This window comes from Lycium ferocissimum, chromosome 6, assembly GCF_029784015.1.
Source record: "Lycium ferocissimum isolate CSIRO_LF1 chromosome 6, AGI_CSIRO_Lferr_CH_V1, whole genome shotgun sequence".
In the NCBI taxonomy this organism is placed as follows: domain Eukaryota; kingdom Viridiplantae; phylum Streptophyta; class Magnoliopsida; order Solanales; family Solanaceae; genus Lycium; species Lycium ferocissimum.
In genome coordinates, this window is record NC_081347.1 from 66516526 (window position 1) to 66573184 (window position 56659).

At 37.9% G+C, this 56659-nt stretch overlaps 4 protein-coding genes, 1 long non-coding RNA gene, 1 other non-coding gene and 2 pseudogenes across 8 annotated transcripts; 5 read left to right on the forward strand and 3 right to left on the reverse strand.

The window, feature by feature from the left end:
- Positions 1–895: 895 nt before the first annotated feature.
- Positions 896–2143, reverse strand: LOC132060921 (uncharacterized). Of its 2 annotated transcripts, none has more exons than XR_009416063.1 (3): positions 1445–2143; positions 1226–1357; positions 896–1141 (listed from the first exon to the last, which is right to left on the reverse strand). It is a non-coding gene; the product is annotated as an uncharacterized LOC132060921 (long non-coding RNA). The 2 variants fall into 2 exon arrangements; XR_009416064.1 differs by having other exon boundaries at positions 1216–1357.
- Positions 2144–2520: 377 nt separating this feature from the next.
- On the forward strand, positions 2521–4189 carry LOC132060121 (lycopene beta cyclase, chloroplastic-like). Its single transcript, XM_059453019.1, is given in 2 exon segments — positions 2521–3338; positions 3340–4189. Coding segments are annotated over 2 exon segments (1473 nt in total). The 5' UTR covers positions 2521–2715.
- A 708-nt stretch (positions 4190–4897) lies between these two features.
- On the reverse strand, positions 4898–7546 carry LOC132061559 (putative late blight resistance protein homolog R1A-10; annotated as a pseudogene).
- A 9-nt stretch (positions 7547–7555) lies between these two features.
- On the forward strand, positions 7556–15185 carry LOC132061560 (lycopene beta cyclase, chloroplastic/chromoplastic-like; annotated as a pseudogene).
- A 232-nt stretch (positions 15186–15417) lies between these two features.
- On the reverse strand, positions 15418–16553 carry LOC132060922 (putative late blight resistance protein homolog R1A-3). 2 transcript variants are annotated; one of them, XM_059453815.1, is made up of 3 exons: positions 15894–16553; positions 15733–15821; positions 15418–15608 (listed from the first exon to the last, which is right to left on the reverse strand). In XM_059453815.1, the coding sequence occupies exons 1-3, from the start codon at positions 16241–16243 to the stop codon at positions 15589–15591; spliced, it is 459 nt and encodes a 152-aa protein (XP_059309798.1). In that variant the 5' UTR covers positions 16244–16553; the 3' UTR covers positions 15418–15588. The 2 variants fall into 2 exon arrangements, with proteins under 2 accessions (XP_059309798.1, XP_059309797.1); XM_059453814.1 differs by having other exon boundaries at positions 15422–15608; positions 15733–16553.
- Positions 16554–17178: 625 nt separating this feature from the next.
- On the forward strand, positions 17179–17254 carry LOC132061718 (small nucleolar RNA R66). Its single transcript, XR_009416138.1, has one exon. It is a non-coding gene; the product is annotated as a small nucleolar RNA R66 (small nucleolar RNA).
- Positions 17255–18748: 1494 nt separating this feature from the next.
- On the forward strand, positions 18749–20699 carry LOC132060923 (UPF0481 protein At3g47200-like). Its single transcript, XM_059453816.1, has one exon. The coding sequence runs from the start codon at positions 19225–19227 to the stop codon at positions 20641–20643; it is 1419 nt and encodes a 472-aa protein (XP_059309799.1). The 5' UTR covers positions 18749–19224; the 3' UTR covers positions 20644–20699.
- A 25276-nt stretch (positions 20700–45975) lies between these two features.
- LOC132061561 (uncharacterized) lies at positions 45976–56125 on the forward strand. Its single transcript, XM_059454348.1, is given in 7 exon segments — positions 45976–47410; positions 47413–48609; positions 53179–53783; positions 53786–54449; positions 54452–55323; positions 55325–55904; positions 56009–56125. Coding segments are annotated over 7 exon segments (5361 nt in total). The 3' UTR covers positions 56017–56125.
- Positions 56126–56659: the final 534 nt, after the last annotated feature.

Consider the following 56659-nt stretch of genomic DNA (forward strand, 5'->3'; position numbering starts at 1 on the left):
GTTTGCTAAGTTATCCAAATGCAGTTTCGCTGGTGCACAGGTTGAGTATCTCGGTCACATTATTTCAGGACAGGGGGTAAGCACTGATCCATCGAAAGTGAAGGCTATGGTTAGTTGGCCCTATCCTAAAACTATCAAAGAATTGAGGGGTTTCTTGGGGCTTACCGGATATTACAGGAGATTCATCAACAAGTTTGCCATCATTAGCAAACCCCTGACTGATCTCTTAAAAAAGGGTGGTTTCAACTGGAATTCCCAAGCAGCCACTGCATTTGATGATTTAAAAAATGCAATGGTCAGAGCACCTGTTCTAGCTTTGCCTAATTTTTCTATTCCTTTTGTGGTGGAAGTAGATGCCAGTGGTACAGGAGTGGGTGCAGTCCTCATGCAGCAACACAAGGCTATTGCTTTTCTCAGCCAAGCCTTGAGTCCTAAGCACTTGGGCCTCTCAACTTATGAAAAGGAACTGATAGCACTACTGTTAGCTGTAGAGAAATGGAGGCATTATCTCCAACCAAGTCATTTCATCATTCGCACAGATCATTTTAGTCTCAAATTTTTGAGAGACCAAAGGATCACTACAGCCCTTCAACACAAGGGTATTTCTAAACTTATGGGCCTAAGTTATGAGATACAATATAGGAAAGGAGCGGAAAATGTAGTAGCAGACGCTTTGTCAAGAAGATTTGAAGAAACAGAGGAATGTAATGGACTCACCACTGTCCAACCTAAATGGATGACCGATATTATTAATAGCTACCAAGAGGATCCAGCAGCACAAAACATATTGACACAATTACTTGTTGATGCAAACGCAATTCCCAACACCACAATGCAGAATGGGATAATTAGAATTGACGGGAAGCTATACGTGGGCAGTCATGGTAACCTAAGGCAGCAACTAATTGAACAAATGCATTCAACACCATGGGGCGGTCATTCAGGGATACTTGGTACACAAAAAAGGCTCAGAGCCTTATTTTTTTGGCCTGGCCTGTTGAATGAAGTTAAAGACAGGGTCAAAAGTTGTGAGGTTTGCCAAAGGAATAAAGCTGAGCATGTTCCTTACCCTGGTCTTCTACAACCTTTGCCAATTCCATCTCGAGCTTGGGAACATCTTTCCATGGATTTTATAGAGGGACTGCCCAAGTCACATGGAAAGAACACCATATTAGTGATCATAGACAGGTATACAAAATATGCACATTTATTTACCTTGTCGCACCCTTACAATGCTTCTCAGGTAGCCCATCTTTTCCTTGATAACATTTGCAAACTACATGGAGTGCCCACTTCCATCTTGTCCGATAGAGATCCTATTTTCACAAGCTTATTTTGGAGAGAATTATTCAAGGGCCTGCAAGTAGATCAACGATTAACATCAGCATACCACCCACAATCGGATGGGCAGTCGGAAAGGCTAAACCAATGTATCGAAGCTTACCTCCGTTGTATGACTGGTCATCGACCCAAGGAATGGAGTAAATGGATTCCCATGGCAGAATTTTGGTACAATACCAATTTCCAGTCAGCCATCGGGATGACACCATTTAAGGCTCTTTATGGTTATGATCCCCCATTCCCCTCCTTTGAACTCATAGCGCAATCAAAGCTAGAGTCAATAGATCAGCTGCTAAAAGAGAGGCAAATCACCAACAAAATTCTCAAAGATAATCTTATAAAGGCACAGAACAGAATGAAACAATATGCAGATTCAAAGAGGAGCGAGAGGACTTTTGAAATTGGGGATATGGTTTACCTGAAATTGCAGCCATATAGACAGATATCAGTAGCAATGAGGAGAAATCTGAAACTATCGGCTAAGTTTTTCGGGCCATATGAGGTGATAAGGAAACTGGGTCCTGTTGCATATGAACTCAAATTGCCGGCTGCCTCCAAAATTCACCCGGTTTTTCATGTCTCACAACTCAAGAAAAAGGTCGGTGAACAGGTTATTCCGTCTAAAGACCCCCCATTTTGCTCCGAGGATGGTCAAATATTGGCAGAACCCATTGCGATTTTGGAGAGGAAGATGATCAAGCGAGGGAATCATGCAATCACCCAAGTCTTGGTGCAGTGGGCAAATTTATCCAAAGAGGAAGCAACGTGGGAAGATTATTCTTTCTTAAAATCTCAATTTCCAGAGTTTGATCAGTGAAGAGAAGAAGAAGAAGAGATTTCTACAAGAGGAATGGGATGTCACGATTCTTAATGTGACAATGGGCCAATTCAACAGTTGGCCCAAATATCCACTAGTGCTAGTTTGTCTTAAGTCCTATTTCAGATGGCCCAATATATTAGGCCTTATTTTCAGCTTTTAATATTTTCCCTAAGTGGCATTTTGCCACCTGTCCCGAATAGTACAACCATAGGGCCAGCTGTAGCTAGCATTGTCCTTTATATTTCCGTTTGTGTGAGTTTAGAATCATCTATGAATATTGAAACAATTTCTTTCCCTTATTATTTTTCTGTAATTTTTCTTTGGTTTCAAAAAACAGTAGCTTGAGTGCTACAGAAACACTTAAAATATATCAATACCCTTTCATTTTTTGTAATTCTTTCAACTCTTTTAAGTGTTTAAAGCTAGAGTCTTTACATGTTTTGCTTCATTTGTGTGGAAAATTGGGGAACTTTCTTGAATCTAATTTGAATTTTCAAGAAAATAAGACCCCATTTGCAATTTTCTTGATATAAATCATACCCTTTTGAGAAAAAATGGATACACTATTGAAAACCCCAAATAATCTTGAATTTTTGCATCCACTTAATGGATTTGCAGTTAAAGCTTGTACCTTTAGCACTGTGAAGGCTCATAAGTTTAGTTCTAGAAATGTTTGTGTTAAGGCTAGCAGTAGTACTCTTTTAGAACTTAAACCTGAGACAAAAAAGGAAAGTCTTGATTTTGAGCTTCCTATGTATGATCCTTCAAAAGGGGTTGTTGTGGATCTTGCTGTTGTTGGTGGTGGTCCAGCAGGACTTGCAGTTGCACAACAAGTTTCTGAATCCGGACTTTCTGTTTGTTCAATTGACCCGTCTCCGAAATTGATATGGCCTAATAACTATGGAGTTTGGGTTGATGAATTTGAGTCTATGGATTTGTTAGATTGCCTTGATGCTACCTGGTCCGGTGCATTGGTGTATATTGATGATAATACAAGTAAAGATCTTGATAGAGCTTATGGAAGGGTTAACCGAAAACAACTGAAATCGAAAATGATGCAGAAATGCATACTGAATGGTGTTAAGTTTCACCAAGCCAAGGTTATAAAGGTAATCCATGAGGAATTTAAGTCAATGTTGATTTGTAATGATGGTATTACTATCCAGGCGAGCACAACATGCAACTGGATTTTCAAGATGTCTTGTTCAGTATGATAAGCCTTATAACCTCGGGTATCGAGTAGCTTATGGCATTTTAGCTGAAGTGGAAGAGCACCTGTTCGATGTAAACAAGATGGTTTTCATGGATTGGCGAGATTCTCATTTGAAGAACAATGTGGAGTTGAAAGAGAGAGATAGTAGAATACCGACTTTTCTATATGCCAGGCCACTTTCATCCAACAGAATATTTCTCGAAGAAACTTCGCTTGTAGCTCGTCCTGGATTGCAAATGGACGATATTCAAGAACGAATGGTGGCTCGTTTAAGTCACTTGGGGATAAAAGTGAAGAGCATTGAAGAGGACGAACGCTGTGTGATCCCAATAGGGGGTCCACTTCCATCATTACCTCAGAGAGTCGTTGGAATTGGTGGTACAGCTGGCATGGTTCATCCGTCCGCTGGTTATATGGTGGCAAGGACACTAGCTGCAGCTCCCATTGTTGCCAATGCCATAACTCAATACCTCGGTTCTGAAAGAAGTGGTTCGGGTAATGAATTATTCGAAGCTGTTTGGAAAGATTTGTGGCCTATAGAGAGGAGGCGTCAACGAGAGTTCTTTTGCTTCGGTATGGATGTTCTTCTGAAGCTTGATTTACCTGCTACAAGAAGGTTCTTTGATGCATTTTTCAACTTAGAACCTCGTTATTGCCATCGGTTCTTATTGTCTCGGTTGTTTCTACCTGAGCTTATAGTTTTTGGGTTGTCTCTTTCCTCTCAGGCTTCAAATACTTTTAGACTAGAGATAATGACAAAGGGAACTTTACAATTAGTAAATATGATAAACAATTTGTTACAGGATAAAGAATGAATTGAGTTATTTGGAATCTTATTCAATTTTTCAATAGCCTATATTAATACATCAGTCTTTATTCAAGTTATTTGCTTTATAAGCATTTCCATTCCCTGCTTTTATGTTTGCTTTATTCTTCACCATTTTTGTTACAAGTTACGGAAAACAGATTCCGGTGTAAAACATTCTGTTCTTATACCCCATAGACAATGCATGATAGAAACATTATTCATTTCGAACTATCACATAAAACAAAATAAATATTACAGTACAGACATGTATTAAACATGCTTATTCCTAAAACAAAAATTTACTAACATATAAGAAGATAAAAGTAGAAGGGAAGCCTTGGCGTAACTGTTAAAGTTGCTGCCATGTGACTAGGAGGTCACGGGTTCGAGCCGTGGAAATAATCTCTGGCAGAAATGCAAGGTAAGGTTGCGTACAATAGACCCTTGTGGTCCGGCTCTTCCCCGGATCCCGTGCATAGCGGGAGCTTGGTGCATCGGGCTGCCCTTTTCTATAAGAAGATCAAAGTAAGATTTTACTTTTCAAAATCTGAATTAAAAACTTCTGCATTTGGGAGATAACATTAGATGGTCCTTTAATAAAAGTTTAGCTTCCCTGCATGCAAGATAAAAAGTAGAAGTCATCATCTTAATTTCAAGGAGGTAAAATGTTACAAATATGAGGTAATTAATAATGGGAGAATTTCTTTTGAGAGATCTAAAACTTACTAGTCCTACGGATGTAGACCTTGACGGAATTATTTCCCATGTCCTCTTGTTCTTTTTTAATCTTTCTTGCAGAATGCCCAGCAGTAGAAGCGCAATCATGTAACTCAATTGACTCCAATGTAAAAATTTCCGCAAAATCTGTTGGAATTTCTTTCAGGTACTTGCAATTCTTCAGAGCAAGGCGTTTTAGATTTGGAAAACTATCACTGCTAACCTCCCCACATCCGAAAATCTAGCTCGTTAAACAACAACTTCAAGCTTTGGAACTGTTCTTCATCACTCAATCTCCATACTTGACCAGTGACTGCATGCTCTTTCAGTTTGAGCTCTTCAAGATTTGGCAACATGACAAGAGTTGATATGTATTTCCAAGGAAAACAGAACTCGCCAGCTAAAGTCAACCTCTTAAGTGTTATTGGGAAAAAAAAAATCTCTTGATGGGGATCTCAATTATCCAATCAGGATAGCTGCAACACTTCAATGCTTCGAGTTTTGTCAAGCTGGACATGTCGATGAGGCAGTTCTCTATTCTTGATAAACCTGTCTGATGGACGATCAATCTCTTTAGATTGGGAAAGCCAGAAAAGACTTCATTTGTACAACTGGTGGAACAGAGAGTAGAAAGTTCCTCCAGATTTGGCATCCCTATCACAAGATGCTTATTTCGAATACTTTCCCTACTAGGACTAGGTAAATAACAGGATCCCCCTAGATGCATATGCCTTAAGTTCTTCATCATCCATATATTCCCTGGTAAAGTTGGATGATCTTGATAAGAACATCGGACATGAATTAGAGTTTGCAAATTCTGAAGCTCTGAGATTGATTCAGGAATATTGCCATGACATCTAACTGCAAGATATCTCAAATGAAATAACTTTGTAATCACGAGTGGAAATGTCTCAAACTCTATATCTTTATGGGAGATGGCCAATACCCTGAGAAGGTTGAAACGGGAGAAAAATTCATCTAGTACAGGATGAGGACGATAGATGGGCAATATCTTGAGAAGCTTAACACGGGTTGCAAAAGGTAGATCCACTTGAGAGAATAAGTAGATAGATCTGGCAACAATGGTAATAGCTTATAACAATCATCAACTGAGTAATATTGGGTTTGAAAACTGAAGCTACGAACATTAGGTCATAAAGTTTGTGGTTTTAGCTTCTATCAAACAAAAATCACGCAGTAGGTCATGCATTGCACATATTTTTATCTCACCGTTGAATCTCCTTTTTCTAGCCATTATCAAGTTTCTCCTGATAAGATCCTCCAAATAATCTTCTACTACTTCCGCCAAGCTTTTACGACTTCCAGATGTCCTTATGAAACCTTCGGCCATCTATAATTGTTTCAATCTGCAAGTCGCAACCTGAAAGTACTCTGGGAAACTACCCATAGAAAGAAAGCAAGGTTTGAGATGATTAGGCAAGTTGTGGTAACTCAAACCGAGCACTGCTAAGCATTTATCTGGGTGACTAGCTATGACTTCACTTAAGTTTCGGGCAACATCCTTCCAACTTTCTAATGTCCTTCCCACTTTGGAGAGATGTCCTGTAATCACTGAAATAGTTAAGGGTAGTCCTTGGCATTTTTCTGCTATTTCCTTTCCAATTTTTTCCAACTCAGGAGGATGATCATATTTGGGTCCAAACACCTTATCACGAAGTAATTTCCAACTGTTATCTAAATCCAAGAGGTTCATCTTATGAGGGATACTAGTATTTGCATATGTCGCTACCTTAGTTTCCCTAGTGGTCAATAAGATTCTACTTCCATTGTTGTAATTTGGAAATATTCCTCTTATACTATCCCAAACATCTATACTCCAAATATCATCAACAACAATAAGGTATCTTCAACCCTTTAGGTTTTTCTGCACTAGATCGGCTAACTCATCGTCATCCATCTCATCATAATCTTTTGCCTTGACAATAGTTGTTTGCTTTGAAATGCAATGTAAAGCTTCTAGAAACACATTTCTACCTCGATATTCTTGAGATATTGTAACCCAAGCAAGAATATCAAAATGATACCTGATTGAAAGATGATCATGAACTTTTCTAGCGAGTGTTATTTTGCCAATACCACCCATGCCTGATATTGTGACAATGTCTAGATCAGATGGTGGTCCTGTCAATCTTTTAACTATTTTCTTCAAGTCAGCATCAAGTACCTGTATGATGGCATCTTCCATATTTGGATAACTTCTGGAAGTGTCAATCAAGGAATTCCCAGATAATTCAAGAATTTGATCCTCAGCATCATGAGTACTTGCGCTAAAATCAGAAACAATCTCCATCACTTCTTTCTTTGTGGTATCCAATTTTTCAACAACGGGTAGCAAATCTCGGTGTTGTAAAATTCCAAATGTCCAGCTTAAGCCTTCGATGATTTGACAAATCTTCAGCTTGATAACATCTTCTGCATAGCCAGAAGCAACTCTTATTTTTTCCTCCAAACATTTGATCTTTTCAGGGTCAAATCTACTCTTGCTAACTTTTTCATGGACATGTTGAAAATATTCAGCAGTTGCATGAAGAGATTCGATCGTTTGAGCAGTTTGACTATGAAAGAGTTCTGCATTTTGTTTCTCAAGTGCTTGAAGAAGAGAAATTACAGCACTATAAGCTGCCATCAAATCAACATGGAGAGGAAGGAAGCAAAGAATTTTAGGAGTAGAGAGGATTCAATTCAAGGTATCAAATACTCTATTGTTTTTTTTTTTTTTATAGAGGAAGGATATAGTAACTTGCTGTATAACGCCCTTTAATCAATTTCCAACACCATGTTAGTGTTTATGAATATATTATTTGACTTAATTAATAACACACAAAGTCAATGCCAGTTGGGTACCATGGAATCAGATCTGTCAAGTTATATCGAGTAGGTACTGTATGACTCTCAACATTTTCATTTGATTAATGTTTTCTTTCTTATAATGTATAGTTTTTTTTTTTTTACTTAATTTTAAAAGCACCAATTTGTGTTGGAGGAGACCCATTCTCATAGCCATATAAGTAGTAAATTTTTGAATGCGAGAAGAATGAGAACTTTTATCATGATTTATTTAGCCAAATACATAGACGGACCTTCAAAGTTTGCTCCAGTTTTCATTTTGACCCCTAAATTAAGGTCAGTACCTATTGAACGCTCCTAATTTCTCCACCTGGTTAGTACCAATATTTTGACACAATTTATTTATGTTTTATAACCATGGTGTCCGGGCCAGCTTGGGCACACCTCGACTAATTCCACGAGATACCTGCCACCTCCTATCGACAATAAGTACCAGGTAACTCTATCCACCAAAGCTAGACATATGAGAAGAAATCACTTGGTGTTTTTGTCTCTGCTGAGATTTGAACCTAAGACCTCATTATTCTTAATCCATTTGATTGACCACTAGGCAGAAACCTTGGGATAGAGCGCAACCTTTGGGTACATGGAGCCACATAAGGTAGGAATTTGATTGACCACTAGGCCGAAACCTTGGGATAGAGGGCAACCTTTGGGTACATGGAGCCACATAAGGTAGGAATTTAAGCAGAGAAGTTAAAAAATGTGGAGCTTGCTGTGCTTATATGTAAGTAATTGATTACAGAACAGTCATTATTAGGAAGGACCATTAATCTTGCAAATGCTGCATAACATTATGCACCTGTAGAATCTTTGACAAAAACAAAACAACTTCTAGCATTATTGATCACTTTAAAAAACTTATTGTAACTAGAAGAATGACATCTATGTTCTTGTTGCATCCTGAAATGAACATACATTTGAAAGTCTTAGCCTTTGTAAAGATATGGTACTTGAGCTTAACTCGACTCCGAAAGCTAGCTCATGAGGGAAGGATTGTCAAGTCCATATAAGCAAATTGCCGGTCCATTCCCCAGCTTATGTGGGACTCTAACCCACTCTAACATGAACTCTTGGACCTCTGGTTTGCCGTGATTGTCAGGAACTAGTGGAACTGTTTTTGGATCACTATCATTCTTGTAGAGATCTGTTAGTTGCAATAATGGGCATAACTTTTTTGTATTTGCCTTCTGGAATGAGCATATTTTCCGTTGCTGCAATTCTGTAACTTGGAGAATCAATGGCTTGCTCAACAATCTATAGAATTAGTCGGTCAGGGGTTTTAAATACCGGATGGTTAGATATAAAACAAAGTTAAGTAGTTTCTTTAAACTCTGTTCACAAATGCGAAACATGAAAAGTTTACATTACGTCACCTATTGATCAAATGCAGAACTGTAACATTGAAAATATGCACAAAAATAGAATTTCAAGTTTGGATAGGAAGAAAATCAAAGGCATACAACAAGGAGCGAACTTGGGTAGGATGTTGAGCATAGTATTGTTGTCAACAAGCATTTGAATATACAACGAAGCGATACAGAAAATATATATACAGAAGAATTGATTTAATATCCAAGATCTTTTTGGATCAAGAGGAGATGCAAAGTAGGTCTGAAAGATAGTAAAGAAAAGGAGGGAGGCGTACGCAACCAAAGCGACGAGAGACCAGGGACTTCTAAAAATAGGTATCTAACAATTCAGCAATCCACGTGTGGGGCTTATTATTATAGTGTTCTTCGATTTTCTCTTTGATATCCTTAAGGACTTCTGTACTCCGTAAGTGTTTAATGCTCTGAAGAATTAGTACCACTTCCTCATCACTTCCAAGACAGTTGAATATAATCTTCTTTTCTTGTAGCTCTTTCACATGATTAGGTGAAATAACAAGTGATTCATGAAATATATGTGAGCAGACAGAGAGCAATTACTTAAAGTACCTGGACAGATCGCATAAGCTATCATGTTCAGAAGAAATGCTCTAGTAAACTTACCGATATACCAAAATGGAAGTGAAAGTTTCGCATAGTAACAATGGGAACAGGACCCGCTAGGCATAAAACAAATGCCCTTTGATTTCAGCTCTGTTGCTGAATGATTCAACCAGGAATAATCTGTCATTAGGTTGCGTTCTTTCTTTCTACATCGATCAGGACATGATCCAAACTTGAAATTACAGTGGGATTGTTTGAGATCTTGAACATAGCTGCCACTGACAAGCACTCTTTGAAGAAGTTCAAGAAAGTAAGAGGGTTGTGGTTCCATCACCACATTAATTCTAGTCTCTTACTGGCCGAAAAGAACAACAATATACCCAGTGAAATCCCACATAGCGGGTTCTGGGGAGAATAGAGTGTACGACCTTAACCCTACCTTGGGAGATAGGTAGGCTGTTTCCGGTAGAAAATAATCACCTTCACCATATCTCAAGTTAAACACGAGTTTGAGAATCCCAAAAGGTACCTGATTTTCAATCAAAAACATGTCACGTCTAGTAATATAATAAAAACCACTACCAAGATGCAAAAGTACTCCTTTGTACTTTAGACATCTCAATATTATTTAGAATGAAACATGCATCAAGAAGCATCATCGAGCCAAATCATAGCCATTATACTTATTCCTGAATTCTTCCATGTAACAACTTTTAGCATTCAAGTTTCTTGCAGTTAGTTGAGGAAATTTGGAGAAAGAGCATTGGGGGGTGTATGATGCTACAAACTGTAAGGAAGCTAAAGGAGCTAAAGAAGAGTCTCAGGGCACTAAACAGTCAACATTTCAGTAATATAGTAGAGGAAGCAAATGAGGATAGGAAGGCTTTGGGATAATTCAAAAGGCATTACACATACAAACATCAGACTTGAGGTTGCGAAATGAGGAAGGGCTTAGTGTCTCAAGTTTAAGAAATCTTCATATCTGCCAGAGGTGTATTTGCAACAAAGGAGTAAAGCTACATGGATCAAGCTTGGTCATGACAACACCAGGTATTTCTTCTCAATTATCAAACACAGGAGGCTTCAACAAGCCGTAACACAATTGCAAGAAAAGAATGGATAGGTGCAACATGAACATGATGCCTATTGCTGGAATTATGGTGGACTTTTATACATAATTACTGGGAAGGAAACAGGAGCAGAGAACCAAAGCTTTTAATAGCTTTCTGAAGAATGGAAGGGTATTAACTATTGTAGAACAACTAGAACTGATTAAACCTTATTCCGTGAAGGATGTGAAGCTAGCAATGTTCGGTATTGATAAGAACAAGAGTCCAGGGCCTGTTGGATGTGGGAGTGATTTCTTTCAAGCTGCTTGGGGCATAATTGGGAAGGAATTTTTGAGGCTATACTTCAGTTTTTCCAAAATGGTAAAACATTTAAATGCAACTATGATTGCTCTGATTCCTAAAGTAGATGTTCCACAAAATGCTAGTCAATTTAGACCAATTTCTTGTTGTAAGGTACTTTACAGGTGCATATCCAAGATGATTTGCACCAGATTGAGAAAAGCAGTAGCAATTTATTGTAGCTGATAACTAGGCAGCATTTGTAGAATATAGATCATTGGTGCATAATGTGTTAATTTGCCATGATCTTCTAAGACATTACAACAGAAAGACCACTCCAAGGTGCCTTATGAAGATTGATCTTAGAAAAGCATATGACATGGTGAGTTGGGTCTTTATTCATGAAGCATTGAAAGGCTATGGGTTCCCTGAATCCTTTATCAATATTGTTATGACATGTGTGTCATCCACAAAGTTTACTGTCAAGGTGAATGAGAAAGGGTAGGGATACTTTGAGGGTCAAAGGGGTTTGAGGCAAGGTGACCCTATATCCTGTTGGAAATCTGACGGAAATTACTTGATCAATCACGAATCTTATCAGAAAATACTTGATCACGAACACTGTAGAGAACTCTCCATAGCTTGAGGCATGTCAATTAAGACAATGTCCTTAAGGATATTTCACTCGGTATAGGTATATCCCCCAGGATTCAACAAGCTCTTCTAGTACAAAACTAGGAGCCAGAAACTAACAAAGATTTTAAGTAATATTGTAAAACCCAGCACACATAATATTATATGAGGAAGCTTTTGTCTCAAGTTGTTCATCTAAAATAAGGAGGACTTGTGTTAATATATAGATCAAAAAACCACCCATAAGATAGTTGAATACTCCAACGGCTATATGAAATCAATGGACAATGAAGAGGCTAAATAATGAAGACAATAAATGGCTAGTGATTAATGAGAATATTATCACATAATAAAAGCTAATTCAAGGTTCTGTTATTGTTAAAATACAAACATTAGAATTGGCTAATCAAGGCTCTTTATGGGTTTGAATATTTGTCTCACAAATGCCAATAACATGTTAGAATTTGGATAAACAATAATTGACATGTTAAATGTTACAGCTCGAAAATTTTCGCGTCATGTGCGTTGTGAGTAAACTAACGTAAGATCGGAGAGGTCATGAAACTCTTATAAGGTTAGTGAATACTCTTAACAAGTGTTAAGCAAGCGTTTAAAGGTTCTGGGATCAAGCAAATCGAAGAAAATAAGTTTGTCGAAAATTTGGAAAAAAGTTGATAAAGTTTTGGGTCAACTTTGGAGGGGTATATCTCCTAGTATATTAGGAGTTTTAAGGTGTTTAAAAAGCCTAAAATGAAGTTCGTCGAGTCTATTTTCCAACGCAACAAACCGTTCATCGATAAGACATCGTCATAGAGAATTATAGACGTTACAAGTTAGGCTGACAGAGCAGAAACACGCGTTACAGTAATTGACGTGCTACATTAGCCGCGCTGCTACAATAACTACTACAGTACCCGAACCGACTTTAGAACCTTATAAAAGGGGTTTTACCCCTCATTTGTCACCCAAAATCAGATCTTAAAGCTCGGCAACATATAGGGTCATTTTTGTCACAAAAAGTTGAGGGACTTGAGTGATTTTAACTAATCAAGGCTCGGGTGGTGCATAATTGTGATTATAGTATCGTTTTGCGGTGGATTTGGCATGGGCTCAAGGTGAATATTGAGGATATTGCTGTTTTAGTAAGACTAAGGTATGAATCTTTCCTTATTATCATTGCTTTAGGTTTATTTACGAAGGTAGAACGATTAAATGAGCGTATAGTTAATTTGTTGGTAGAGAAATCGGATAAAAATCATATGAGATGTCTTATGGAGTATTTTGATATTTATGATGATGTGGTTGATGTTAGTATGATTGTTGTTGTTGGTTGTTGGATTGTGATTTCGAGCTAGGGATATATACGGGAAGAGATCTTTGCCCGAATTTCAGCAAACTCTAGAACGATTTAATTTGAAGGATTAAGATAAGTACATGAAGGCGAGTCTAGCAATAGTATAACTTCTCTTGGTTGTAGACTTGCGAATTCGAAAGGTAGAAGTTGGGCGAATAGATACGCTTCAAGGTATGTTAAGGCTTTCCCTTTCTTTCATTTTGGCATGATCCTATGACATGAGCGAACAACAAGTAATCGAGTCTCCATATTTACTATTCTTAGAAGTACTAGGAGTATCTCGGTTCTTGATGATCCTATACCCACTTGTTATGATGGTCATACATTCATGGGTCACGAGATTTTGTATGATAATAATGCTAGTTCATACTTATGCATTGCATTCATTATACATATGCATATTGACCCGTAACCAGAAAGAGTTATATACGTGAATATTATATGTATGTGGGGTATGGGGAAAGGGCGAGGCATTAAATAAGCATTACCACCTGATCAGCTGGTGCACGGTGATGATGATTATGATGCCCGAAGGGGCCTATATGATATATGGATCGGACCGTACGTTCCTCGACACTATTATATGATATATGGATTGGGCCATACGTTCCTCGGCATTATTATATGGGATAGGGATCGAGCAGTACGTTCCTCGACACTATGAAGTATGCATATCATACGCCCTCAGAGGTAATTTTAGTGAGCAAAGGTATACAGCCATGTTCAAATAATCAGACTTACAGATGCATTCAGTCAGTCAATTTAGCTTATGAGTTTCAGATTTTCTTTATCACTCCTTATGTGTATGTTACTCTTATGCCTTATATACTCGGTACGTTATCCATCCCGGCTCACAGATTTGTTCGGGGGCTGCGTTCGTACCGCGGTACGGATAGACGGAAGGCGATCCGGCTCTCGATGTAGAGCCTCTTCTCAGCTGTTGTTGGTACGCTCCATTGGATCCGGAGCTGTTGTCTATTTTGGTATGTTATGTTTAGACGTATATGTATACGGGTACGGCGAGGCCTTGTCCCGTCCTTTCTCAGTTTGGTACTCCAGTAGAGGTCTGTAGACAGAGGTGTATAGGTAGACGAGATGTAGCCATGTCGGCTCCCATCCTTTTATGATACAACATATGTAGCGGCCTTGTTGGCTTGCACTGTTATCGAAAATGATGCAGAAATGTATACTAAAAGGTGTTAAGTTTCACCAAGCCAAGGATAAAGGTAATCAATGAGGAATTTAAATCAATGTTGATATGCAATGATGGTATTACTATTCAGGCAACGATTGTGCTCGATGCCACTGGCTTTTCTAGATGTCTTGTTCAGTATGATAAGCCTTATACCCGGGGTATCAAGTAGCTTATGGCATTTTGGCCGAAGTGAAAGAACACCCATTCGATGTAAACAAGATGGTTTTCATGGATTGGCGAGATTCTCATTTGAAGAACAATGTGGAGTTGAAAGAGAGAAATAATAGAATACCGACTTTTCTTTATGCCATGCCGTTTTCATCCAACAGAATATTTCTTGAAGAAACCTCGCTCGTAGCTCGTCCTAGATTGCAAATGGACAATATTCAAGAATGAATGGTGGCTCGTTTAAGTCACTTGGGGATAAAAGTGAAGAGCATTGAAGAGGACGAACGTTGGGTGATCCCAATAGGGGGTCCACTTCCGGTATTACCTCAGAGAGTCATTGGAATTGGTGGTACAGCTGGCATGGTTCATCCGTCCACCGGTTATATGGTGGCAAGGACACTAGCTGCAGCTCCCATTGTTGCCAATGCCATAATTCAATACCTCGGTTCTGAAAGAAGTGGTTCGGGTAATGAATTATTTGAAGCTGTTTGGAAAGATTTGTGGCCTATAGAGAGGAGGCGTCAACGAGAGTTCTTTTGCTTCGGTATGGATGTTCTTCTGAAGCTTGATTTACCTGCTACAAGAAGGTTCTTTGATGCATTTTTCGACTTAGAACCTCGTTATTGGCATGGTTTCTTATCATCTCGGTTTTTTCTACCTGAGTTATGGTTTTTGGATTGTCTTTTTTCTCTCGTGCTTCAAATACTTCTAGATTAGAGATAATGACAAAAGGAACTCTTCCGTTGGTAAATATGATCAACAATTTGTTACAGGATAAAGAATGAATTGAGTTATTTGGAATCTTATTCAATTTTTCAATAGCCTATATTAATACATCAGTTTATATTAATACATCAGTCTTTATTCAAGTTATTTGCTTTATAAGCGTTTCCATTCCCTGCTTTTATGTTTGCTTTATTCTTCACCATTTTTGTTACAAGTTACGGAAAAACAGATTCCGGTGTAGAACATTCTGTTCTTATACCCCATAGACAATACATGATAGAAACATTATTCATGTCGAACTATCACACAAAACAAAATAAACATTACAGTACAGACATGTATTAAACGTGCTTATTCCTAAAACAAAATTTTTCTAACATATAAGAAGATAAAAGTAAGATTTTACTTTTCAAAATCTAAACTAAAAACTTCTGCATTTGGGAGATAACATTAGATGGTCCCTTAATAAAATTCTATCTTCCCTGCATGCAAGATAAAAAGTAGAAGTCATCATCTTAATTTCAAGGAGGTAAAATGTAACAAAGATGAGGTAATTAATAATGGGAGAATTTATCTAAAACTTGGTAGAATTTATCTAAAACTTACTAGTCCTATGGATGTAGACATTGACGGAGTTATTTCCCATCTCCTCTTGTTCGTTTTTAATCTTTCTTGCAGAATGCTCAGCAGGAGAACTGCAATCATGTAACTCAATTGACTCCAATGTACAAATTTCTGCAAAATCTGTTGAAATTTCTTTCAGGTACCTGCAATTCTTCAGAGCAAGGCGTTTTAGATTTGGGAAGCTGTCACTGCTAGCTTCCCACATCCGAAAATCTAGCTCGTTAGACAACAACTGCTTCAAGCTTTGGAACTGTTCTTCATCACTCAATCTCCATGCTTGACCTACGACTGCATGCCCTTTAAGTTTGAGTTCTTCATGATTTGGCAACATGACAAGAGTTGATATGTATTTCCAATGAAAACAGAACTCGCCGGCTAAAGTCAACCTCTTAAGTGTTGTTGGGAAAAAAAAAAACCTTTTGATGGGGATCTCAATTATCCAATAAGAATAGCTGTAACACTTCAATGCTTGGAGTTTTGTCAAGCTGGACATGTCAATGAGACAATTCTCTATTCTTGATGAACCTGAAGCTCTAAGATTGACCCAGGAATATTGCCGTAATATCTAACTGCAAGATATCTCAAATGAACTAACTTTGTAATCACGAGTGGAAATGTCTCAAACTCTACATCTTTATGGAAGACGGCCAATGCCCTGAGAAGGTTGAAACGGGAGAAGAATTCATGTATTACAGGATGACGACGGTAGATGGGAAATATCTATTAAGTAAGAAAGTGTTTTGCCTAGCTTACGAGTATCTATTTAATATGTTTTTTTGGTTATGTTCACTTATCTAAACAAGAGTAAATTTGGAAAAAAAAAAATCATTAATACTTTCTTAATTATGTGAAATACTATTTATTTTACACGAGTGGAAATGTCTCAACCTCTATATCTTTATGGAAGACGGCCAATACCCTGAGAAGGTTAAAACGGGAGAAGAATTCATGTATTACAGGATGACAACGGTAGATGGGAAATATCTATTAAGTAAGAAGTGTTTTGCCTAACTTACGAGTATCTATTTAATATGATTTCTTGGTTATGTAAAAGTTCACTTACCTAAATAAGGGTAAATTTGAAAAAAAAAAATCATTAATACCTTTTTGATTATGTGAAATACTATTTATTTTGGATCAAAATAAAATGGTAAAAACACCACTTTTAACTTATATAGAAACATGGATTTTATGCGGATCGTCGTCCATCATGGCATTTTCACAAATAAAATGAAAAGTGAGGGTAATTAATGCTTCATTCTTCAACTTTTATTTTGACTCTCAACACGTGTCTGTTGTGGCAGGCCCTATGTCCCCTTCTTCACATTTGCTGAATTCTTGCTTGCACTGTGGGCTCCGCTTATATCATTTCACGGACCCCACTTTTCCCAAACCCCCAAATACATAATCATAATTCAAACATGGATTTCCTATGATGGCATGAAATCTTTGAGACCTGAATTTCTCTATTTTGATGACAACTACAAGCAATTTTTCTGAGGATTCTAAAGAAAAAAAAGAATATAAAAAAAAAAAAAATCAAAAATGGATTGTTACTTTAATTAAAGAAAAAATCAGTTCTCCCGTTTCTATTTGTCTGCTCTATAATTTTACAGTGAACACTAATTGTTCTGTTTTTAAATAAATTATTTAGAAATTGAATTTAAAATCTTTACTACTATTACAGAAGAGTTACATTAATTTTTAAACTTTAACTATAAATTTGGATATGAAAACTTTGAGTTTTTTGAATTAAGTTTACATATTTAAAAACTAAATAAAAAATATTATAAATCACAATAATAGATAATTTAAAATATTTAAAAGTGATATGAGAAACATTGCAACTTATAATACCTTTCTTATAGTTTTCAAATATATAAACTTTAATTTTAAAATATTAAATTAATTAATATGATTTAGTTCCGATCTCTTGAAAGCAAATACGACAAGAATAGAGAGGGAGAGAGAGTAGTAAATCACCACCATATTTAAATTATGTGACTATTTTTTGAAAATTATGCAAATTAATTAAAAAAAAATCTGTTGGACTTAACCATATTAATTTATAGTTAACTTGCTTACTCTTAATTTGTGATAGACAAATTCCCTAACCATATAAAAGACAAGAGACAATTACAGATAGTTTCGAACATTAATTTATGATAGTAAGTTCATAATTTTTTCATTTCAACTATATATGAAAGGGTTATACTTGGAATTTAGGACTACAAGAATGCTATTTGAATTAATTGAATTATAATTGTTTTCATTACTCACTCCATCTCAATTTATATGACATCGTTGTTGAGGTACGCATTTTGAAATGTAAAGTCAAAACAAAGCCTCAAAAATATTTGTGTGGACTGTAAATCATTTAATAAAGTTAAGTTGCTTCTACAAATAAAATTAAAGATGATATTTTTTATCGCGATAAATTAAAAAAAAAAGTGTGCTACGTAAATTATGACACATGAAATACTAAACGGTCTTATTTTTCATGTTGGGCCCATGCTTGCAGGGGGTCGCCATCATCTAGTAACATGGATAGGAGGGAGTATCAGAATAAAACTTTTCATAATGGACGTGGAGATCCTTATCCTGACAACTAATGGGAACAAAAAAACATTTAACTTGTCTTAAGTCTATTGGGTCAGTTGGTAACTTATCATAGTCACTGTTTCTCTCTTACTAGAAGAAAATAGTCAATTGGTTAATGGTGGGGCCTGCCTTAAATTGCTAATCTCATCTCTAACAAACGCCAAAACATTATCTTACTATTAAATCATAATTAAATTATGTTCCAGGGACTTCGGCATATGGTTTCCTAGTTTCACTGTTATTAGTGCTTGGAATAGTTGGCGCCCATAGATATGCTTGCAGGTGACAATATCTTATTGATTATTGATGATTTATCGCGGTGAATGAGAACCATAGAAATGTCATTGAAAATATCTCTTTTTAGAGCAAATTCATTGCATTCCAGTCCCACTTAACAAAAGGTGTCTGTCGATCTTCTAAGTTTGTAAGGCACCTCCGGTTTTCCATTTTAATGATATAAATTGTCCAACTTTTATGTTTTTTATGAGATTCTCTTGGATATCACCAAGCGTCCTGATAAGGTAGTTGGAATTTCTTCACCTTTTAATAAGAGGTTTCGAGTTGGAATCTTTAGAATGAAAAACTTTTTGATAGACAATGTTTCATAAAAACTACTATGTGGCTAAAGGGTGTATAAATACTGTTGCAAAAAGAATGTTAATTATAGGGGTATAAACTGAAAATGTGGCTACGTGAAGTATTGTCTATTTGTGTTAGACTGTATATATTTGAACCCCCCTCCCCCCATATATTTTTCATCACTCCTAATAATTTGTTGATTGATGTGGTTGTTTTTTGTATTAAGGTAATAAATGTTGCTTATTTACTCATGAAGGTAGATCAGGAAAGTATCCTTAGAAGTTAGAACCTGAAATGGAAGACACCGAAAGGGAAAATTTTAGAATCTTTATCCAAGATGCTTCAATATTTCCTGAAATACCAAAAGTTCCATTATTCATGAGACTTGAGACTCAGGACAATGATGACTTTGATCCTAAAGTGGTTTCATTGGGGCCTTACCACCATGGAAAACCTGAGCTCAAATTTGTTGAGGATTTCAAGCCCAAGGCTCTACAAATGTTCATTCATGGCAGTAATAAAGACGTAAATTTCTTTCTCGAACAAATTCATGAGGGGATCGAGCATGCTAGAAGTTGTTACCTTGAAGAATTCACGAATAAGTATAATGACTATGATTTTTCTCGAATGATGCTCCTCGATGCATGTTTCGTTCTAAATCTTATGGAGAGAGAAACCCGAGACTTCTCACAATGCTGGTCTAAAGATCAATATATGGCTTATTACCTTGGTACTGGAGTTGATACCCTCATTAGACGTGACATGCTCTTGCTTGAAAATCAGGTACCTTTCCAGATACTCAAACTATTGTTTAACTCGAGATTTGGTGGAGATGGATTTGAAGAGACGTCGAAAAGCTTTTGTTATAAAATTCTTTTCGGCCCACAAGAGCCCCGAAATAATGTGGTGATGGAGCCACAACCCTTTCACCTTTTTGAACTTCTTGGAAGAGTGATGGTCAGTACTAATAGCGATCATCATCTCCGACAATCTCACAACAACGATTCCATGAATAATGATCACAAACCGGCAACTACATGTTGTCCATTAGTAATGGATCTTATCTCAAAAGGCATTCATCAGTTTGGGCACTGTCTTGATCGATGTAGAAACAAAGAAGGCAACCGAATTCCAACAGAGTCAACCGAAGTGTTTCGTTCAGTAACGGAAATGAAATCAAAGGGCATTCATTTTACCCCTGGCGGGTTCGGTTCTTTGATGGATGTAAGGCTAACGTCTCATTATTTCGACGCCGAACTCTCACTTCCATGTTGGTATGTCTCCGAGTATACTAGAGTATTTTTCCGGAACATGATAGCTTATGAGATCAGTCCAGGTAAAATTATGGAATCCTCTGTTTCTTCTTACATCTATTTGATGAAAACACTTATTATTTCACCTAATGATGCGAAAGAGCTACGAAGGAAGAGGATCATAGTCAACTTACTAGGAAGTGATGAAGAAGTGGTACAAGTCTTCAAAGCATTAAACACTTATGGGGGTGATTATCTACATATTTACAAGGACGTCAAAAAGAAAATCGAACAACACTATAACAGCAAGTCCCAGACTTGGATTGCTGAATTGTTAGATACCTATTTTAGAAGTCCCTGGTCTCTCATTGCGTTGGTTGCTGCTGTTTCCCTCCTTTTCTTTACTATTCTTCAGACCTACTTTGCATCTCCTCTTTATCCTCCAGCAAAAAGATCTTGATTTTACTTGTCTGTACATAATTATTATGCTGAATGAACAAACCTTCCACATGTACATTTTTCTGTATTGATTTGATGCATTTTATGTACTGCTTTTCAAGTTCTCTCCTTTTGTATATCTTGATTTTCTTCCCATCCAAACTTATATATTCTATTTATTGTAGATATGCTTAAGAAGTTTAGCAAGTCTAATAAGCTTATATGTTAAGTAATGGACTACAGCACAATCATTAAGAAGGACCACTAATCTTGGAAATGCTGCATCACCATATGCATATGTAGAATATTTAACATAACACCTTCAAGCATCATTGATCATTCAAGAACTTTCTTGTACAAGAAATATATATGTTCTTATTGGTACCTGAAATAAATATCTCCCCTAGTCTTGAACTCCTGGACGCAGCGTCGGAGCCAGCAATACATACAAGAGGTTTAATAAAAGAACTAGAATATCACACCTAGATTCTAACCTACAACTGCTTGAATGTAACATTATGCTTGGCATATTGATTGCTTTCATAAGGGTTCTTAATCATAAGAGTAGGTGAGTAGCTATGGTTAGCAAGATGGACGAGATATTATAGATACACTCTAGATATATGAAAATATACTTAGAGATATTTATATTTATGGAAAAGAGCCTAAAATATCCTTGAACTATTAGAATTGGTACAAAAATACCCTCCATCCACCTTTGAGCTCCCAAATACTCCTGCCGTCCACCTATGGGATCTAATATACCTATCGCTTACGGGGTCTAATATCCCTATTTTCTAATAAATTCCATTTCATTTATGATGTGTCAACATCTCTTCCTTTTAGAAAGTTATATGGGTTATTGTGGATGAGAATAGCGAAGCGAACGATGAATACACTATTATGCGGCCACAGTATTAGTGCTTGAATTAAGCAGATAGCGTACCACAAATTTTTATTGTTTCAGCCATAAATAAGTGATAATTTGATAAAATTGCTTCGTTTTTAGGCTTATTTAATTTGGGTTGGGTCGGTAGGTGGGTTGGGATCCAATCAACATAAATTAAAATTAATTAGATTAGTTAATAATATGGAGTAATCAGTTAAATGTTGTATCATAAATGAAATGAGGCTATTAGAAATAAGGGGTATATTAGATCTCATAGGTGGACGGCAGGGGTATATTAGACCTCATAGGTGGACACCAGGGGTATTTGGGGGCTCAAAGGTGGATGAAGGGTATTTTTGTCCCAATTCTAATAGTTCAAGAGTATTTTAGGCCCTTTTCCGTTATATTTATTGTAGAATATTGTGTAGCGTTAACTATGAAATATTTGGTAGGATTTACATTAAGTGTAGAATATTTTGCTTCTTTTTATATCTTATTTCTCTTGTGTATAAATACCTATGTAATCTGATGTATTGGATCAGCAAATTGAGATAGTTATTCTTCAGTTTCTCTCTTATTTTTCTCTATTCTTGACATGGTATCAGAGTCTTCTCGCTTTGATTCATAGTCTTTGATCTGTGGTTACTTTCAATATTCTTTTTTGAAAGTTTTTTTTTCTTCGTCAAAAGTTAGTCCTAAATATTTAGAGTTCTTGGTCTTGGTTATTCTAGCTATTTTTTTTTTCGTATCATTGTGTTTTTTGATTTTCGATATTCAAAAACATGACTTCACATTAGTTTGAGTCCTTTAGTGTTCGTTTCACTCGAAAAAATTATTCTACTTGGGAATTTCAGTTTCAACTATTTGTCATAGGAAAAGAATTGTGGGGCCGTATATAGATGAAAGTGATCCTACTACCGATTCTATTAAAGTTAGGTCGGTGGAAGGTCAAAGATGCCCAGTGACATAAATTTTAGGGTCGATTGACCCTCTTGTGTCCTTAATCTCAAGCCATACAAGACTTGCCAAAGGCCATGTGAGATTATTTAAGGTTTATATCAAGACAATAGCACAAGATGCTATTAGCTAGAGCATGAAATTGTTAATTACTCTCGAAGAGGTCTCTTTGTTCGGGATTATATTTTTGGGTTTTAGAACTTATGGTGAATTCAACATATTTTTTATGCTAAAATACCTTAACTCTTGAAAGAAGGTAAATGATCCAAGTTTTTCTCCCAATTTCCCACTCTTTACGTGAGCGAAAACCTCGCACTTTTCTGTTACGCTTCGACGCGAGAGAAGAGGACGGGCGCTTTGTATCTTGGTCGGGACCCCCACAAAGGGGGAGGGGGTCGACTGAACATCTCAGCCATTGGCGGGAATTTCCCCTGCATCCGATCCCCAATTCTTGTTCACCGGATCTCTCTCTATAATTCAAGCAGTTCATGAGCAAAGCAAGCGAGACCAATTTTTAATGAAATTGCGAACTGATTTTAAGAGTGTTCGCTCTAACTTGTCTCTGTCCTTCGATGTCTATTTTAGGGGATTACTTCGTGAATAACAGTGTCTTCGCGCACAAAACACTTTCAAGCAAGAAATATTCACATTGTTGCATTTGGCTCTCAAGAAAAGTAAAAGGCAGGGATATGAGCAAAACTCAATGCTACAGCTATAAGGAATATGGTCATATTGCTAGCAGTTGTGGTAAGAAGTTCTGCAATATTGTAAACAACACGGGCATATTATCAAAGTGTGTCCCACACGCCCTCAAAATCGTAAGATAAATGCTCTTCAAGCTGGGATAAATGGTTCAACTTCTGAAAAATCATCTTTAATTGGAACTAACAACCAATTTGCTACTCCAACGTCTGGACAAGTTCTTACTCCTGAAATTGTATAACAAATAATTGTGTCAACCTTTTCTGCTGTGGGGCTACAAGGTAACGGCATTACATTTAATTTTTGACTTCTTGTTAATTCTGGCGCTTCCAATCATATGACCAATGCAACTGGTATGCTAAAAAATGTTCAGGAGTATCACGGTCCATCCATAATTACGGATTGATAGTAGTAATTTACCCATTATCAAGGTTGGGATATTGCTAAAACTTTCAGAATATTTTTGTATCGGCAAAGCTCTCCACTAGTCTTATTTCTATTGGCCAATTGGTGGATAACACTTGTAATGTGAATTTTTCTCGTAATGTTGCCTTGTGCAGGATTAGGTGTCGGGGACGATAATTGTGAAGGGGCCTTGTTCTATCTTTTGCTTGTACTTCGGCATTAGTAAAGCGGGTTTGACATAAACGTCTAGGACATCCAAATTCTATTGTGTTGTCTCATTTATCAGGTCTGGTTTATTGGAAAAATAAAAAACACTTTTTAGTTCTTAACAGATTGTTCTACTTGTAAACAGAAAAAGTAAAACTCTTTCTTTTCTTAATTTTGGTAGTCGTCTTGTAAAGTCTTTTAATGTCATTCATAGTGATATTTGGGAATTTCACCAATTATATCTCATGCTCATTTCAAGTACTTTGTGACATTCATAGATGATTATAGTTGGTTTGTAGGTGTATTTTCCCGTTCAAATCGAGGTATTTTAAAATTATTGGGACATTTTTAGCTTACATGAGACTCAATTTTCTACCTGCATCAAAATATTAAGATTTTATTCTGGTGGAGCATATATGTCTCATGAATTCAACAATTTCGTGCTGGAGAAAGGAATCATCTCACAACGCTCTTGCCAAATACGCCACAACAAAATGGGGTTGCTCAGCGTAAAAATCGTCATCTTTTAGATGTCGCTCGCCCAATTTATTGATTGAGTCCTATGTCCCATCTAAATGTTTGGGTGAAAGATTTGTCTATTCTTTGTCTATTTAATTAATAAGCTGCCATCTAAAGTGTTAAATCTTGAGTCTCCATATTATTGTCTTTATCGCCGTAATCCACTACCATAATTTTCATGCATTTGGTTGTATTTGTTTTTGTGCATCACCTCCTTCTCAACACAATAAACTTTATGTTTAGTCTACTAAATGTGCTTTTATGGGTTATAGTACTTTGGAGAAAGAGTTTATTTGCTATGATCCAAGTTCAAACAAATTTCATATTTCCAGAAATGTTGTTTTCTATTGAGAATTAGTTTTCTTTCCTACACATGTTGAGTCATCGTCTGTTTCTTCTCTTCTTCCTACTTTTGAGGATCCTTCATCTACTTCTAAGTGATTCAAACCTGGATTTCTATATAAATGACGTCGGCTAACTTTATCCGATTCCGAAATGATCCCACTTTGAGATTGCCCACGACTAGAATGCGAGATTTCTTGAAGACTCTTCCTTTCTTCGGCTTTACTCGGCAATGCGGAGTAGGAAGTGCTCCCTAAGTAAGTATGGTTTTCCTTAACTTTATCCACCATTTCGTTCCAATTTGTTACTGCAAGCTTCCCGAGCATGAATGTTGGCGCAGAGAAACGCGGCGGGAGGAACTTTTGGCTCTTAAAGAAAATAACTTATGGGACATTGTTTCATGTCCTTCAAATGTCCGCACAATTGGATGTAAATGGGTCTATTCAACTAGACTTCATTCTGATGGAACTCTTGATCGGTACAAAGCTCGATTGGTTATCCTTGGTAACAAACAGGAGTATAGTGTGAACTATGAGGAGACTTTTGCACCAGTTTGTGATTCTGATTCTCTCCAGGCCTCTTTACGAATGCGCTTGGAAGATGTAACTAACTCTCTAAGAGACCTAGAGAACTCTTTTCAAATTCTAACTCTCTAAGAGACCTGGAGTACTCTCTCCAAATTCTGACTTCATCATATGTCAGTCTTTAGAACAAAGCAACTGGGTTAGAGAATGATTTGAACAACATTCGGGGCCAACTTGTCAGTGTTGAAGTTTTTCGGGACCGCCTCTAAGCCTGATGCCAAAAATTACGATTCTATTGTGATTTAGCCATCTTAAAAACTTGGAGGGATACACTCGAAGAGGCTAGTGCTGATGATTTTGACCTTCCCCCATCGTTGCTTAAGGCGATGGTGATTTGGAAACATGGGGTGAATTGGCTCTTAAAGATATCCGAAGCCACCGGGGGGGGGGGAGGGTTGATGCGGGAGTGAGTATTTTGACCCTTAAAAACACACAGGGAGCTACTCTAAAGACTTAACCCCTGTATTTGCTTTCAACTTTTATAGTAGAGTTGTTGTTTTAAGCTTCCCCCATTTGGACAATAGTTTATTTTTGTGTAATTTTACCATGTTTTGAATTTAAACCTAGGCGGATCATGGGACCGGGCATGCCGATCCCTTTCGCGGGTATGTAATATGATGGTGTCAATTTTTCTGACATTTGACGTATCCTCAATTTATAATGAACGACATGATATTGTATTCTTTAACAGAGACATTTCCATCAACCTTCAGACACTTCGCGGGTATGTAATATGATGGGGTCCGATTTTTTGACATTTGACGTATCCTCAGTTTTTAATGAATGACATGATATTGTATTCTTTAACAGAGACATTTCCATCAACCTTGAGACTCTTCTGCTTCCGGGCTTTGATAATCAGTCTTTTTTTTTTTTTAGCTTTAGCTGCATTCATTCCCACTGGCACCAAAATCTTGCTCCAACCATAATGGACATTGAAGGTGATGTAGCTGGGCAGTAGCCAAAGAAGAGAACGTTTAAGTGATTCAGTTAAAGAGGAGTGGATTTTGATGCTCTTCTTGATATGTTTATTGATGAACTTGTTAAGCTTTTTCTCTATTCGTCTTCGCAGAAGGCTCCAGAGGGATCTGAAGAGGAAGCTCATGGCTTAGAAAACTTGTAGTTTATTCCATCGAAGTCACCTAGAAAGAGCTTTATTGTCAAGTCACTACACTTTTGATGAGAACAGTGGATGCTCTGGATGGTGATTAGTTTGAGACTAGTAATTTGCGGATACACTACAATTTCTCTGTTGCTAATCTTGTCTTTTCTTAATGTTATATCCCGTATTTTGTACGTTGGGATAATAGGAGTTAACCATGATAAGTTAAGAACAAGACTATTAGGGATACGAGATGGAGACCTTTGACCTCAATCTTGTTTTAAGACATAGGTTGCTTATGATCTTGTGGCATGGAATATTGAGGAAATTTGGGGCTAAAAGTGAATTAAGGAAAGTTGATAAATTCATGAAACATAAGGGCATGTGGCCGGCCACATAGGTGTGGGCCATGGGCCACATGGATGTTTTATATATGTACACTGAAAGATGACTAGTCGTCTTAAAGTCATTTTCACCACTTAGAAATTTCAAGAAACTTGGAGAGAAAAACCAAGCAACCATTCGGCCAAGAGCTCCAAAAATTGACCCCTTGAAAAATTGATCAAAAAAATTTATTTCTTCTAGCAATTCAACCAAGTGGAAGGTTCTTATTAAAGTGGAGTAGTTGTTGGAACAAACAAAACACTCGTCACTTGCAAGAACAAGCCCTAGCGAGTGAAGGAATTTGGTGAAGAAGGTAAGGTTTAATCTTCTCTATTATATGTTATGGATGGTTTGTGTATGTTGTAGTATGTAGAAATGAATGAAATTCATGAAAATATGGATGTTGATGTTGAACCGTGCATGTTGATGTTTGGCCGTGCATGTATGATGTTGTGTAGGAATGGTGAATTAATTGTATTTAGCATGTTTGGGTGTTGTTGTAGTGTGTGGAAATGGATGAAAATCATGGCACTTGTGTGTTGGGGTGTTGGCCGAAAATGGGCTGCGTTGTATGTTAGGGAAAGAACTAATTTTATGTGTGTTATACCCTATTTTAACCTAAGTCAAAATAGTTTACAACATCCGGATAATTCCGGGGTTATTTAAAGTTAAGGAGTCGCCACCTAATTATTATGGTGAATTAGGGCACCGAAGATTGATTAAAGTAATTATCTAAAGTTGATTTTATTTTTGAAATCTACGAAACCAAATGATTCTAGATACGGGTTCAACTAACCTAGAGGGAAGGTATTAGGCATCCTCTAAGTTCCATTAATAATCGTTAATCCACTGGACTTATGGTTAGTTAGGCTAAGTGTAGATATAACATTTTAAATGTTTGGAAAATAACTTATAAATATTGCTAAAGTCTTAAATAAAAATATAGTAATGTTATTCAAAATAAGATTTGTAGATAATTTGCCTATGAATAATAGCCTTTTAAAAGATGATTTGACAAATGTGATCTTTAGATAAGAAATATTGTATGAATATGATGATGTAGAAGTGCTTAGACTTATATTCTTAAATATGATGAAAAGGCTATAAGCTCTTTCTATTTTTTAACACTCTTTATTTCAGCCAAAAATATGTATAATTTGGGCAAATCTTGAAAATGTTGATAAAATATAATCGGATTCATATTTTGTGTGTTAGTGACGTTTGAAATTCCAAAGATGGTAAAAGTGAATCATGATCCTTTTAACTCAAAATACATAGTTATGCCATTATTCGAAATATTATAGATTATGAGTCATCTTTGACACAAAAGGAGGAATGAGATCTATGGGGGGGCTAATTCTTGGTTCTCCATTTTGAATTAACTACCATTACACTAACTAAACTTTGCTAATTCATTAGAGTTTATCTAAGCTAAAGAAAAGACAAACGGGGTAAAGTATTAGTTGCACGAGTTCTAACTTAAATGCAAAATAAAATAAAAGGGAGGAATAAAATAATTTAAATGGGCTCGGCCATTTAAAATCTTGCTTTGTCATCCCGCCCTTTATTATGGGCTTCGGTCCGTTTTTTTTTTTTTTTGCGGGTGGGGACGACTCGATAGGAGGATTTTGTTGGGCTTTGGCCCGACATCGAGATGCGGGAGAGATGACGAGTCCCTCGGACTCGTGTCTTGAGGATGGTCATGCACAAAGGAAAAGAAAAGGAAAGAGGATTAGTATCTACCTAAATATTTAACTTAAAACACATGTAATTTCATAATTAAGAAAGATTAAGTACGCAAACCAAGCGAGCATATAAACAAATGAATTAGGATATTTGGCGCTTCGATAGCTGTGCAAGAAAATGCAAAGCCCAAATAAGTCATTTTACAATAGCGAACAGATTGGGCCCAATAAGTCGAATTTAGCACATAAGCAAAAGGCCGGTAATTTAAAAGGGAGAAAAAGCAGCAAAACTCGGGTAGGCTCAACGTCAATTGCTTAATGATTTACTTGAGTGATATACCTCATTATATCTGAATATACCCTTACATACACTTTATGAGTGTGCGAAGTGAATATATACAATATATCTGGGTATGCCACTTGATATATTATGAAGAAAATCAACCAATTAAGAAGAACAACAAAAATCATGCCTGAGACACCCACTTAAGAATTCAATGTAGACAGTAGCAAAACGAGAACCACGGCCAATGACGAACCAATCATGGTGTGCCTAAATCGAATGGCGGGGGCAAGCAAATAGAACAGCAAATACCTACACCTTAATTTGTTTCAATTACGATACATTAAGTGAAATGAGGCATAAACAAACAACAAAATAGCCAATCATGGGAAAATTTATTTGAGACTTTAGGCTATCAATCAACAACAAACTAGAAACAAAAGCATACTCGAACACTTAAAAAACGAGACAAAGTTCGGTTTGAAGATTTTGAACAAAGAAACTAGAAAAATTAAACATTTATAGACGATTCTAACAGGATTTACGAACTAGAAGAAAGGAGAAATAAAACAAAAACAAAAAAATAAATAAAATTAAGAAATAAATAAAAAAGATAAGGAGATAGGCATGTAAGAGTTAAGCGAAGTTAGTTCTGACATAGGAATCATAATTTAGTATCCATGATCAAGTGCACACACGCTTTTAAAAGAAAGCAGTTATATAATTAAGACCAAAATGATATATCTCAAGCATATCTCATCGACGGGTAGCCACAGACGGAAACAGCGGGAGATAGGTTTGCGCAAATGTACTCATTCAATCTTCAATACGATAAACGACTAAGCAAAATGCACGTGTTGACCGAGGAACATTCTTAAGGCTATACATTTTCCTATTCTTGGCTAAATACAGCGGTTATAGGTTTCGGACAGAGGAATAATGCTAGGCTAGTTTCTGAGCATGTAGGGCATACACAGATCCATTTTAAGCAAGAGTAGCATAATTATTTTAAGATATGGGTATGCATTGAGTGAGCAGATCATACAACAAGTTCATTGAGCATACTTATTAGTTGAGAATGAAGGTCACATAGCGTTACGGGGATTTAATATGCTTCTGAGATTTCCTTAAACATGCCTCTTTGAAACAAATAACCTTATCGGTCTGATCGACACTGCGATTTGAACTCACGGAGGACGAATGGGTAGGGTCTAAAAGGGTTGGACATATTCAAAATCGGTGAGATATTACTGAATCATGAAGAGTAGCATTCCTCGGGTTTAATGGGATTGAGATCCTCGATGGCGTAATATTACGGAGAGTAACAACGAGATTAAGCCAACATGGATGACGACAAATTATCCCTTTAAATATGATATTCAAATGGACACGTAACACATTAAGGCTAAGCTAACAACTAATTTATATGCTAAACATCTATGAACCTATACAAGCCGAATCTAAGCGGCGGCACGATCGTACATCGTATTAACAAACATCAGGAAAAAACCAACCTAACGACCATCTATCGGACGGATGAAACACATCATCATATGAAACAAATAGGAAAGTGAATAAGCTACTAATAAACAAATAACGAAGGAATTTACACCGACCTTTTGTGGGTACGATCAAGTGGGGCATCGACGTGGCGGTTACGCTTTGAACTTCAGACGAACCCTTTGTCATGCTAAGTTCAGAAAAAAAAAAACAAGTTAAAAAAATAGTTCCCTCCCTTCTATTTATAGTATCAAGATGGGTTTTGTTTAGGCGGGATAAAAATTTCGAAATCTAGTCAAACTTGTCCAAAATGCGAACGTTGAAGGAGTTTTGGACGAGCTTACAGCCTGTCCACGTGATTTGTTCAAATATATACTCAAAATGGTGAGATTTGGTTTGACTTTGGAGTGCATTACATTTGGCTTCATCCAGCGTTGATACGCATGGGACAAGTGTAAGAGCTTTGCATGAAAATGGAGGGCAAGGATACACGGTGAAAGAGGATGTGAAGAAGAGGATTTGGGGTTTTCGGAAATGGAGATGGAGCATGAGAAAATGACAACGAAATGGGGAAGGTGAGAGTGCGGAGTTGCACGAAGGATAGGCAAAGATTTGCATTGCTAAAGGAGGTTTGGATTTTGGTTGAAAATGGAAGGGATGAGGAAGAGGGGAAACGAGAGAGAGGTGGCGGCGTGAGGGTTCAACCCTAATAGAGAGAGAGAATGAAGGAGATGGGCTGTGCGGCTATAAGGTTTCAACTGATTAAGAAAAATAAGTGAGTCGGGTCGGGTAGGTAAGGCGTTGAATTGCAGTTGTTGGGTGAATTGTTTTGGATCCGAAAATGTGGCCCTTTTCTTCCTTCAATTAATTTATTCTTGGTTTTAACTTAATATCTAGTACAATATATGCTATGTAAATACAAATGGTAATTAGTATGTGACGAACCATTTAAAATTTGTAATAAAGTAATACTATTAATATTGATAGTAGAATGATGAAAATGAAAGTAATGAAATTAATAGTAGTAGAAATAGTAGTGAAAATAAAATACTTAACTCGTCAATAAATTTAGAAACCCGAAGAAATAAATTAGAATGAAGGAGGGACAAAATTGGGTGTCGACAATGTGGTATCTTGGTCGTTGTCGTCATGGATTCTATGATGATATGAAGTTTAATGATTCAAGTTGAAGTTGAAATCGTTGTTGGGCTGTTTTGAAGCTAATGTAATTAATGTAGTTTCTTGCATTTGTAAGAATAATGTTGCTAATGGGTAGGTTGTTGGTGTAGTTCATGAGTTTGGAAGAAAGAAAGGTGTTGTTGTTGTCCTTGTTGAATTGGGAAGGTTTGGGTTAAGTAGTTTCTTGTTGGATTGTTTGAAATATTGTGCGGATTGTTTAAGCGTTCTTGAATCTTGTTTGAATATACTGAATTTAGTACTTGAGCATATAAGCGTTGATGTTAGTTTGAATGTATGTAGTGGAATTGACGTAATTGGAGTGTTGTCGAAGTGTGTGAAAAGAGTTACTAATGTTAGAATGCATTTTGAATTGATCATTGATGTTGTTAGTATGGTTGTTGGTGTTGTTGTTGATGATTTTGGCGAGTTGAATTCTCGGGGTTGTTATTTACGGGAGAAATGCGCAATTTACGTAAGAATTAAGGTGCTAGTTTGAGATTGGAGTTTTAAGTATCCATAGCTAATGTTTGGCATATAATGATATTGTTGTAGATCGTGGGCGACCCAGACTTAAGTTTGGATTAGCTTAGAGCGGACGAGGTATGTAAACTACCGCTTTCTTCCTTTTGGCATGTCTTAGATATACGTAAGATATGATATGACACGAGCCTCGGGGTGACTCCACTCTTAAGTTCCGAGCGTATCTACGATTCTTATTCTTCTCTTAGGTTGGCATTCTTAATATGGTTAAATGATGGTCCATATGTCTTGGGTACGATTGAATTCAAATGTTGCAAAAAGAATTTTTGTTCTTAAAAGATCCTATGTCTAAAAATGTCCGTAACTTTCACAGACAGAACCGGATTGCTTTGGTAAGCTCGTAAATGATTCTATAACGTATAATGACTTTGACTTTCCTAGGTGGGCTCGGATTGGTTTGATACTTGTCCGTGGGCCCCGAGATATTTCTATGTTTGACTCTAGCGACTTTCTAAAAGAACTTAATGTGGCTATCGAGTCTATAATGACGACTATGTTCTCGGTTTCCATAAGCTATCTCATATGGTTTTGATACGTACCTATGATTTCCAAAGATTTATTTGATATGCTCCCGAGTGATCTTCGGAGGAAACTTGATTCGACTATTGTTTGGCTTTTAAAATGACTATTGTTTGGCTTTTGAAATGAGGGTTCATTTTGTTCATTACGTTGAATCCCGTAATGATGATTATGTGTGTGTGGTTACTTACTTGCTCCGCTTGTGCGTGGTCGTTACATCTTTCCCGAGTCCGGGGCAGGACATGCTTTTCGTGCGCGACTCTCTTGTGGCTATTCGACCGAGTCACTGTAGGGCCGGGACCACGTATATGTATGATATGATGATGGCGCGGGGACAGGATCCCCCTTGTATCTGTACATGATGGGACGGGATCCCTTTTACCGAGTCCCCATTGTAGGCGGACACGCTATCCCACCGAGTCCCTCATTAGAGGGCCGGGACAAACTATTCCGAGTCCCTCATTATAGGGCCGAGACACGCTATATGTATGTATATGATGGCGATATGATCTTACTTACCCGGGTCCCTCACAGGGCCGGACACGCTATCTGTATACACATGTACGTAACGATTGTCCGATTGGCCGTGTCACTAAGCTCGATACACGGGTTGGATATGACATTGTTTGGATGGTTTATGTATATAAAATGCCTGGGATATTCGATTATCGTACTCAACACGTATTTTTATCTCGGTTATGCCTCCGTTACTATATTTCTCGCTTTACATGCTCAATACATATTCCTACCGAACCCACCGCCGGGGTCGCGTTTTCTGCCCGTGTGCATGTACGATGCGTTGGGTGACGCCAAAGATAGGACATCCGCTCTGCCGTGCGGGTGCTCACTTTTGTCCGGGCCCATATTTGGTATAGACTATTACGATATATATATACACGTACATGTCTATTCGGGAGCACGGCGGGCCCCGTCCCGTCATATGATTTTGTTATTACTCTTGGGAGGTCTGTAGACACATATGTGGGTTGTGATTAGTTATTGTATGGCTATGTCGGTGTGATTTATGTTTTGGGCGGTCCGTTCGTGGTGACTTTCATTGGCCGCGTGTACATATGTTCGGACATATTGTGTATTTTACGACAGCCCTGTCGGCTATTGTGCAGAATATATATATTCGTATGTGACAGGCTGAGACGACGTTCGATTTTCGTATATGTTTAAGTTATCCGTATACTGATTACAGCTAGCAGGTGTGTACGAGCGTGCCCGCCCGGCACTAGTCATGGCCCCTACGGGGTTGGGTCGGGACAAATTGGCATCGAAGCGTTCGTTCTCGGGTGTCTACGGACCGTGTCTAGTAGAGTCTTGTTTATCGGTGTGTGGTGCACCACATCTATACTCGGAGGCTACAGTGACATTTAGGATGTTGTCTTTCCTTTCGATCTAGATCGTGCGATGAAGCGGTATTATCGGGATGACTCCTCCCTAACGAATTGTTGTGCTTTCGCCGATGCCTCCGAGAAAAACACTTGACTGCCCCGAAGGGCAAATCGAGCGAGCGAGCCGGAGAGACCGGCCCGGGCCGGCAGTCACCGGGGCCTCGTGCTCGACGGCGCCCGGAGCGAGCTCCCCGTTAGCCCATTTCCGCTACACCGCCACTATCGTAGGGACTCCGACGGCGGGCGGCCACCGCAAAAGTCGGGGAGGCGGCTCCACCTCCCGCCCCGGCCCGGGGGCTGGGAGGATGTGGCCATGCGAGATGCGGTCCGGTTGTTGACCAGGATAGTGGCGGGGCGGGCTGCGGGCACGGACAGTGGGTGATTATGCGGACGTGCGTGATAGTTTGAGACCCGTGATTTTCCGACTTGTAATCCCCCGAGTTCCACGGTCAAAGCCCCGACGAGACTCCCCAAGAGTTTATTCGACAGATGGAGCGCACACTGAGGGTGATTAGAGCTTCCGAGACTGAGTCTGTCGAGCTGGCTTCATACCGGTTGCGTGATGTAGCCGTTAATTGGTATGAGTTGTGGGAGTTGTCTAGGGGCAAGGATGCTCCTCCAGCAGTATGGGACGAGTTTGTGGAGGCCTTTCTGGGACACTCCTTCCGCTCCACGGCTGCGGCGAGCCAGAGTTGATAGATTCCTGCGCCTGAGGCAGAATGGCAGGAGTGTCCGAGATTATAGTCTCGAGTTTGATTCATTAGCCAGATATGCGCCCGCTATGGTAGCTGATATGACTGACCGGATGCATCGATATGTGATGGGCCGGATCTTCTCCTACGGTTGATAGTTGCTCGGCGATGGCCGCACTGTACCCGGTATGGACATGCTCGCCGAGCGCAGCTCTATGCACGGGGGATGGAGGATCGGCATCGGGGGCGTCGACCCGACAGATTATGATAGGGGCCAGCCAAGAGGGCTAGATCGGCGGCTATTCGGGGAGTTTCGAGGCGGGCGGCCTCAACAAAGACACTCCGGTATTCTTCTCAGGAAGACGGAGTGCACCCCCACGGTCCCGGGCAGGAGATTTTGGATGAAGACAAAGTATTCGGGAGCCGATCGTAGCTCCGGTGGCCTCGGGTTCACGGTCGAAGCCGGGGCCCGAGCTGGGACGAGGTCCGTCTATACCTCGGTTGCCCTCAAAGACGGCGCAAAGCGCCATCCGGGCGAAGCCGTTACGCTACGTGCTTGCTTTGCTTGCGGCCGTCAAGGCCATATCGCGAGGAGTGTCCGTATGGGTGGTCCGGGTGGGGCACCATCGGGCCGCCTTTCGCCGGTTCGTCTTTCACAGCTACGGCTATGTGCCCGATGGGGTAGGGTATGCGAAGACTAGCAAAGGCCGTGGTAGGACGCGGCGGAGTTTCTCTAGCGGTCCTTCGAACCGCCTATATGCTTTGGCCATGACAGACAAGATCGGAGGCGTCACCGTATGCGGCATGAAGGTATATGAATCCTTATTGGAATTTATGTTTTTATGTATGTGTATTTGTTGTATGAATGTTACTTAATAGCGACAAGTAAAAGTCCGAAGGCTGATAACCAAGTATGTGTGAGTCACGGCGACTAAGGTGTGTTCACTACCATTGCGGATCTGGAAGTCCAGGATGAAAAGTAGTCGTATCCGCAGGTGAAAAGTGAATATTCAGCATTGAAAGAGGGCTAAAATAGTAATTATGTTATGAGAGCGTTTTGAAATCTGTTAAGACTTTAATTTGCTCTAGATTATGTGATGAAGGTCGGGGCCGAGGTGGACGCGATCATATTAGCATTAGAGCATCATATTCCATCGGAGTTTCGAGGTTAAGCGTCTGGCCGGAGCGAGAGAAATCTTAGGATGGCCGCAGGAAGTGTTTTAAAGTTTTATAAATTTGGACATAGGGAGCAAGTGAGGAGCTAGAGTGGCCTAAGGGAAGTTAGAGTATGCGGAGTGAGCGGAAACCTTAAGAGGTCGCGTAGGCCGAGGCGGACTAGACCGGTGAATAGAAAGAAGGTGCATCACAGCTCTGGAATTCGGGTGAGTTGGAATAGTGTTTGGAAATAATTTGTAAATGAGATGGTAGTAAATATATGTGTACGTATGTCTGTGATACTCCGTACATGGCTACATCAGCGGATATGTGTATTCCGGCAACCAACGTGACAGTATATGGGAGGCATTAAACTGACAGGGTAACGAAGTTCAAGTGAGAAAGAAAAAAAAGAGAGATAAATGGCACAAATGTCACAGGGCAAACTGATGCCGTTTTCACTATGGGATAAGCTTGGGAAGTACTAACCCAATGATATTTGTAAAGGAAAGAAAGAGAGTAGGCGAGCGGCACGGGGACCAGAATGTCGGAATAAAAGCGCCGCCTAGTCGAGATGGGAAAATGCGGACATAGGGCAAAGTATCACAGGGTAATAGTATAAGTGCACCCCAAAAAGGGGGGAAGCAGGTGCGGGAGATGCAAGTGCAAGATGAAGACAATCAATGCTACGATATATTTGATACGAATGCTCGGGCCACAGGTAAGATTCCTGGCCGAGACAAATTAGTAAGATCCAAAAGCCAGAAAAAGAGATAGAAGCTAGGATGGTAATTGAGATAGTGTTGAGAATTAGTAAGGATCGTGAATGGTACGACCGAGGATATTGGAAAAGAGAGGCTTAAAGGAGGGAATAACAAAGGAAGGGAAAAGAGTATGACAAAATAGGCTACGAGCGAAGGTTAGTATGGATGAGCCATGAAAGCAGAATGGACTCAGAGTGGCAAAGACTAAGGCTGAGATTGGATGTACTTTATACAAGTTGTACAAAGATAGTTACGCAACCTACGAGTATTTGTATATTAAGCATAAGACCAAGTGAGTGAGTACTTGATAAGGAGAGTAAGGGTTCAACAAGAATAACGCGGTGGTGACATTTTGGATATATTAAGAAAGAGGTAGAGCATAAAGATTAGTGAAACGACGTTAAGGCATTTCTCGGCTAGATTGAGCATTATTGCATATTCTTGTAAGGATGGCAACATAATATGTGACCGGAAAGTTGAGAGCGATATTTGAGCAAAGGGACGATAGAAGAGTTCGAATTAAAGATAAGGAGATGACTTGGGGAAAACTGAAGAAGAAATATGATTGGTAGACGAGACTGCATGATAGGGTAGTAAAGAATATGATTGGTAGACATTGACTGCATGATAGGGTAGTAAAGGAAACCCTCTGAGATCCTTATAAGACCTTATGAGACTAGTTGAACATTCGAGGACGAATGTTCTAAAGGGGGGAAGGATGTTATATCCCGTATTTTGTACGTTGGGATAATCCGAGTTAACCATGATAAGTTAAGAACAAGACTATTCCGGGATACGAGATGGAGACCTTTGACCTCCGATCTTGTTTTAAGACATAGGTTGCTTATGATCTTGTGGCATGGAATATTAGGGAAATTTGGGGCTAAAAGTGAATTAAGGAAAGTTGATAAATTCATGAAACATAAGGGCATGTGGCCGGCCACATAGGTGTGGGCCATGGGCCATATGGATGTTTTATATATGTACACAAAAGATGACTAATTAGTCATTTTCATCATTTTCACCACTTAGAAATTTCAAGAAACTTGGAGAGAAAAACCAAGCAACCATTCGGCCAAGAGCTCCAAAAATTGACCCCTTGAAAAATTGATCAAAAAATTTATTTCTTCTAGCAATTCAACCAAGTGGAAGGTTCTTATTAAAGTGGAGTAGTTGTTGGAACAAACAAAACACTCATCCTTGCAAGAGCAAGCCCTAAGCCGAGTGAAGGAATTGAAGAAGGTAAGGTTCAATCTTCTCTATTATATGTTATGGATGATTTGTGTATGTTGTAAAGATGTAGAAATGAATGAAATTCATGAAAATATGGATGTTGATGTTGAACCGTGCATGTTGATGTTTGGCCGTGCATGTATGATGTTGTGTAGGAATGGTGAATTAATTGTATTTAGCATGTTTGGGTGTTGTTGTGTGTGTGTGGAAATGGATGAAAATCATGAAACTTGTGTGTTGGGGTTGGCCGTTTAAAATGGGCCTTTGTATGTTAGGGAAAGAACTAATTTTATGTAGTATCTTGGTTGTTGTCATCATGGATTCTATGATGATAATGAAAGTTTAATGATTCAAGTTGAAGTTGAAATCATTGTTGGGGTACATTTTCGAAGCTAATGTAATTCTAATGTAGTTTCTTGCATTTGTAAGAATAATGTTGCTAATGGGTAGGTTGTTGGTGTAGTTCATGAGTTTGGAAGAAAGAAAGGTGTTGTTGTTGTCCTTGTTGAATTGGGAAGGTTTTAGGTTAAGTAGTATACTGTTTGGATTGTTTGAAATATTGTGCGGATTGTTTAAAGCGTTCTTGAATCTTGTTTGAATGCTCTCGGGTTAGTACTTGAACGTATAAGCGTTGATGTTAGTTTGAATGTATGTAGTGGAATTGACTGTAATTGGAGTGTTGTCGAAGTGTGTAGAAAAGAGTTACTAATGTTAGAATGCGTTTTGAATTGATCATTGATGTTATTAGTATGGTTGTTGGTGTTGTTGTTGATGATTTTGGCCGAGTTGAATTCTCGGGGTTGCTGAATTTACAGGGGAAATGCTGCCCAAATTTCTGTAAGAATTAAGTGCTAGTTTGAGATTGTAGTTTTAAGTATCCATAGCTAATGTTTGGCATATAATGATATTGTTGTAGATCGTGGGCAGCCCAAGACTTAAGTTTGGATTAGCTTAGGAAGCGGACGAGGTATGTAAAGCTTACCCTTTCTTCCTTTTGGCATGTCTTAGATATACGTAAGATATGATATGACACGAGCTCCTGGGGTGACTCCACTCTTAAGTTCCGAGCGTATCTACGATTCTTATTCTTCTCTTAGGTTGGCATTCTTAATATGGTTAAATGATGGTTCATATGTCTTGGGTACGATTGAATTCAAATGTTGCAAAAAGAATTTTTGTTCTTAAAAGATCCTATGTCTAAAAATGTCCGTAACTTTCGTACGGTAACCGGATTGCTTGGTAAGCTCGTAAATGATTCTATAACGTATAATGACTTTGACTTTCCTAGGCGGGCTCGGATTGGTTTGATACTTGTCCGTGGGCCCCGAGATATTTCTATGTTTGACTCTAACGACTTTCTAAAAGAACTTAATGTGGCTATCGAGTCTATAATGACGACTATGTTCTCGGTTTCCATAAGCTATCTCATATGGTTTTGATACGTACCTCTGATTTCCAAAGATTTATTTGATATGCTCCCGAGTGATCTTCGGAGGAAACTTGATTCGACTATTGTTTGGCTTTTAAAATGACTATTGTTTGGCTTTTAAAATGACTATTGTTTGGCTTTTGAAATGAGGGTTCTTTTTGTTCATTCTGTTGAATCGGTAATGATGATTATGTGTGTGTGGTTACTTACTACTCTGCTCGTGCGTGGTCGTTACATCTTTCACCGAGTCCCTAAGCCAGACATGCTTTCGTGCGCAGCTTCTACCGTACTATTCACCGAGTCCCTCACTCAGAGGGCTGGACACGCTATATGTATGATATGATGATGGCGCCGGGACAGATCCCCTTGTATATGTACATGATGGGGACAGGATCCCCTTTACCGAGTCTCTCATTAGAGGGCCGGGACATGCTATCCACCGAGTCCCTCATTAGAGGGCCGGGACACGCTATTCACCGAGTTCCTCATTATAGGGCCGGGACACGCTATATGTATGTATATGATGGTGATATGATCTTACTTACCGAGTCCCTCACTAGAGGGCCGGGACACGCTATCTGTATACACATGTGCAGAATGATTGTCTGATTGTGTCACTAAGCCCGATAACAGGTTGGATATGACATTGTTATGCATGGTTTATGTATAAGAGTAAGCAGGTCGGATATTCTGATTATCGTACTCACTTCTGTACTTTTATCTCAGTTATGCCTCTGTTACTATATTTCCTGCTTTACATGCTCAATACATATTCCGTCGAACCCCTTTCTTCGGGGGCTGCGTTTCATGCCCGCAGTGCGCGTACGACGTTTTGGTGACCCGCCGCCGTAGGACATCCACTGGCCCCGTCCGAGAGTGCTCCTTTGTCCCGAGCCCATATTTGGTATAGACTCTTTTGTTATATATGTATATACGTACATGTCTATTCGGGGGCACAAGGGTCCCCTGTCCCGTCATATGATTCTGTTATTACTCTTAGAGGTCTGTAGACACATATGTGCGTTGTGATTAGTTACTGTATGGCTATGTCGGTGTGATTTATGTTTTGGGCGGTCCCGTTCGCCGTGGCAGCCTTGTCAGCTGCGTGTACATATGTTCGGACATATTGTGTATTTTACGACAGCCCTGCTGGCTATTGTGCAGAATATATATATTCGTATGTGACAGGCTGAGACGACGTTCGATTTTCGTATATGTTTAAGTTATCCGTATACTGATTACAGCTAGCAGGTGTGTACGAGTGCCCAGCTCGGGCACTAGTCATGGCCTGCGGGGTTGGGTCGTGACACTTAACCATTATGTTTCTTTATTGAAAAGCATAATGTTTGACCGAACAAGCTGCCTTTAAGCTTTATTCCTCTGGTGGCAATTTTCTACCTAGTAAAAAAGATTTGAACATACAAGACTTACGCGGTTGCCTTGTTACCAAAAATAAATAAGAAATTCCGACTTCTTTTTGACATTGAGAGTGACCTCCGATCTTCATTTATTCTAATATGAAGAAGCCTTAATTCTAATCTTTAAATACACATGCGTGTCCCTTCTTTTTATTTGGGTGAAAAGCTTCCGTATGCTTATTTTGAATGATTTTATTCGGGTTATATTCCCTCGAACTCATAAGTATTGTCATTCGGGTTAAATGCTTCTGAATGGATAATAAATTTATTCGGGTTTAAGTAGCTCCAAATTTATATATTCTCTATATTCGTCGGGGATTATTCTTCCGACTAATTTTTTTTTATTATTGTGAATTAGATGTCTCCAATTCATTTGGACATTCTTGCTTAAGTATAAGCTTCTAATTTGTGTATCATTCAAGTATATAGACAACCCTCGATCATAACATATTTAAAGAGAAAGAGTCTATTTGAATGATAAATTTCTCTTTTGTTGTACATTAGACTACTAGGAGTAAGTTAACCAAACTATTCAGATTTTTATATTAGCTGGCTCAGAGCTTGGCCAACAGCCCCCAGTACTACAATATTAAGTTTAAGACAAATGCTCCAGGTCTTTGACTTGAAAGCTTTGGCTCTGAATGACCCTTTAATTTCTCCGTCAGTCCCAGTATCTTGCCAGGGTTCATCTTCTCAATTTAATATTACTTGAGCGATTTCTGAGTCTTTGCTGTCCTAGGCAATCGCCAACTCCAATTACTCATTCAAAGTAACACATTTTATGTTGCTGCCTCATTAAAAACCTTGCCAGAAAAATCCTTTTTCTTTCTTTTTTGGGGATAAAAACCAGTCGAAGGGAAAAAGAATGCAGCACTGTTTTCAGAATTAACGAGGCAATCTTCATGTGCTTTTCCTTACTTTGTTTTCCTCATCGGAAACCATATTTTACCTACATCCAATGTTAGAATTTAAAAGAAAAATTTACTCAATACAATAACGTACCTTGAACAGTTTTTCTTTTCGCCACACGATGGAAACTTCCTTTTAAGCAGAATTTTCATAAGTTTTTAAATTACCGTCTTTTGCTTCGAGGTTTTTCCAATTCTACTTCTGGATTCAACCCGCTCGCATTACTTGGTCAAGTAACTCTTGTTCCCCCCTTTTTTTTTACTCCATTAATTACTTTGACACCGGGCTTTCCATTCGTCATAAACAATTCCCGGGATGCATTCAACTCCATCCAGCGTTAAAAACTCTACTTGTTTGCGCAATTTTGAAAGTACTGCCTTCGTATCTCGAATCCACGGCTTGCCCAAAGTAAATTTACATTTCATGCCACAATTTATAACATAAAACAACATATTCTGCTCCCACCACATTGCTACTCGTTAACTCTATCAATCTCTTTACTATTCCGTTCGCTCTAACCAATCTATCGAATATTTTTATGGGTGGCTCTGGCTCACCTATCATTACCAGCTATTTGATGAACCCCTCATTGAATGATGTTGGCCGAACTGCTTGAATCAACCACAACATTTGAAATCCTACAATGATTATTCATAATAGAAATTACCAAAGTATTAGAGCAAGGTGAGATTCCACTTGCTTTCTTATCAGCAACTGGCAACGCATAATTCCGCTTAAGCCTTTGGGTTCTTTGGTCGCACGCCCCTGACAACTCATCTATTTTGACCGGGAGAGGTGCTTCAGTGTCTATGGGTTAGTCAGTTATCAAGTTAATCACATGGCGTGGCTCAAGCTGAACCTCTTGCTTGATAGGATCTCTATTCCTTCCATATTTATCCTTGGCCCTGTCACTTAAGAATTCTCTTACCAATCATGCAACCTCATCCCTAAGGTGCCGACGATAGGCCGTCCGGTGCCTATGAGTTCCATGATAATTGCAAAATAAGCTCAAATCATCTGACTGGGATCCGATCGCATTGGTCTGGGCTATTTCGTACCTTCAATTTTACTTATAGCCGCGACCAACCCCGCTAAGTCAATGTTGAAATTATATTCCGACAACCTTGGGTTTTCATTGCTTATAACTGAATCAACTGTCACGCATTTGGATTACAACCCTCGTCTACTTTGGGCCGGATCACCCTTTTTGTCAGGAATCGATCTCTTGAATTGATCGTTAAGGCTCTGTTCCTGTCTTGAACGGATCCTCTCCTGGTGTCCGTATGGCTGATACCTCTATTTTCCAAACCTGAAGTCAGAATCGGTACTTCTTTTAGGTATATCATGGTTTCCAGTCCATCCAGTTGACCTAGCCGGTAACCCAAACTGATCATCTTCCAATCGAACTTTTGATTCGTACCGATTGTGAACATCCGCGCATGTTGTAGCGGGGAATTCTAATAGGTTATTCTATTTCAACGTTGATGACACGCTTAAACTTTTAGGGTTTAACCCCTCGGTGAACACCTCCACTGCCCATTCATCCAGGACAGCTGATAGCAGTATTCATTCCTTTTGGAATCTTATGACAAATTCCCGTAAAAATTCTGCATCATCTTGGGCTATCTTAAAGATATTCGCTTTTCTTGCGGACACTTTCTTTGGTCCAGCGTGTGCCTTGATAAAATCCTCTGCAAGCATTTCGAAGGAATGAATAGAATGCTCTGAAATTAGTGAATACCATGTCATCACCCCATTGGACAATGTTTCACTGAACTTATTAAGCAAAATGTACTCAATCTCGTTCGGCTGCATATTATTTTCTTTAACAGTGTGTGTGTATGAAGTCACGTGCTCTTGAGGGCCTGTGATCCCATCATACTTGGGTAAATCTTGCATTTAAAACCTTTTTGGAATTAATTTAGGCACTGCACTTGGAGGAAATGGTAACTGGATATATCTATTTGAATCTGGCCCGTTTAACACCGGTGGTGCCCCTGTAATTTGATCTATCCGGGAATTAAATACCTTAAACTCTTTTTTCGTTTCGGTCCAGTCGGCTATTCAATTCTTTCTCATTTTTGTCTAGCCGATTGGAAAAGACCTCCAGATATTGCATAACGTCAGGTGCTTCATTGCCACCTCAATTACTGCCGCTGTCTTCTCCGCAATTCATAGCTCTATTCATCAAATTTGTCCCGACATTAGTCCTCCGTGCTTGCAAATCAGCAATAGTCTTTTTTTGCTTTTCCAGCAAGTCAAGAATCTTTGCTAACCTCGGATCAGCAGCTCTCACTTCTTCTTCCATATCCTCTTGGTCATTGGAAGTCAAATCATTTCCTGTGTGTTTAGATCCCTGAAGGGAAGTCAAGGGCTGATCATTCCTTGCCCTGACCTCTCTTGTTGCCAGATCTATCTCTTGTGCATTGACATTGGTCAACTCACCATCAGCTTGATATCCAGTGTTTGCCATAACCTCGATTACCTAATTTTACAGAATTAAAAGTGATTAGTAAGGCAATTTAGAGCAACAAAATAATATCACAATTATCCTTAGCCCCACGGTGGGCACCAAACTGTTTACCCCAAAAAAGGTACAGTTAAATTTGTTAGTGATTTAAAGGATACATGAATTGATTTGTCATAAGCAAGTAAAAAATAATGACAGTATAACAATGAAATCAGGTAAAAACAAGATAAGAAAGCGATAATAGGCCTGGGTCGAATGAGCCTCGAAGAGAATCCTTTGATAAGTTTTCCTCCGGTGGAACACTTGAATACTTAGCCTTGAAGATGGAGTATTAATCCAGAATAAAAGAATAAAAATAGAACATTTTTACTTTGAAATAGAGACTGAATTATATAAATGAGTATAAGAAATTGTATTTCGATCATCTTGACAATGAACCTGAAATTTTCAGTTTTTATCCCATTCAATTTCAATTTTCCCCCAAATTGGCCTGAAATTTTCAGTTTTATTTACTTATAAGATGATGATACGCAATAGATTTTCGTAAAACCCCGAGGTAATGTAGTCGTGAATGTCGATTTCACTTCTACGGTTTCAATTTTTGAAAATAAAAGTCGACTAATTTTCCCGACATATAAAGTTGACTAAAATAACCTTATTATCAAACACTAAGTTTTTTCAAACAAAACTTACTGCGGGCACCTTTTCAACCCCTAAAATGACGATCCGAACGCATACGTATCCTTAATGTATTGAGCCTACATTATTGTACGCAGAAAAAAATATCATGTTCTATATAAAATATTGACTTTTCGGAGTCTTGACACACGACTAATCGTTGACCAAAGTATGAAAAAACACACTAAGTGTTGCAAAAAAAAAAAAAATTGCCAATTTTTTTTTTTTTAGTGCTCGCTATTTTACTGCGCTATAAAACAAAAAAAAATATTCTTTAGCACAGTAAAATACTGCGCTAAAGCAGTTAAAAACCTTTTGGCAACGGCTTTATTTTCAATAAATCTAAACCCTAAAAATAAAAAACCTTAAGTTAATGACAACAAGTCTTCAAACAAAAATGGACGTCGATGTATATAAAACACTTAAATCTAAAGTTTACAAATAAAACTTACTTCGGGCACCTTTTCAACCCCTAAAATGACGATCCGAACGTTTACTTATCCTTGATGTATTGAGCCTACATTATTACGCGAGAAGAAAATATCAGGTTCTATATAAAATATTGACGTTTAGTCCCGACACACGACTAATCATTGGTCAAAGTATGGAAAAAAACACTTAAGTGTTGCAAAAAATAAAGTTGGCCAATTTTTTTTTTTCGCTTCTATAATGCAGTATTTTCTTGCGTTTAACGGCTCCGTCTCCGTGAACTACTTTAGCGCAGTAAATTACTGCGCTAAAGGTAGTTTTGTAACATTTTTTTTATTGGGATATTTTGGTTCAAAGTGGTTTTTTGGGGGCATTTTGGTTCCGGACTCAACCTTTGAACCGGAGGGAGTATTAAATTAAATCCTCAACACTCCTTTAAAATATCTTTTGTCCTTCCTCTACATACATACTATAACCACACAATACCTATCCTGCAATATATTCCAATTCTTGTTCATCTTAAGACCTTCCTACATTTTCACAAGGAATTGAATCTGATTTTTGAATACTTAATAATGGCAGCTTAAAGTGCTGTAATTTCTCTTCTTCAAACACTTGAGCAACGAAATCCAGAACACTTTCATGGTCAAACTGCTAAAATGCTCGAATCTATTCATGCTACTACTGAATATTTTAATAATGTCCTTAAAGAAGCTAGCAAGAGTAGGTTTGATCCTGAAAAAATAAAATCTTTGGAGGAAAAAGTACAAGTTGCTGCTATTGATGCACAAGATGTTGTTGAGCTGAAGATTGCTAAAATCCTGAAAAGCTTAAGTGACACATTTTTCATGTTTCCCATGGATTTGCCAGCAGTTGTGGAAAAAATGGAGACAACAAAGTATCATGTGATGGAAATTGTTTCTTAGTTTAGCACAAGTACTAACGATAGTACTGATGATGATCAAATTGTTGAGTACATGATGGCAGCTCGTAGTGCTGTAGTTTCTCTTCTTCAAACTCTTGAGCAACTTCAGCAGACAATCCCAGAACATTTAGGAGCTGAAATTACTAAAATGCTCGATGCTCTTCGTGCTACTGCTGAATGTTTTCAAAACGTTGTTGAAGAAGCTAGAAAGAGAAGGTTTGACCCTGAAAAAATCAAATCTTTGGAGGAAAAAATTAGAGTTGCTGCTAATGATGCAGAACATGTTGTCCAGCAGACGGCTAGAATCATCGAAGGCTTAAGCCGGACATTTGAAGATCTACCTGAGGATTTGCTACCAGTTGTTGAAAAAATGGATACAACAAAGAAAGAAGAGAAGGAGATTCTTTCTGGTTTTAGCACAAGTACTCATGATGAAATTCTTGAATTATCTGGGGATTCCTTAATTGGCACTTCTTCTACAAGTATGCTGCCAAATTCGGAAAATGATATTGTGCAGGGACTTGATGATGACTTGGAGATCATAGCTAGAAGATTGACAGGAACACCGTCGGATCAAGACATTGTCACAATGACAGGCATGGGTGGCATTGGCAAAACAACACTCGCTAGAAAAGCTTATAATCATCTTCCAGTCAGGTATCATTTTGACCTTCGTATTTGGGTTACAATATCTCAAGAATTTCAACTTAGGAATGTGTTGTTAGAAGCTTTATATTGCATTTCATATTGCATTTCAAAGCACACAAATACTGTCAATAGAGATGATTATGATAAGAAGGATGATAATGATTTAGCCGACCTGCTGCGAAGGAAACTAATGAGTCGAAGATACCTTGTTGGTGTTGATGATATTTGGAGTATGGATGTTTGGGATAGTATAAGTGGTATATTTCAAGATCGCAAGAAGGGGAGTCGAATCTTGTTGACTGCTAGGGAAACTGAGGTAGCGATGTATGTAAATACTAGTAGCCCTCATGAGATGAACCTGTTGAATTTAGAAAACGGTTGGAAGTTACTTCATGATAAGGTTGGACCAAAACATGATCATTCTCCTGAGTTGGAAGAAATTGGAAAGAAAATAGTAGAAAAATGCCAAGGACTACCCTTAACAATTTCAGTGATTGGGGGACATCTTTCTAAAACGGCCAGGACATTAGAATGTTGGAAGGATGTTGCCCAAACCTTAAGTGAAATCGTTGCTAGTCATCCAGATAAATGATTAGGAGTGCTCAGTTTGAGTTACCACCATTTGCCTATTCACCTCAAACCTTGCTTTCTTTCTATGGCTTGTTTCCCAGAGGATTTTCAGGTTGAGACGAGGAGATTGATCCATTTATGGATCGCGGAAGGTTTTGTAAGGACGTCTGGAAGTGGTAAAAGCTTGGAGGAAGTGGCAGTAGATTATTTGGAGGATCTTATCAGTAGGAACTTGATAATGGTGAGAAAAAGGAGATTCAATAGTGAGATAAAACATGTGCAATGCATGATCTTCTGCGTAAATTCTGTTTGATAGAAGCCGAAAATATAAAGTTTATACATGTTGAGAGAACTGACCAAGTCCTTCCTCTTCCAACACAAAAGCATAATGTTCGTCGCTTCAGTTTCCAAACCCGATTTTGTGTAGACGAACATTGTTGCAAGCCATTACCTCTTTTTACCAGATCTATCTACATATTTTCTCCATCAAAATATGTATGTTTCTCCCGTTTAAATCTTCTCAGGGTATTGGCCTTCCCCACTACTCATCTAGACTTATCTCCATATCCATTGGACATTACACATTTATCTCATTTGAGATATCTTGAAGTTTTACGGTGGACTAGTCTTCCTGCATCAATCTCAGAGCTTCAGAATTTGCAAACTCTTATTCAGCAGGATCCGTACCGAAATGAATATGCGACTTTACCAGGGACGATTTGGTTGATGAAGAACTTGAGGCATGTAAATCTAGGGGGATCCAGTTATTTACCTAGTCCTAGAAGTGAAAGTATTCAAAATAAGCAACTTGAGATAGGGATGCCAAATCTAGAGGAACTTTCTGGTGTCTGTTCCAGAAGTTGTGCAAATGAAGTATTTTCTGACATTCCCAATCTAAAGAGATTGATTATCCATGTAAATTATCTCAAAGTAGAGTTTTTGGCCAATCGCCTCATTGATATGTCCAGCTTGACAAAACTCGAAGCATTGAAGTGTTTCTGTGGTAATCTACGTGCAAAGAATTGGCCACTCTCCATGAAAAGGTTTGTTTTCCCAACATCACTTACGAGGTTGACTTTAACTGGTTTTGAGTTTACTTGGGAAGACATATCAACTCTTGTCATGTTGCCAAATCTTGAAGAGCTCAAACTTAAACATTATTCAGTCGTTGACGAAGAATGGAGATTGAGTGATGAAGACAAGTTCAAAAGCCTGAAGTTGTTGTTATTTAGCTCGCTAGACATTCAGCGCTGGGAAGCTAGCAGTGATAGCTTCCCAAATCTAAAATGCCTCGTTCTGAAGTATTGCCGCTTCGTGGAAGCAATTCCAGCTGATTTCATGGACATTTGTACTTTGGAGTCAATTGAGTTACATGATTGCAGCACTACGGCTGGGGATTCTGCAAGAAAGATTAAAGAAGAACAAGATCAGATGGGAAATAATTTCCTTAACATCTACGTCCATGACCAATGTAAATGTCTATCAAAAGGTTCTTAGATTCTTCACATTATTAATTATTCCATCCTTGTTAAATTTTACCCTCCTTGAAATTAAGATGATGACGTCTTCGTTAATTTGAGGGACAATCATCCAAATGCAGAACCTCTAATGTATATTTTGAAAAGTAAAGTGTTCCTTTTATGTTTTTATCAATTGTTAAATTTATGTTTTAGGAATAAGCATGTTTAATGCATGTCTTGCCCATTTGTGATTTAGTATTTATTTTGTGTGATAGTTTGAAATGAATAAGGCTTCTCTTATGCATTGTCTATAGTGTATAAGAATCCAAAGTTTCTCCCTTAAATAATGAATCTGTTTTCCTTTGTTCAACTATCACTTATTTTTATATCATACTATAAATCACTTAATTATCTATTGTAAATTGCTCTCACAACAACCTAATGTTCAATTCTTTCCATAATCTTTGCTCGAGGCCTATCAATGATACAAATCAAGTACTTCTCTGAAAATTGGCATAAATGGTCTAAATATGCCTTTCTCTGTTTTTTTATTGTTTTCCCCTGAGATGGGTTCTGGAAAGCACTGGATAGTGTTCATTGCTGGTAGATGTTGAATTGATTTTTTTTTTTTTTTTTTTTTTTTTAGCAAATCCTCTAGGCTAGGTGCCTAGGGCTAGTTTTTTTTATTACTATAATAAAAATAAAGTTGTGGGGTTGAAAAATGCCAAAACACAAACCTGTTGGTGAATTACGTATTCTAATTCTGCATTGTTGATTAAATTCTGGTTGAAACTCTTCTTATCTGTGGTGAAATTTTTGGCTTTGGGTGGTGGCGGAGGTAGTGCGTATTAAATTCTGGTTTGAAGCTCAATGCAGAATTGAATTGTCAGGCCAATACCAGATGATTTAAAAAAAATCTTTTATAGGATACGTTGAATATACAGAAGGTCCATTCAACTAGGGGTGGACGTTCGGGCCGTTTGGATTGGATATGAATATTTTGGTTTAGATTTTTGGTTTTCGAATTGAAAAAATATTAATCCAAATCCAATCCAGATAAGCTCGGATCAGATTGAATTTTTTCAGATTAATCGGTTTGGATATATCGGATTTTCAGTTTTGAACTTTTGAGCCTCTAATGCAAGCTAATTAGAACGAAAGGCCCAGTTACCGGGGGCGGAGCTAGGTAGGCTCGAGGGGGATCCGAACCCCCTTGGCGAAAAATTACAGTGTATATACAAGATTAAAATTATTTTTTTAAGTAGATGTTGAGCCCCCTTGACTTCTTCGTGTATTTACTTCTTCATATTTTTGAACTTTCTAGTTGAAAATCCTGGCTTCGAAATTCAAAATTTTTTAAACTAAAATCCAAAATCCAAACCAAATATCCTAAAAGTTCGAATTTCGGGTTGACCCAAACTATGTCCACCCCTGCATTCAGCTAATCGCCATGAAAGAGTGAAAAAAAGAAGACTAAAAAATAATGGTGGAATTGTTCATTAAGCAAGCACAACAGTACTCAGAGGGCAGGCCAAGTTACCCAAAAGATTTCTTAAGATATTTTAGACAGACATCATAAATCAGCACTACTATCCATAGGTGCTTCTGTATTGTAAATGGTATCCAATTACGAAAAACTTCAAAAATAATCTTAAGATGTTCCAAACTGTTTGTACGTCCTAAGTTGCTCCAAACTTATTGTTTCCTCAGTTGGCTAAGCTCTACAAGAATGTAATAGCCACAGACACAAGTCCAAAGCAGCTGGAATTTGCAGCAACGCTTCCGAATGTTCAATACATATGTGCCTCTCCTAAGAGGTCAATATTCGAAATCGAGACCAAATAGGAGCAGAGCCAAGCGTAGATTTATTCACAATTGCTCAAGAAGTGCATTGATTTGATCTCCCAACATTTTATCAAGAAGTAAAATGGTTACTCAAGAAACCAAATGGAGTAATAGCAGCTTGGCGCTACACTGTGCCATAAGTAAACAGCTCAGTGGATACAATTTTTCAGAAACTTTACACTATTGATGTTTGACCTTATTGGGAATCTCCCAGAAAATTGGTTGATTAAAAAGTACAAAACTATTCCCATTTGAAGCTGTGATGGTTGTGATAATCAGAATGGACCGTTTCAGTTCAAGATTGAGAAAGTGATGGACTTAGATTCTTATTTCACTTACTTGAAGTCATGGTCAGCTTATCAAACTGCAAAAGAAAAGGGTGTTAGGTTGTTGACTAACTTACAAGTGCTTGGAATGAAGATGGGAAGAGTCAGAAAAATTGTTACTTTCCCAATTTACTTGAGGATTGGAAAAGTTGGAAGTTTGTATTGAAATGAAATAGGTAATTGTTACTTTTTCAAATTGTTAATTAGGTAATGTAAAATCTGCACTTGCTCTTCCATTTGTATTTTCAGCTAATTGTTCCTTTAATAAAGCATTTGAATAAAAATTACAACATCTACTTGTATTGCACAATTAATGCATAACGTTTGGTTCGATATTGTTGTTGAAGAGTGCTGACGAAACATGGGCACCGGGGCCTCGTCATAGGCAGGATGCTGGCATTACCCAACAGAGGCTTCTCAACTACAACACAATATTGGAGAAATTTGAGGATATACAGTTGAAAGGATTCCATGAACTAATAGGCTTAATCAGTGGCATGACTAGCCTCTTAATAACTAAAGGTTATTTAGTTAGGAATTTTACTCTTCTATATTGACTATGTATGTTTTCATGAAATTTCTTTTTCAGTTTCAAACATGAAAGTTTATGTGAACCAATCAAATAAAAAAAAATGATAAAATGTTGATTCTCCTTGCCATCAACAACTTATTATATGGATATGACAACTAGTCTCCTCCATGACTCCATTAATTGTCAACTCTAAAGATGCTTGTTTACTGGATACAATCTGCAGAGCAAATAAACAAAGTGGTGCTTGTTAAATTAAGTAAAAACTGTCCATCAGAAGAAAGAAAATATATTAATTAATCAAATGAAATAGATAGGAGAATTATTAGGGTGTTAAGAGGTTTTGTAACCTCCTCAAAACTACAATATAGAATTTGCAAAAAACTATATATTGAATTTAATCCTCTGTACTTCTTCAAAAATTCTTTTGTTCCTTCCTCTCCATATTATCATTTCCACAAGAGATTTAATTATTGAATACTTGATGGCAGCTTATAGTGCTGTTTCTCTTCTTCGAACTCTTGAGCAACGAACTATTGTAGTTATTTCACAATGTCACTCAACTTTGTTTTGTAATAGAAATGGCATTGAACTATTGTCATTTCACCTACAAAGTCACTAAACTACTGCTATTTCACCTACAAAATCACTCAACTAATTCAAGCAACATTTTCGGTAGATATTGCTGAAGTGGAAATTTTTAAAATATAAAAAGCTATTTAATTTAATTAACATTTAAATTGACCCGCTTTTTATTGTACCTGAGTGAATCGCTTTTTTTTTTTTTTTTTTTTTTTAAATTTTAATTTGGCTTAAAATATATTCCATATCAAAAATATCTATTTAAATATCTTTGAATTAGTTGAGTGGCTTTGTAGCAATTCAAGGATCTAGTGATTTTCACTCGGGGGTTCAAAAAGACAATAAAAGCTAAATATAAAAAATAATCTTTCAATGGGAATCGAAACTAGGACACAACGAAAATTTTGAACACTTTGGACCGTTTGAGCTAACCTTTTACATTTATTTAGGGCGTTCAAAAGTTAATATATGTTGTAATTTTTTGCTGAGGTTATTCACATGCTCTAAATCCGCCCCTGTTTATAGGTGAAATAACAATAGTTGAGTGACTTCATAGGTGGAATGAGGCTAGTTGAGTGACTTTTCTGTTACAAAACAAAGTTGAATGACTTTCTTAGATATAATCCATTAATTAAGTGACTTTTTGAGATAAAAATTGTTAGTTGAGTGACCGTCTGAGAAATTAACTCTTAGTAACCTCTGGGAGAGAAAATTTGTATATGATATATATTGACTATTGTTTTTTATTTGGTTGATGAGTTCGTTTCACCAAAAGGGATCTCATGAATTACTTTTTCAAATCTTTTCTATCAAGGGTTTCAGGAAAAAACAACAAAAATAATCATGTTACTTGAATTACTTTAACCATCTTTGCGCTGTAAAATTTTCGGACAAAAGAAATTAGATTAATCCCCCTTCACAAAAGGTACCCAAGCCCCTACTATGGAAAAACAACAAAAATGATCATGTTACAACATGTACATAATATAATACAACTGCATTTCCATAGAATTTTAAGTCAACAACTATAAAATATCTTTACACCTACCTTATCTTTTAACAAATGATTGCAATAATATAATCACAGCATCATTCGGCCAGATCAATGGAATTCCCATGTGATGCAATGAAACGACAACCTTAAAAGGAACAATAACAACATGCAAAAAAGTCTTTGCAAGTCCTGACTGTACTCCCACAAAAAAGAAGAAAAGAGTATTTGATCCTTCAAAAATCGTATTGTTCTTTCCTCTCCATATTAACTGGACAATACATAACTGCAACATTTTATTTCCAAGTCTTGATTTCTCCAAAATTGATGGCGGCTTATACTGCTGTAATTTCTCTTCTTCAAACTCTTGAGCAACTTCAGAAGACAAGCCCAAAGCTCATTCAAGGTCAAACTGCTGAAACGCTCGATTCTCTTTGTGCTACTGCTGAATATTTTCATAGTGTTCTTGAAGAAGCTAGCGACAAGGGTAGGTTTGACCCTGAAAAAATCAAATCTTTGGAGGAAAAAATAAGAGTTGCTGCTAGTTATACAGAAGATGTTGAGCTCAAGATTTCTCAAATCATCAAAGACATGAGCTGGACATTTGGAATTTTACAACATGAGGATTTGAGTACGGTTGTTGAAAAAATGGATACAACAAAGAAACAAGTGATGGAGATTGTTTCTAATTTTAACACCAGAACTCATGATGCTGATGATGATCAACTTCTTGAATCTGCTGGGGATTCCTTAACTGGCGCCACTTCATCTAGAAGTAATTCAATGCTGCCAAATTTGAAAGACGAAATCGTGCTGGGACTTGATGAACACTTGGAGAAAATAGTTGAAAGACTGAGAGGCCCACAGTCGGATCTAGACATTGTCACAATAACAGGCATGGGCGGCATAGGCAAAAAACAACACTCGCTACGAAAGCTCATGATCATCTTGCAATCAGGTATCATTTTGACATTCGTGTTTGGGTTACAATATCTCAAGAATATCAAAGTAGAAATTTGTTCTTAGATGCTTTACATTGCATTTCAAAGCAAACAAATTTTGTGAACGTAAAAGATTATGATAAAAAGGATGACGAGTTAGCTGACCTAGTGAGGAGAAACCTGATGGGTCGAAGATACCTTGCTGTTGTTGATGATATTTGGAGTATGGATGTTTGGGATGAAATAGCACCCATATTTCCTGATTGCAACAATAGGAGTCGTATTTTACTGACTACTAGGGACGCTGGGGTAGCAATGTATGGGGATTCTACTAGCCCTCCTCATGAGATGAACCTCCTAAATTCAGAAAATAGTTGGAAGTTACTTCGTGATAAGGTGTTTGGACCAACACATGATCATCCTCCTGAGTTGGAAAGAACTGGAAAGAAAATAGCCGAAAAATGCCAAGGACTACCCTTAATGATTTCAGTGATTGCAGGACATCTCTCTAAAATGGCCAGGACATTACAAAGTTGGAAGGATGTCGCCCAAACCTTAGCTGAAATCCTTGCCAGTCATCCAGATAAATGCTTAGGGGTGCTCGGTTTGAGTTACCATCACTTGCCTAATCACCTCAAACCTGTTTTCTTTCTATGGGTAGTTTTCCAGAGGATTTTCAGGTTGAGACTTGGAGATTGATCCAATTATGGATCGCAGAAGGTTTCATAAGGACATTTGGAAGTGGTAAAAGTTTGGAGGAAGTGGCAGTAGATTATTTGAAGGATCTTATCAACAGGGGCTTGATAACCGCTGGAAAACGGAGATTCAATGGTGATATAAAAACATGTGCAATGCATGATCTACTGCGTGAATTCTGTTTGATAGAGGCTGAAATGACAAATTATGTCCTTGTTGAGAGAACTGACCAAGTCCCTAGTACTCTTTCATTAACACAAAAGCACGATGTTCGTCGCTTCAGTTTTCAAACCCAATATTATTCAGTTGATGAATGTTGTAAGCTATTACCCCCTGTTGCCAGATCTATCTACTCATTTAAGCGACCTTCTACAACCCATTACAGCTTTCTCGGGAAATTGATTGGCTGTCACCCTGTACCACTTGAAGTTTTATCCCGTTTCAACCTTCTCAAGGTATTGGCCATCTTCCATGAAGAGCTTCCTTCATTTCCACTTGTGATTACAAAGTTATTTCATTTGAGATATCTCGAAATTGTATTTGACGGTGATCTTCCAGCATCAATATCAGAGCTTCAAAATTTGCAAACTCTAATTTATAAAGAACGTTTTATAGATAAAACTTTACCAGGAAATATATGGATAATGGAAAACTTAAGGTGCATACATCTGGGAAGAGCTAGTTGTTTACCCAGTCCTAGAAGAGAAAGTATTCAAACTAAGCATCTGGTTATAGGGATGCCAAATCTAGAGGAACTTTTCGGTCTCTGTTTCACCAGTTGCACCAATGAAGTCTTTTCTAACATTCCCAATCTAAAAAAGATTGATCGCCCACCTAACAGCTTCATCAAGAACAGAGCGTAAGGCCAATCTCAACATTGATATGTCCAGCTTGACAAAACTCGAAGTATTAAAGTGTGTCAGGTATACTTCTTGGTCTTGGCCAAGGATCTCCATCAAGAGGCTTGTTTTCCCAACATCTCTTAAGAGGTTGACTTTAGCTGGCAAGTATTATTTTCCTTGGGAAGACATTTCAAGTCTTGTCAAGTTGCCAAATCTTGAAGAGCTCAAACTCAAAAAGTTTGCAGTCAGTGGTGAAGTATGGAGATTGAGTGATGAAGACAAGTTCGGAAGCTTGAAGTTGTTGTTGTTTAGCGAGCTATATCTTGAGCGTTGGGAAGCTAGCAGTGATAGCTTCCCAAATTTAAAGCGTCTTGTTCTGAAGAAATGCGACTGCCTGCGAGAAATTCCAACAGATTTTGGGGAAATTTGTAGTTTGGAGTCAATTGAGTTACATGAATGCAGCAGTGCTGCTGAGAATTCTGCAAGAAAGATTGAACAAGAACAAGAGGACATGGGAAATAATTTCCTCAAGATCTATATCAAGAGCAGTCCCAGTAAGTTTTACATTTCTCTAGAAAATTCTTCGATTCTTCACATTATTAATTACCTCCCTGAGATTAAGATGATGACTTCTACTTTTTATCTTGTATATATGCAGGTTATTGAAGCTTATTTTGAGGGACAATATATCGATCTACCATCATCTTCCAAATGCAGAACGTCTTTAGTTTATATTTTGAAAAGTAAAAGTCTTTCTTTTGTGTTCTTATCAGGTGCTATATTTATGTTTTAGGAATAAGCATGTTTGATGCATGTATCGCCCACTTGTGAGTTAGTATTTTATAAGAGATAACTATTGATGTACTGTAAGATTCATTTTGTTTGAAATGAATAAGTTTTCTTTCTATATAATATGCATTTGTCTTTTGCAATTTTAATAGAGAAAATGGTTAAAAACACATTTAAACTCTTACTTTCCCGCGAGTTTCACACCCCAACCATCGATTGTTCCTTTTTCCTACCTGAACTATCACCATCTAAATACTAAAACATACCTAATTGAGTAGATGATGATAGTTCGGTATCAAATAATATTATAATGTCACTCGCCAAATTATACACATGTGCGGAACGGAGGAACTTACGGGTTCCGCTGAACCCAATAGAGGGAAATAAATACATCAATTCTATTCAAATTACTTTGCTTTATAAGCATTTCCATTCCCTTCGCTTATGTTTGCTCTATCCCGCATCATTCTATTTCCCATTTTATTTCTCTTTGGGCCTTTACCGCATATATTGTAGCGAT

Bases quoted from the DNA above. Each gene is read 5' to 3' on its own strand.
- LOC132060923 (XM_059453816.1), top strand. From the start codon at position 19,225: ATGGAAGACACCGAAAGGGAAAATTTTAGAATCTTTATCCAAGATGCT.
- LOC132060922 (XM_059453814.1), bottom strand. From the start codon at position 16,243: ATGTCCAGCTTGACAAAACTCCAAGCATTGAAGTGTTACAGCTATTCT. The intron at 15,609-15,732 runs GTAAGTTTTAGA...TCTTGCATGCAG, and splicing joins TGTCTACATCCATAGGACTA to GGAAGATAGAATTTTATTAA.